The sequence below is a fragment of the Schistocerca cancellata genome, chromosome 9 (genome assembly GCF_023864275.1).
Source record: "Schistocerca cancellata isolate TAMUIC-IGC-003103 chromosome 9, iqSchCanc2.1, whole genome shotgun sequence".
Lineage (NCBI taxonomy): Eukaryota > Metazoa > Arthropoda > Insecta > Orthoptera > Acrididae > Schistocerca > Schistocerca cancellata.
Genome location: NC_064634.1, coordinates 30,898,357 through 30,970,445, shown reverse-complemented (window position 1 = coordinate 30,970,445; position 72,089 = coordinate 30,898,357).

Sequence of the window (72,089 nt, the reverse complement as noted above, 5' to 3'; positions counted from 1 at the left end):
CTGACGAGATGCTTTTTGCCGACACGGAAAAATACATTAATACTGTCATTTCCGGATCGACTTCCCCTGGTGCGTCACCTACGCTGAGCGAATAAATGCGTTTATCTCTACTGGTGGCTGTTAAGAACGCAATAGGAAGTAACTAAAACCCGGTATTTTGAAACTGGATAAATTACATCACGGGACAGAGGCATAACCACTTTCTTAAAATTCTTTTGTTTCTGTGACTATAAATGGAGGCAGATCATCGTAGTTGCAGTTCGTATCAATGATACAGGGCTTAATTGCTTTCAATGAGTTAAATGTTCGTAGTATGTTTTATGGTTCTTGGCTGCTAACAAATCTGACAGCGCATTATGTTAACATCTCCAGTAACGACAACATTCAGCGTGATGTTTATGACTAAAAACGGTCGCCATATAGCACGTTACACCAGAAAACACCACATCAGCCAGTCTCTTTTCCCTAAGCGTACTTTGACAAACAAATATATCCATATAACAATTTTAATACATAAAAAAATCATTAGTGCACTATTCACTCACTTGAATTTTTAACATTTTAGACCACTACATACCAGTCAAACAGCGACGGGTGTAAACCAAGAGCGTTCGTCATTGTTTAACTGACACGATGTCGTGTCAAAAATAAAAAATAAAAATGACTGAATATAGCAGTTAAAAAGCGACTGGCGGTAAGCCAACATTTCCCGTCAGTGTCTAACTGGCACGTTCTGTTGTTAATAATAATATATAGTATAGCGGAATATTTTTATACGCGGTCTTACTACTCGTAGTCCCCGCCAAGGAGTCCCCTCCGGAAGGATATTTGACAGGTCTTAATATTGCTATTTTCATGTGCAGGTAATTACTTTTTAATTTACTCCGTGTATTAACACTTGAGTTTCATATCTCCACAGCATCTGCAGGAAGGAAATTCGATAACAGATTGCATACCAAGCCGTCGGCGTAACCCAGAAGGTTCCCTCGGTATTGTAATTTCACCAACTGACGTAGTAGGACACGAGCCCCGTGTTTCTTTCACTGTTAGGCGTGCACAGTTTGAGTAATGCCTTCTTGATTTCCTTTTCGGAGTGAGATGAATATCCCCTCTTACATTTATGTAGATTATTTTTAAGGCATTCATGAGTGGATGTTAGGTATGCCACTGTTATGGTAAGATATTCGTCATACGAATCGCTTATTTGTTATAAAGCCGTCAGGACCACCATTGAAATGGTCTTCATTTCAAACCTAGCTTCCGCTATTGCAACCTTTAAATATTATTAAGCTTAGATATTCCAAACAAAGGTTCAGGTGAAGTGTTAACACGTAGGCAAATTTGGGGTAACCGTTAGTTTACTACTCGATTCGTCACAAATTTCAAACTGTGACTGAACCTTGATCTGGAAGTTTTTATCTTTTTGGTGTCTGAAGATAACAGTTGCCAAAACCACTAACAAATAAAAATCTTTTAATAACGATAATCAAGGTTTTTATTTTAAAAATTCATAATTATCGTGGACTTCAGAGGAAATTCATTTGCTTTATTAGTATGATTCGATCAGTAAAACACTACGTTAAAAAAAGAGTCGATTACGTTGATAAGTGGTAGTACCCACCAAAACGAGAAAAAATTTTGCTATACACTGGTTCTAAAATTCATACCGTAAGAGCTAAGAGCACTTAGTTGTCCATCATCGGTACGCAACTCTTCGACTTCAAGCTCTTTCATTTAAATATTTTGGGAACAGGTAGTATGGACCAAAAACAGACAAAAATGTTCAGTAAACATGGCTCCTAAAATGAATACATTCAGAGCTGTGTGCACCTATTCAATAGAAGAATTTTGTTTTACAGCAGGGAAGACCAACAAATAGTAATAGCTCTTAAGATACACATTTCAGAGCGCACATTCGCTCGACGTTTCTTCTTGCTTTGATCCATACTACCCTCCCAAAATAAGGAAAGCAAAGAGCTTGCAGTAGTTGTTAGGTGTTTCACTATATCCACGAGGAGGAAGTGCTCATAGCTCTCAGGGTATTCATTTTAGAGTCCCTGTTAAGTTGACAGTTATTTTCTTATTTTTTGGATGCTACCATCCTTCAAATATTCGACGCACCTTTTTAAGACCCTTGCATAAACAGACTGACCGGACAGCAGTTGCGTGTACGCTCTGATCACTGACAATCACAATTGGCGCATATGCTGTTTTCGAGTTTTTGTCCCCGCAGAAAAGGTGAAAAATGGAACGTTCGCTGCAGTAGCGTTATGAGATTAAATTTAGCTTTTACAGGGAAAAACTGTTTTCGAGACGATAGCCTTAGCTAAGGAGACTTACAGAGACGAAGTCCGGCCAAGGCCTGCCAGGAATACTGGTGGTTCACTGAGTTCAAGAACGAACGGCATACCATTGAACACGTAGAGCGATCTGGACGCCTATTAACGAGTGGTTTGGACGAGAGTGTGGCCAAAGTGAAAAAAAATGCTTCGGGATGAACTGCCAACGCCGTCTTCCACTAAGAAGCCCGCGTATGCTTGTGCTTAGATCATCATCATTATCATCATCATCATCATCATCATCATTTAAGACTGATTATGCCTTTCAGCGTTCAGTCTGGAGCATAGCCCCCCTTATACAGTTCCTCCATGATCCCCTATTCAGTGCTAACATTGGTGCGTCTTCTGATGTTAAACCTATTACTTCAAAATCATTCTTAACCGAATCCAGGTACCTTCTCCTCGGTCTGCCCCGACTCCTCCTACCCTCTACTGCTGAATCCATGAGTCTCTTGGGTAACCTTGCTTCTCCCATGCGTGTAACATGACCCCACCATCTAAGCCTGTTCGCCCTGACTGCTACATCTATAGAGTTCATACCCAGTTTTTCTTTGATTTCCTCATTGTGGACACCCTCCTGCCATTGTTCCCATCTACTAGTACCTGCAATCATCCTAGCTACTTTCATATCCGTAACCTCAACCTTGTTGATAAGGTAACCTGAATCCACCCAGCTTTCGCTCCCATACAACAAAGTTGGTCGAAAGATTGAACGGTGCACAGATAACTTAGTCTTTGTACTGACTTCCTTCTTGCAGAAGAGAGTAGATCGTAGCTGAGCGCTCACTGCATTAGCTTTGCTACACCTCGTTTCCAGTTCTTTCACTATGTTGCGATCCTGTGAGAATATGCATCCTAAGTACTTGAAACCGTCCACCTGTTCTAACTTTGTTCCTCCTATTTGGCACTCAATCCGTTTATATTTCTTTCCCATTGACCTTACTTTCGTTTTGGAGATGCTAATCTTCATACCATAGTCCTTACATTTCTGATCTAGCTCTGAAATATTACTTTGCAAACTACCAAACGAAAACGACTGGACATTCACGATCGCGGGAAGCCCTCTCCACCCTCGCTGTAACCGCCTACCTGACACGGGTAGGGGTACCAACCTTGTCACTGCCACCGTGCAGCCCCAATACCATACCACCAGACCTTCCTCTGTTCCCACAGCTGAAAAGAAGCCTGAAATGTCACCGTTATCACGATATTCCCTCAATCCAAGAAGTTATCGTAGAATCTCTGAAAGAAATGACCTCCAGGGAGCCTTTTCAGCATGAGCAGAGCGTTGGGTGTGTTGTATCGATGCCCAAGAAGATAATTTGAAATGATTTTAACAATATTTACCGATAGGATCAATAAATTATTTTCACCAGAATCAGTCTCATTACCTTGCCGAGAAACCCTGTACTGTTGCACTTCACTACGTCAGTGACGTCTGGTAGAGCTCATCCTTTCCAATCACAGTTTGATGCTGAATTTTCAGGTTCTAGGAAAGTCATGAAACTAATGCCCAACTGGTGTTTCAGTTTACTTGATCACTCGTACAAATGCACTTTCAGAACTTTGATCGAGCGAAAAGTATGGGTGGTCTCTAACGATTATGCTGAGGGGATGACTCGAACGTTCCAAGACAAAAAAGGTGTCTGTTGCATTCCGGTTATCCGCGTCACAAACCGTGTACGTCATCAAAATACTTTGTTCACGGACCACATACTGTTTCCAATGCGAATAGTGTGTTCCAATAGAAGTCACACTTGAAAAAGTGTTGTGGAGATATGTATACGCAATCACAGGGATCAGCTGGACTTTAACAGTCTTAAATGCAGCCATTGGACATAGAATATAGTATCGTGATTGAATCCGTACCTTTCGTTTCCGTATTGGAAACTTCTCGTCTAAAATTAACAAAATATTTCGGAAGTATAAAGCAAAAGAGATTACAAACATTCTGCACATGCCGTCGACATTTGATCCTGTTGTGCGAAACCTTCAGAGCAATACAGATACAAAGCTAACTGGGACATGAAACCAAGCATAAAACAGTAATTCAGTAACGGGAACTGAAGACTGTGGCTCCCTTATACCAAAATACTCTGAAGATAGCCCTGAACATCCTCTCAAATTTGTAGGTGGAGTTGTGGTTCACCCCGATAAAGGCAGTGTCCCTCTATTTCCTGACTTGTGCTACACTACAAAGGGGTCATGGTATCTAAGTTTTAATGTGCGCTTTCATTTTCTTCTTCGCAGTCGGTTTTAATCACCATAGCAAGGAATTTAAACCGTTGTCACAAATTGTTTGCCAGATATATAGTCTTTCCCATTACGAATAATTTTAAACAATAATTGTATAAACAATAAAGTACTATTTGTTCCTCTTCGTTGCAATCAGTTTTAACAAAAAACAGGTTCAAAAAGGGTTCAAATGGCTCTGAGCACTATGCGACTTAAGTTCTGAGGTCATCAGTCGCCTAGAACTTAGAACTAATTAAACCTTACTAACCTAAGGACATCACATACATCCATGCCCGAGGCAGGATTCGAACTTACGACCGCAGCGGTCGCTCGGCTCCAGACATCAGCGCCCAGAACCGCTCGGACACTCCGGCCGGCCAAAAAACAGGGAATTTGTATTTATGCATTACAAGCTTACGATCAGAATACTACTACGGGATCTGAATCGTCCGAAACTTCAATAATTCACAGATTAAAACTATGCATAATAATGTCATTGAAACTACTGTCTTCACAGATCCAGCATTTTTAGGGGCCTCGTCCAAACTCCGTACACAAATGATCCGAACAGATTTCCTCATTTATATTAGGTGACTCCAGTTCCCATCAAGCTTTCGTTTGGAGTAACAAAAAAGAGATCTCAATGGCAGACAGAGCGCGGAAGAGGAATGAGAGGAAAGGGGAAGAAATAGAGTTGGGAAAGCAGGAGATGGATAGAGAGAGGAAGGAGGAGGAGGAGAAGGCGTTGTGGAGAGAGTTGGAGGAGATGGACAGAGAGAGGAAGAGCAGTTGAGGGGCACAGGAAGGAATGGCGTGGAGATCGACAAAGATAGGGGGGAGACGGAAATGAAGAGAGAAAGTGAGAAGGCAATTAGGATGTACTGTATATCTAATTTCTCTCACATATTTAGCAGTTGCCGAGCTCGCAGGTTCTTGTGGAAATTCGAAGAGTGTTTCTGCATGTATTCTAACAACGAACGATAAAATTTGTACTTCGTACGCTCTCTGACACAGCTGTCACATGTCGTTATGCGATACTTGATTATTTTTCTGTTTATTTATTGACTATTTCTGAGGATAGTAAATTTCTTTCTAATTCAGGTTGAAGCTTTCACATTTTCCTTTTCGAAATGAGCGGGCCCAATTCTTGATCACGTGGGCTGACCTGACCACAGGAATGCAGTCCCAGAGTCTTTAGAGAAGTGACGTAGGTCCCCAGGGCACTGCAGTTTGCGGAAGTTGGCTGCAATAAAACCGTTCTTTGTAAATGCAGTTTTCTCATTTGAAGGCAGTCTGCCACCAAGCCACTGCACGCCTCTGGTGTATCACTGAGTGTCATGCGTTCACCCCCCTCTATACAGATCTAAAAACGGGTCACCGTTTCTCTGCTTGTACACGATGTGGAAATTCGTCACCTTCTCCTCCAGACTCTATTACCCTAGCAAATGAGCCTTACCACCACTATGGCTCACAGCGAAGGGATCGACCATTAAGTGGAACACGACTAGCAACTGATATGAACCGGTTGTATATTAAGATGTGTTCTGTAAGGCAATATTGAGAGATTTCTGCAGGGTTCCCCTGCATTCATATAAATAAAGCAACATTTTGCTGGTCATGTTGGTAGCAGCACTTAGGGCAAAGTTTACAAACAGTTGCGTATTCAGTTAAAAGAAGGATAATTTCGCACACTTGCAGTCCTGCCATAGAGGGAGAGAGACTTCTAGTCCTGACTCCGAGTGGGGCCCAGGTTTGCTGATTCAGTAAGCTGACGCTGTAAGCGTATTGCGTATTGTCATATCGCTGGCTTGGTTGCGGAGTATCTTTGCGAGCGGTTGCAGTTGTAGAGTCGAGCACGGGACACGGAGCTGTTATGTTGTTTTGTGGTAGCTGCGTGGAAAAGTCTTTATTGTGGAAGTTCATGTGTGGCTGAAAGTGCTGCTGTTATGAAATAATGAGATATGGAAGTGGATTCAGTGATAACTTCGTAAAGAAGTAATTAAAAATTAGCAGTATCGCCGATAACGTATTTGAGTATCCGCCCGTTAGCGTGCCGTACTGTACAGTTATAATCCCCGCAGTGTTCGGCCTCCTTGAATGAACTAATGTGGATCAATAAAACAGTTTACCGCCAAGGAGAGCAAACAAGTGACAGTGTCTTTTAGCGAAAGTGAGAACATGCGTTCGGTCATCGAGTTTTCGCATCATCAACAGTCAGCTGCATCATGACGGTTACTCGCACGCTCGTACGAGTGAGAACTGTCAACTGTAAATTAACTTTTATGAACAGTTTTATATTATTACAAGTGTCTAGAAAGACTGGTACCAGATATCTGTGTGTACGAGACGATCGTAAGAACTTTCGTTCGACCGTTCGTTCGACCGTTCGGATTCCGCATCATCAACGGTCACCCCCGTCATGTCGGTTACGCGTACGTCCAAGTGATAATTGTGGACAAATAATCATCATTATTGCCTGTGTATCTATCGCCGAAGGTTCGGCCAGAGTAAGACCGTGGAATACATGTAACGACGTGAAGTATTAACAGTGACAGACATTAACATCGTCAAGATTACCGTGCAGTAATAAAGGAATGACAATTATGACCTCTTATCAAATCAGCAAGAATGTTAATTGGCATCAGCACTTACGACTTAGAGTGTAAACAGTGCAACCTGCGATTTTCTTTTCGTCTCAGAATATAACTGTCCATACGAGACATACGACAGTGATTAGTCTTGAGTGGCTCCCCTACACCAGCTTGCATATTTATATACACAATTTCAGGCAAGACAGCAGCAGTGTACAGCAGACATAATAGGACCGCAGCGGGAGTATAAGGTACGTGGAGTGAACAGGCAACACGGTCAAAGCGAGAACATTTTAAGCGATCCCAACCAGTTGTACCTCTGGCCGTGTTACACATATTTACATGGCAGCGATCGGCGTGATCTGGCGCACGTTAGCTGAGTTTGGTGTAAGAGTCGAATTTTTCATTAGCGCTATCCGCTTTTTTGGCAGCACTTATTTTGTGGGATTTGCTACGCGTCTTGTGTTATTGTTTGGTTTACCTGCGACTCGTCTACGTAACATTACGGAGCTGTTAGATTAAGAAATCTTGTAGAATCTCCAGAGCAGCATCCGAAGTCTTTCCACAGTGTTAGCGGGATATTCTTGCTTTAATTCAGTTTCTAGAGAGCTTTGGTTTTAATTATTTTAGGTGACTTTTTATTGGACCAATCCTTCAGTCAGTTTTAAGATACTTCGTTTATTTCAATGGAAATGTTTTCTCTGTCATTTTAATGTGACTTGTGTTGAGATCTTAGAGTAAATAAATGACTTACTGAACTCTGACTCGATCTGAATCTCAGAACCAAACTATTCTCCTACAACTGATCCTCGTTAGTCGACCCTCTAAGAATAAATATGGCCAGTTTGTCTGCATTTCTATTTGTATTTCCCAAGGCGACAGTGTTCCGTCTCCATGAGGGTTGTCGTAATTCGACCTGGCCACAGAAAATCCCATGTGGTTTTGTTTCAACAAACCGATATCAAAAGAAACATAAAAAAACCAATAGAATCAAACTGCACCTAATATTAAAATTAAATAAAAAACAATAAGTTACATAGTTAGTCTTACACAAATTAAAACAGCCATTATAGTCATTGCAAACTAATATTAACTGTCACAATCATTTATTTTATAATTTTGCCTTTTAACTTTCCTTACTATATAAGAAACACAGTTAAATAACAGACTTCCAGAAAAGAAACTTGAACTTCATGTAGAACTGTAATGACAGTAAACTACAACTTAAATCAATGCAGATATTTATAAATCTATACTAATTTCTCGTATCTTTTCTTTCCTAAATTATTTCTTGATTTTGACCAAACAAGCCCAAGCAAGCCTGGAAATGTTTTGGATTCTGTCAATGAATGCAGCGATTGCAGGACAATAAATGAGGCAATATTAAAGTAATTGCGAGAATGCATTAGTGTTTTCGCTAAATTAGTTAAAGAAATTTGACTTCAGTTACTTGATTGTCAATATGAAAAAATTCCCGAAACACCCAATGAGACAAAAGTTTTACCCATTCTTTGGGTTTATAAAAATACCCGGCTTTTCACAACTCAAGCTGTAACACATTGGTCAAGCCCCCTTATCGAATAGTTCATAAGCACATATTGTCATCTGTTGTTTTGTTGGTGCATATCGAGCATTGAACCCCCTCATATTGCAAGCCATTTGGGGTATCGTGAACAACGTCAGACTGTGTACATTACATTTATCGTTTTCCATGGATCCCCTGTAGAGGAGTCTCTGGGATGTGGAAAGAGTGTACCACGTACACCAAATTGATATAAAGGACGCTTGCATAACAAACCGTTATCGGTGTTCGCATCGTAAAGCACAAAATCGATATTAGTAACCAGCACGAAGGAGTGTATAGTAAATTACACTCCTGGAAATGGAAAAAAGAACACATTGACTTCGGTGTGTCAGACCCACCATACTTGCTCCGGACACTGCGAGAGGGCTGTACAAGCAATTATCACACGCACGGCACAGCGGACACACCAGGAACCGCAGTGTTGGCCGTCGAATGGCGCTAGCTGCGCAGCATTTGTGCACCGCCGCCGTCAGTGTCAGCCAGTTTGCCGTGGCATACGGAGCTCCATCGCAGTCTTTAACACTAGTAGCATGCCGCGACAGCGTGGACGTGAACCGTATGTGCAGTTGACGGACTTTGAGCGAGGGCGTATAATGGGCATGCGGGAGGCCGGGTGGACGTACCGCCGAATTGCTCAACACATGGGGCGTGAGGTCTCCACAGTACATCGATGTTGTCGCCAGTGGTCGGCGGAAGGTGCACGTGCCCGTCGACCTGGGACCGGACCGCAGCGACGCACGGATGCACGCCAAGACCGTAGGATCCTACGCAGTGCCGTAGGGGACTGCACCGCCACTTCCCAGCAAATTAGGGACACTGTTGCTCCTGGGGTATCGGCGAGGACCATTCGCAACCGTCTCCATGAAGCTGGGCTACGGTCCCGCACACCGTTAGGCCGTCTTCCGCTCACGCCCCAACATCGTGCAGCCCGCCTCCAGTGGTGTCGCGACAGGCGTGAATGGAGGGACGAATGGAGACGTGTCGTCTTCAGCGATGAGAGCCGCTTCTGCCTTGGTGCCAATGATGGTCGTATGCGTGTTTGGCGCCGTGCAGGTGAGCGCCACAATCAGGACTGCATACGACCGAGGCACACAGGGCCAACACCCGGCATCATGATGTGGGGAGCGATCTCCTACACTGGCCGTACACCACTGGTGACCGTCGAGGGGACACTGAATAGAGCACGGTACATCCAAACCGTCATCGAACCCATCGTTCTACCATTCCTAGACCGGCAAGGGAACTTGCTGTTCCAACAGGACAATGCACGTCCGCATGTATCCCGTGCCACCCAACGTGCTCTAGAAGGTGTAAGTCAACTACCCTGGCCAGCAAGATCTCCAGATCTGTCCCCCATTGAGCATGTTTGGGACTGGATGAAGCGTCGTCTCACGCGGTCTGCACGTCCAGCACGAACGCTGGTCCAACTGAGGCGCCAGGTGGAAATGGCATGCAAGCCGTTCCACAGGACTACATCCAGCATCTCTACGATCGTCTCCATGGGAGAATAGCAGCCTGCATTGCTGCGAAAGGTGGATATACATTGTACTAGTGCCGACATTTTGCATGCTCTGTTGCCTGTGTCTATGTGCCTGTGGTTCTGTCAGTGTGATCATGTGATGTATCTGACCCCAGGAATGTGTTAATAAAGTTTCCCCTTCCTGGGACAATGAATTCACGGTGTTCTTATCTCAATTTCCAGGAGTGTAGATATTGAATAGAGGCTCTAGATTGCTCGCGTCGAGCGTAGTAGCGCTGTGTTTAATACACTGGACTCGCATCCAAAAAGAGAACCGTTCAAATCGTTGTCGCTTAACACGCCCGGGTTCCCGGGCCCGATTCCCGGCGGTGTCAGGGATTTTCTCTGCCTCGTGATGACTGGGTGTTGTGTGCTGTCCTTAGGTTAATTAGGTTTAAGTAGTTCTAAGTTCTAGGGGACTGATGACCATAGATGTTAAGTCCCATAGTGCTCAGAGACATTTGAACCATTTTGAACCATTCAGATACCAGCTTGGCCTTCCAGATTTGTTTTCCGTGATTTCCATACAGCGCTCCGGTCCTGAAAACAGCACAGCCCTTTTGTTTCCCCACCCATCCGTAATCTGAGTTTGTGCTCCGTCTCTTATGACGGAGTAGTCGAGGAGACGTTAACTCTGATCTTGTTTACTCTTTCATTGCTCACCGTTGCTCTACATCACCCACCTATCGGAGCACGCTATTAATTCAAATACCGCTTCTAATGCTTGTCTCCGCATCGGCAATAATATAGAGAAACAAAAATGAAAACACCTTAGATAATGGGACAACCTTGAAATACAAAAATTTCTTCATTTCACAATCGCACTAACAAAGCAAGTTTGAAATCTAACCTAAAATCTTTTCGTCCTGGACAACTTCTTGTCTCCTATGGAGGAATTTCTATTTCAAAACTGGCAGCCTGTAAAAAAATAAAAATAAAAAGAAGAGAGAGAGGAAAGAGAAAAGAAAAGAAAAGAAATAGACTGGTTGCACGAGTTGGGCACAGCATTAATGAAAACACATTTTACTCTAAACATTCTGTAAATTGAATCTGTCCACATTATATCGATAGAAGTGTCATTCAAATGAGTTATGGAACATGTAACTAGTTAACTAACATGCTAAACCGAAAGTTGACATTTCATTTTAGGTCCAAAAGAAGCAGTGTTACAAAAAACTAAGTAGACCAAATTCATAGATGCTGAATTCATATTTTGGTTAAAAGTACTACGTTAAGCAGGCAACCAAACAAATAAAGGGGCGCTTTAAATTATGGACCTACTTTAAGAATGTAATTAATTCCATTTTTACATTTGCGTAAGGCACAGTGAACCTTTAGAGTACACAATTCCTGATGTAAATTGTTCTATGATGCAAGTGTCACAATGTTATTCGATCTCTGAAATGAATCCGAAAATACATCAGCAGTATAATGTCTGTGTCAATGTTATTTCCACATCTTATCAAAAAATACATCAGCAACATACCCAATAATTATGTCAAGCCTGACAGTGGAACCTTCACGTATTAGATATGTTCAGGGTATCAGCATTTCAATATGATGGTGTACTATTGCTTCTATACAGGGAGTTACAAAAAGGTACGGCCAAACTATCAGGAAACATTCCTCACACACAAAGAAAGAAAACGTGTTATGTAGACATGTGTCCGGAAACGCTTATTACCATGTTAGAGCTGATTTTAGTTTCGTCAGTATGTACTGTACTTCCTCGATTCACCGCTAGTTGGCACAATTGAAGGAAGGTAATGTTGACTTCGATGCTTGTGTTGACAAGCGACTCATTGCTTGGTTCAAATGGCTCTGAGCACTATGCGACTTAACTTCTGAGGTCATCAGTCGCCTAGAACTTAGAACTACTTAAACCTAACTAACCTAAGGACATCACACACATCCATGCCCGAGGCAGGATTCGAACCTGCGACCGTAGCGGTCACGCGGTTCCAGACTGAAGCGCCTTTAACCGCACGGCCACACCGGCCGGCGACTCATTGCTCTACAGTACTAGCATCAAGCACATCAGTACGTAACATCAACAGGTTAGTGTTCATCACGAACGTAGTTTTGCAGTCAGTGCAATGTTTACAAATGCGGAGTTGGCAGATGCCCATTTGATGTATGGATTAGCACGGGGCAATAGCCGTGACGCGGTACGTTTGTATCGAGACAGATTTCCAGAACGAAGGTGTCCCGACAGAAAGACGTTCGAAGCAATTGATCGGCGTCTTAGGGAGCACGGAACATTCCAGCCTATGACTCGCGACTGGGGAAGACCTAGAACGACGAGGACACCTGCATTGAACGAGGCAATTCTTCGTGTAGTTGTAGATAACCCTAATGTCAGCGTCAGAGAAGTTGCTGCTGTACAAGGTAACGTTGACCACGTTACTATATGGAGAGTGCTACGGGAGAACCAGTTATTTCCGTACCATGTACAGCGTGTGAAGGCACTATCAGCAGCTGATTGGCCTCCACGGGTACACTTCTGAGAAAGGTTCATCCAACAATGTGTCAATCCTCCCTCATTTCAGTGCAAATGTTCTCTTTACGGATGAGGCTTCATTCCAACGTGATCAAATTGTAAATTTTCACAATCAACATGTGTGGTCTGACGAGAATCCGCATGCAATTGTGCAATCACGTCATCAACACAGATTTTCTGTGAACGTTTGGGCAGGCATTGTTAGTGATGTCTTGATTGGGCCCCATGTTGTTCCACCTTCGCTCAATGGAGCACGTTATCATGATTTCATACGAGATACTCTACCTGTGCTGCTAGAACATGTGCCTTTACAAGTACGACACAACATGTGGTTCATGCACGATGGAGCTCCTGCACGTTTCAGTCGAAGTGTTCGTACGCTTTTCAACAACAGGTTCGGTGACCGATGGATAGGTAGAGGCGGACCAATTCCATGGCCTCCACGTTCTCCTGACCTGAACCCTCTTGACTTTCATTTATGGGGGCATTTGAAAGCTCTTGTCTACGCAATTCCGGCACCTCGTATTGTGGACGGCTGTGATACATTACGCCATTCTCCAGGGCTGCATCAGCGCATCAGGGATTCCATGCGACGGAGGGTGTATGCATGTATCCTCGCTAACGGAGGACATTTTGAACATTTCCTGTAACAAAGTGTTTGAAGTCACGCTGGTACGTTCTGTTGCTGTGTTTTCCCATTCCATGATTAATGTGATTTGAAGAGAAATAATAAAAGCAGCTCTAACATGGAAAGTAAGCGTGTCCGGACACATGTGCACATAACATATTTTCTTTCTCTGTCAGTGAGGAATGTTTCCTGAAAGTTTGGCCGTACCTTTTTGTAACACCCTGTATAGAGCGAAATGTCACCGCCTAACGTTTCTAGCGTTACAAGGTTTTTTTGGGCTTTTCTGATTTAACCAAATATAACATTGATGTTGATAATTCATGGCAATGTTTGCCGACAAGATAAAGAATGCAACCTTTTAACACTAGATTGCGTACTCACGGCAGTTCTCCTTGGCCGTTTCTTGGTACGACTTGGGAAAAGAGAAAAATTAATGAATGATCGATGATGCGTTGGTTCTCGATTGTGTTTAGGAGACGTACGGATTGATTGCGTGAAAATAGTTTCTCAAATGACCTCTTAACCCGGATTGCTTTCACGCAATCAGACTCTTCAATGAAATTACCTAAGGGACCTATTTGAATAATAAAAAAAATTGGAAATGAATGCAAAACAGTGAAATTTTGTAAAAAAAAGTTGTCAGATCGTAAATTGAACACGTTAATGGTCTCCCAAATACAATCGACACACCGCGATAAAGAGCGAACCTGTAACAAAGTTCATTTAAACCTAAACATTATTTGTGGTTAATTTAAAGAAAAGAATAAGCATAGATTTTCTGTACAGTGGAGGAAAAGTATATTCTCAAAGAAGAAAGGCGTTAAACTATAAACATTACCAAATTTACAATGAATACAAAACTTACATTTTTATGTTTTTCTCATACATGGAGCAGTCCAACAATCGCTGCTTTTGTATGTGTGATATTTTGTAAAAATTAAATGTCCTGGCGTGCGCGTAAGTATTTTTTATCGTCACTAGGTTTACAAAAGCGTTTTCTTTCTTGATGATAACGTGGTTTTTCACACTAAACTTGTAGCGGTGCTACACAACACGTCTTAACAAGTCGGCAACCAAACATCAAAGGTAATGAAGTACATGTTAACATATCGGCGACCAGAAGTACAACCAACTATAAAGACTCTAGAATTTTTCTAACAAATGATAAATTGTTCTTTCTTCTGTTTCGCAGCTTCTTGCTATCAAGTGCTGCGGCAATGATTTTAAATACCTGCGCCCAGCGAGTCATAGTATTTAAAAGTACCTTTTAAACGCTGGCCGCGCGTCTTGGTGTAGGCGAACGTTATAAACAGATTTCGTTTTTTTTTTTTTTTACTCTCGTGTTGTCATGCTTAGTATCACTGCAAACTACAGTTTGGTGGCTGTCCTTTTCTCATATGCAAAATGTCTGAAATCCAATAATATCACATTGCTTCCCGCGTGAGGAGCGATGACTCCGTCAGGATCATCGAGACTCACGCGTAGTCGTGATATTATTGCTTTCGTGAAACAAGTTAGTAAGTTAGTATTACTTGCAAAAATTCTTTACAATAGATTTTACACATTACATCAAGCAAAATGGTTAACATACAGAATATCAGGTAAGTATATTCGTACGACTGAAATTGATAGTAATTTGTCCATAGGGTAACTACATGACAATTGAACTGTGCCCTTTCTAATGTATTGTACAAGGATAACAAATGTTCATTTCTCGGTAAAAGATAATGAAATTAAGATAAAGAGACACATACATAGATACATTATACATGGCATAATAAATATAAAAAAAACAAAGAAATAAATTACTTGACTTCGCAGGAAGTCTGGGTGCTGTGTGCACTCGTGGAAAAAATATGTTACAAAAAATTGACATTCTTGTTTTACAGTGACATACTACAGGAATATTTTTGTCGTTGTTTCGTCGAAGATTTCTTGCAGTAAATACGTAGCACTTTACTTATTTGTGGCTTTTATGACCTGCAAAAAAAATGTTTCACTACACTTGGGTAATTATGAGTTGCACTGAGAGTGGTAGAACTTCGGATATAAATGATAGCACTGTACTTGAATGGGGAAATTGATTACACTTTCACAGTGGAGGAAAAGTAGGGCATCACTTTCACTGTGGAAGTTGGAGTAGTTGTCGGGGTGTGATGTTGCGTTGGAAATGAGTCGTGGGTCAGGAACTGGAAGACTGGTTCTGCAACATGTGGAGCCGTATGGTGGCGGTCTCTATTTCACTTGACACTTGTCCGTGCTTCCATTTATGTTATCGTACATGAAAAATACAGAAAAAAAATCTGTATTAGAATGTGCTTACTTACTAATAACTTAGTCAAAAAGAAAATTGGGTTAGGTAAGGATAACAATTGTTTATGTACATAAGGTCTCATTCTCTTAGGAATGCTTAGTTCTCATATTTATCTATTTTCCTGGTTTTATTTGGTTCGACACGGTTTCGTCATTACTCGGCCTGGTCAGTGAATTCGGTAGCAATTGTGAAAATCGAGCTTAAGACTCTTCCGATTAGTGTCTTTATAATTTCACAAGGTACATGAGTGCTTAATTCATTGCTTTATCATATTTTATTTTGAATGCATTTCAAACACATTTGGCATCCGCGCTCGTTGTGCAAAGAAAAATTGATTGTTGAGCGCTCAGCGTACACAGTGTTACGTCCGTTGGTCACAATCACGTGATAATAACTTGACAGTTCCACAAAGCTAGCAGCAGTATTCTGCGAGAAGCAGAGCGTTTGGTGTCTACGAGCCGTGGTGTGAGGTTTTACACAGTTCTTCATCGACTCTGGATTACGGAAGCAGCCAGATGCGGCGACTCCCGCAGCTGTTTCGAAGAATGTGTTCGTGGAAAGGCGTACACTACCGTTTGTGGTTAGTACAACACTTATTCACTTTCACTCTTCGGCTTTCTACATCGTGGTTTCGTGGTACAAGTACTTATAACATTACTTCACACGCGGTATTTCACACGTGCCCTTGGAGTTATCACCTTTTCAGTTCACACGTTATTATTAATTCGTGTTCACATTTATTTGGTCGTCATGTTAAGGTTCACACGCACCACTTTTATACGTGTCCATTAATTACTTGTCTATAATCAGTTCACACGCAGCAGCATATACGTGTCCATTTATTACTGACTGCATCATTACTACGAAGTACAGTTAACATTTAGTATACATATCATGTCTAAAAATTATTTACAAAGAAATATTTAGTCTCTGTGACTAGAAGGCCTGACGAAAAGCGTGTCTCTTGTTCGTAGTTTGTGCTTCCAAGGCACTTTAGGTTTACACTTTGTTCGAAATCTTGTTATTCTTTTCTTTTTACAATAGTTACTCTTTTCGCAAGTTCAGCTCTTTTATATTCTCTCTATTACGTCGTTAGTTTGAAGACATAGTCAATGTGGCTTCGTTTACGTGATGAACAGTTCGTGTTCAAACTACCATTGGGAAATTGGGAAGCTTGGTGTTCCCTGTCGTGCAATTGCACATAACAAATCTTAATTGAACTCGCAATTTGCGAAGAATAAGCATAGCCCGTCGACAACCAATGTGTCACGACTATCCATTCGTATAGCCTGTATGTATCAATCATGCAACCAGCTCGTAAAATTCACTTCTCTACTGGATAAGGTAGGATGATAAGGATACTGGTTAGAGGAAAACATAAAAGCCTTTTATGGAGTGAAGAGATTTGAAGGCACAGTGTTAATGACGTATGATATGATGAGCTTAACATAAATTATTATCAACTTAGTTTTCATGACAAATAGTATAATTAAATCGATACAGTAGTTTCAGTGTCGTCTGATCCAGCTCTCTAAACAATTTTCTATGCATATCTAAAATTACTTAAACCATGCATTAGCAGTGAACTGTGTCTGTTAACTATCTTCTGTTCCATGTATCGTAAAATTGTTTTCTAAAAAAATCGTCGTATCTCGAGGACCTGAAATAGATATTTCTAGTACTAAACTAATTTATTTATAAATTATCTTTGTATTTCAGCTGCACTGTGCCGTAAAATTGTTATGAGCGTATACGGTTTTCTCCATATTATAATAAAATAATTGAGTTGCGCACTTCTTTCCTGCTACCTGGATCGTTATTGACTTACTTGATTCTTATATGCTAAGCTGCTGCTTTTTGCCTGCTGCGTTTCATAGGTGGTCTCATAAAATTTGTTGTCACACACTCCTTATGCATAACATAACATTTACCTCATTAGAGTAAGCGACCTTGATAATTTTTATTTATTTATTTATTCATTTATTTATTTTTTTACCTACGAGCAATCATTCTGGTCTGAATGATCATTTTAATTTATTTCATTCAAGAGGAAAGAGCTTTGCTATACTTAAAACTAGTGGTAGCAGGTGGCACTTAGCACGTCCCTACTATAATATATGTCAGCTCTTTCGGCTGTGGCCGTTCATGGCTCAATTAACTTAAAACTAACTTACATCTAAGGCAAATCTTGCTCTCATACAATAAATGTGTTTTACTTAAGGTGCTCATATAAATTACTTATCTTGTTGTGGCAGATCGACAGGGTGTTAGTCCTGTGCACTACTCTTACATACGTTGGTACTTCACACATAGTATGACAACTTATAGTGTGTGTGTATATTTTCTTTTAGCAGCTTAACTTAACAGATATTTTCAATGGTTGACTCGGTATTTCTTCAAGTCTGCGTGATGAAACAATCCTTTTATTCGTCCAGATACAGGGTCAGCTAATAGATAGCAACCAATGTGCGGCTTTCTTAAGATAATATATGGTCCTTCATACAAGTGCTGCCACTTGCGATTCTTATGATGAATCAAAGATGGTTTGAAGTGGGTCTTTAATAGCACTCGTTCATTTATACGATACGATAAGACTGCTAATGTGTTTGTCATGCGCCTTTTTTATTAGGTTGGCATGAGTTGTTAAAGATATGAGAGCTTGTCTTAACTTGTCGTCTAATGTTACTTCAGGCTGCTGTAATTTTGGGATGGGGGTCTACCCACTCATTTCTTTCTAGTCGTTTAGAGACTAGTTCTGATGGTGTGAAACCAGTTGATGTGTGAGGTAAATTATTAACAATCTCTTCAAAGGGTGTGACGAAATCAATCCACCGTGTCTGCTGGTTTGGAATATACGTTCGTATGAAACGATTGTACTCTTTGAATACTCTTTCTGTGGGATTACTTTGCGGTCGATACCGGGATATCAAAATTTGTCTGATGTCGTTGGTTGCAAGGAAATTTCTCCATCGTTTCTCCACGAAAGTTGATGTGTTATCAGATAACATGGCTTCAGGCTTGCCAAAGCGAGGAAAATAGTCTTTCTCAATACGTCTAATTAGCGGAAGTATATTAGATGACTTCATTGCATAGAGTCTCACGTGTTTGGTAAAAAGATCTAACAATACGACCAGATACTTCACACCTCCTCTTCCCTGAGGAAGTGGACCTGCATAATCCAAACTGACGATTTGGTTTGGTCTTTCTGTACGTATCGGGTTTAAAGGTAAGGCATTTGACAAGTTGAAAGGTTTCGCCTTTTGGCAAATGGAACAATTTCTTAATAATTGGTGCACCTTCTTGTGAAGATTAGGTACATAGCAGTATGTTGAAATCATGAGTTTGCATTTTTCTGGGCCATAGTGACCCCAGGAGAGGTGAGTGTACCAAATGAGATGTTCAACATAATCTTTAATAATACAGACACACCACCTTCCTGTCAACAGAGAAGTTCGGTGAAACAAAACTCCATTATGTACTTTATAAAATATTGACAACGAGTGATCAGGGTTGTTTTGAAGAAGCTGTTTAATTTCTAGCCAATTGCGATCTGTGTCTTGAAGAGTATTCATTTGACGGCAAAGACGCAGAAAGTAACTCCGATGTAGAGGATCTTTCATAAGAAGAATTTTGTGATTAGAAATATGTTCCATTAATTCAGTAGGCTCCGGCAATCCTTCCGGCATACGTGACAATGCATCAGCAATGATGTTATTCTTGCCCTTTACGTAAATAATTTCAAAATCATACTCTTGTAGAAATAAACACCATCGAGTAAGCCGAGGATGATACAGTTTGCAAGAGAGTAAGAAGCTCAGTGCTTGATGATCTGAGTATACTCTGATTTTGTGACCATAAATATAGTAATTAAAGCGGCGAAAAGCCCACACAACGGCTAATCCCTCTAATTCGGTTACCGAATATGATCTCTCACATTCGGTTAAGACCCGACTGGCAAAGCTGATTATTTTGACTTCCTCCTGCCCATCAGTTTTGTCTATTTGAAATAAACATGCACCTAATCCTTGAAACGATGCATCGCAAGAAATGCAGAAATCTAAACTCATGTTTGGATGACTTAAAACGTTACTCTTTAGAAGAGGTTCTTTGATCTTGTCAAAGGCTTTTTGGCATTCAGAAGTCCACATCCAGTGGACGTTTTTCTTGAGCAAATTTAACAATGCGGGAGTGTTCATTGATTGATTCGGAATAAAGCGACGGAAGAATGAAGCTAATCCAATGAAACCTTTTAGTTGCCTTTTAGTGCAAGGCACAGGGAAATTTTCTATTGCTGTTAACTTGCTGGGATCAGGTGAGATTCCTTCCAAAGAAATTATATGTCCTAAAAACTTGACTTCTTTCTTGGCAAATTTGGATTTTTGTAAATTTGCGGTAACACCAAAATCAGAGAATCTTTGAAAGATCTTTTGTAGGAGAGTTAAATGTTCTTCCCAGGAAGTCGTTGCGATCAGTAAATCATCAACATAGACGGTGACTTGGTCAAGTAACTCTGGTTCTAGCACGTAATCAAGTGCTGCAATAAAAACACCAGAACTAATGTTGAGACCGAAAGGTACTACACGAAAATGATAGGATCTGCCGGCAAAGATAAAGGCTGTGTACTTCCTCGATGATGATGATAGTTTCACCTGCCAATAGCTACTTCGGAGGTCTATTGAGGATAAGAACCTCACACTATGGAATTTTTGTAGTTGTTCCTCCAGTGGTTCTGGTCTTGTGCATACTGGAATGATGATTTTATTAATATTCCTTGCGTCCAAGACAAGTCTGACGCTTCCATCGTTTTTGAAAACAGGTAACAACGGGCTACTGTAGGGAGAGTCGGACGGTTCTATGATTTTCCACTTAAGCATTTTACGTATTTCTTGTTTGACGGCTTCTTTACGGGACTGCGGAACTGAATAGGTTGTTTTGCAAAAAGTATCATGGGGTTTCACTCTCATGTTAAATTCATAGTCTGCTATGATACCTGGTTTTCTGGAAAAAATGTTCACAAATGTTGCTAATAGGTCGTGTAGTTCATACTTCTGTCTGTCGTCGAGTCCGTCTGTCTCCACAATTTTTATGCGTAACTCGTCGGCAGTTGGTAATAAGTCAGGGTCATTGTTGACGTCACTGAACTCTTCAACCGCACGGTGGTAATGTTGCCTGTCAGAAAGTCTACGTATTTTCACTTTACGTTCCAGGTTGGTTATCCTGACTTTGGTTCTCATTAGATGAATGACCAGTGTCCTATCATCTAGTCTTAACGTGCACTTACCTTCAGCTAAATCAATGATGGCACGATTTCTTCGTAGAAAGTCCATTCCTAACAAGCATGGCACTGACAGGTTCTTTACTACTAAAAATGTGCACGGTATACAGTCGGATTTAAATTGTATTGTTGCTTGTACTTGCAAGCTAACCTTCTGTACTAGGGAGCCTATTGCTCCGGATACAGTACATCCTTGTACAGGAAGTGAAGGAATTTTTGTTACAGAGCATACCTTTTTATATACACACATAGACATAGCATTAATATTTGCACCTGTGTCGATGATAGCAATGATTGGTATATCATAAATGTGAATCAGAGTTGACGCTTGTACTTGGTTTTCCCAAAAGTCGTTGTTTTCGTAGGTGTTCTTTTCGTCTAATAGTTCGTCCCGTAAGCCTCTGTCGTCTTTGTATCTAATGACGTTGATATGTCTTTTAATGAAGTTGCCCCCCATTGGTTCCGCAGCTTCCCCGTGGAGGCCTAAAGAAGCTGCTAATGGTTTTCCGACTGGGGTGGAGCTGAAATGTCAGTTATTTTTATTTGACTAGTATTTTGCGACCTACCAGGTCGAAAATTTGCGTTCGTATCCCATACGACTTGTGCACCTGTTGATTGCGTGTTATTTGACATCGCGTTTGGTGCTTTGTTCGCCTGTGTGTAAAAAATAGTCGGATTTCCTTGGCTATTATAACCGGCGGTGTCAGGAAAAGCATCCGACGAATTGTCCTGACTATTGTTCCTGAACTGTTGGTTGGGTTGGTGAGAAAATGTCGCATTTTTCGGCTGTGAAAAATTTATTTGCTGAGAGGGAGTGAAGTGACTCGGCTGACTGTACTGTGGTGGATTGTTATAATTGTTCCATTTCTTTCCCTTGTGACGATTTCCATTATTCGTCTTGTTGTTCTGGTACTGGTAATTACCGTTATGATTTATCGGTGAATTACCGTATTGTTGCTGTGTGTTTTGATAAATCGGATTGTACCTATTCTGGTGTGGATGTTTGTTATATTGTTTTCCATTACGGCGGTTGAAACTGTTATGATTGCCGTAAGGCTGAGCGTTTGGTTGTCCCGTGTTATGTTGGTACGACATTCCATTGACACAGTTTGTTATGTGCAGCTGCGGAGCGAGCGGTCCATTTATAATTATTCCGCGCGCTCGCACGCACATCCTCATAGATCATATCCAAATTGTCAAGAACAGAAAGAAAGGCTTCTAGGTCTTCTTCACTCACATTAACTAGTTTTTCTCTTATTGACACAGGAAGTTTTGACTTTAAGATCATGATTACATCTTTGGTTGAAATGGGCGTGTCCCAATACTGAATTTTACGTAGATATTTTTCAAAATAACGTCTCAAACCTCCTCCTTTGGTGCTGAAAGGTTCGGCGTTGTAAACCTCTTTTCGGAGTCTTTGTTGTATACCTGAACTGCAGAATTTATTCAAAAAATGCTTTTCAAAATCTGCATAGGTGTGACATTTGTTTATTATTTCTGTACCCCAAATTGATCCTTCACCGTGTACATAGCCTAAGATGAACTGTATCCGCTGCCTGTCGTTCCATGATTCTGGAAAAGCGCCTGTGAATGATTTTAGAAATACCATTGGATGTATATTTCGTTTTTCAGGTATAAAAGGCTGAAAAGCTCTGTGTTTTAGCACACTCTCGTCTCGCATTAGTTAAACGAGTGTTAGTTGATCGGCATGACTACGTGACGTAGAAGTTTCGCCACGCGTATTATTTACTGTTGGTGAGAATTGTACCTGACACTCGGGATATTGACGATTATCGTGTTCTGGCGGTAGCGAATACTCACTTTGATTGTCACCTTGCAATTCCGTAACTTGTCGTTTTAGTTGATCTATATCATTGCTTAGCTGACGTTTCCATTCCGGAAGATCGTGGCTAAAAGCTCGTCTGATTTCACCTAATTCACTGGTTAAAGTGTCACCAGAAGTACCGGGAGCGGTTAAGATTTTTGCTGTAGCAGATTTGACCGTACCCTTTAGTTCAGCGTGTACGTTGCTGACAATGTACTGTTCTTTGGATTGCATCCACTCTTCAAATTCCCTATTAAGTATATTGCTTATACCGGTGTTGACATCTGCGATCTTTTTGTCAATATTGACATTGGATATTTGCTGAGCAAGGTCTTCGACTCGCTCGCCAACGTGATTGACACTTTCTGTCAATTGGCTTACTCTCTTTGAAACATCACTATAATGTTTCAAAGAGTCACTCGCAGTTGATTTACACACATCTATTTGGGCCTGCATATCTATGAACTTACTACCAATATTGGTCTCGGCGGATTCCACCATCGAAAGAACACTATCAATTTTTGCGTGTACGCTTGCATTTAGCTCGCTTGCGTAAGCAGTGGTAATGGCTTTAATTTTTTCCTCCATGGTGTCATTCGAATTTTTGATTTGTGCTTGGATGTCCTCTATCCTGGATTCTAAACTGCTGAACCAGCTGTCACTTTGATTTGCTAACTGACTGATTTGCGTTCCAAGATTGTCACTTTGGTTTGTTAACTGACTGATTTGCGTTCCAAGATTGTCTCTTTGGTTTGTTAACTGACTGATTTGCGCTCCAAGATTATCACTTTGGTTTGTTAACTGACTGATTTGCGTTCCACGATTACCCATGTTTGCTTCAAAACTGGTTTTCATATCAGCAAACAATTTTAGTATATCTGACAGCGAGCATTCACGTGACTGCGACGCGGTCTGTGGCGCCGACAGCTCACGTGTCGCTTCGTCCTGTGTTGTTCCCTCACTACGAGATTCAGGTTTGTTTACACCCGCGCGCGGTCTAAGTTGCCTTGGTTGCTCATCAGCCATCGTAAATTTAAAGTAGTTACACTGCACGATCTAGAAAAGATAATTTTTTTTTAAATTATGATTTTCACTTGTCAGGTGCGTCAAGGATTTCGCGTCCTGATTTCTCAGATATTGCTTGCGCGTTATAAACAATTGAAACTCTGACACACGAAAATGCCAATATGGCAACGAGAGAGATAAAATAAATGAAAAACACTTATAGAGCACTGAAACTGGCGGCCATTGTGATTTACTAAAATGCACAACAATGGAATTCTTGCTAACTATTTCTAACTATTGTAAGCGAAATGATGTGATAGAGGCGGATCTAATAGCAAAAGGAAACAGAAATTTGGAAATAAAATTGCTTGAGGAAAAGGAAAAAAGCGTAGAGAGTGAATGTCACGACTGAATGCTCGGTACGCAAAGCTTCAAACGTAATGAAACATCGTACTCACATTAGTTGTCTTGCGCGCTGCTATTTATTGCTGTTGTGGATTCTTGCTGCGATTTTCTGCATATGCGTCCTTTTTTTATCACTGGTTTTGACTTCCAATTTTCTCCAGATGGTAGCATGAAAATAAAAAGAACAAATTAGTTTTTTAGTTAGGTCTCTGTTCGGGCGCCACATCTAGCGTTAAAAGGTTTTTTTGGGCTTTTCTGTTTTAATCAAATATAACATTGATGTTGATAATTCATGGCAGTGTTTGCCGACAAGATAAAGAATGCAACCTTTTAACACTAGATTGCGTACTCACGGCTGTTCTCCTTGGCCGTTTCTTGGTACGACTTGGAAAAAGAGAAAAATTAATGAATGATCGATGATGCGTCGGTTCTCGATTGTGTTTAGGAGACGTACGGATTGATTGCGTGAAAATAGTTTCTCAAATGACCTCTTAACCCGGATTGCTTTCACGCAATCAGACTCTTCAATGAAATTACCTAAGGGACCTATTTGAATAATAAAAAAAATTGGAAATGAATGCAAAACAGTGAAATTTTGTAAAAAAAAGTTGTCAGATTGTAAATTGAACACGTTAATGGTCTCCCAAATACAATCGACACACCGCGATAAAGAGCGAACCTGTAACAAAGTTCATTTAAACATAAACATTATTTGTGGTTAATTTAAAGAAAAGAATAAGCATAGATTTTCTGTACAGTGGAGGAAAAGTATATTCTCAAAGAAGAAAGGCGTTAAACTATAAACATTACCAAATTTACAATGAATACAAAACTTACATTTTTATGTTTTTCTCATACATGGAGCAGTCCAACAATCGCTGCTTTTGTATGTGTGATATTTTGTAAAAATTAAATGTCCTGGCGTGCGCGTAAGTATTTTTTATCGTCACTAGGTTTACGAAAGCGTTTTCTTTCTTGATGATAACGTGGTTTTTCACACTAAACTTGTAGCGGTGCTACACAACACGTCTTAACAAGTCGGCAACCAAACATCAAAGGTAATGAAGTACATGTTAACATATCGGCGACCAGAAGTACAACCAACTATAAAGACTCCAGAATTTTTCTAACAAATGATAAATTGTTCTTTCTTCTGTTTCGCAGCTTCTTGCTATCAAGCGCTGCGGCAATGATTTTAAATATCTGCGCCCAGCGAGTCATAGTATTGAAAAGTACCTTTTAAACGCTGGCCGCGCGTCTTGGTGTAGGCGAACGTTATAAACAGATTTCGTTTTTTTTTTTTTAATCTCGTGTTGTCATGCTTAGTATCACTGCAAACTACAGTTTGGTGGCTGTCCTTTTCTCATATGCAAAATGTCTGAAATCCAATAATATCACACGTTTCTTAATATTTTTTCGGTAATGTTCCATCCTGACAAGCACCTTTATAAGGGGGATGAAGCTAACTCATCATGCTATGTATCAGGAACGCACAGGACGAATATTAATAAAATCGACGAACAGCAGGGATGGATTCCTGACTTGAAACGGAGGGAAAAAGGTGCTACGAACATGTTATCTCAGCAGATGGCACTGACGAATTAAAGTTCCTCTGACCCCATGCTGTGGGTTCCTTGTGTGTTCCAGGCAGTATGACTAACGAAGCGTACTGTGAGCAGCAGAATGGTCCGGTATTTACGCCGGGAGCTAAACGTGGTGGTGTTTGCTTGCCACCAAACAGAAGGAAACGAACCAGAGGTAGCACGGCCACGCTAAAGCAAGTTCCCCCACGCACACTAAACATGTCATACATCATTTTAAGCCCTTTTTGGACCTTGTGTGATCATGGATCCTTTCAGAGAGAGGAACGTGCAGGGAGGCGGGGGACTGTATGAACATCAGATTTGGAGGGCCGAGTTCTATGGGACATTTAGACAAACCCTTGTACAGACTCCAGGCAAGGGGCCCACCAACGTGTTGTAGGCTAAAGTACGATATGTGTATCTTGCATAACAACCGCTACCAACCCTGTCTCCAGGAAAGACTTGTAACGCCGGAAATGCATATCCTCCTATTTCCATTTATTCTACTATAATTTGTTTTCCTTATTTTTTTTACCTGAATATATGACATTTCTGTGTCTTTACATATTGTTATTGTTTTACTATTTGTATATATATATATATATATATATATATATATATATATATATATATATATATATATATATGCATTTATGTCGATGTATAATTGGTTTGTTTCGTAAATATTATTTATATTTTTACGCTAGGTCTTGCCTAGGGAAAACTGCTATCGAACGATTACATCGATAGGTCGTGTGAAGAATCAAAGTGTGTAGGATCTTTGGGAGTGTTAACTCTGCTGCGTGGAGCGCGGGCAGAGAGGGAGTCTGGCTGGAGTAGCGAGTGGAGCAGGTGTGTTGTGTGAAGCTCACGCGAGTTGCCGCGCTTTCGGGGTTTGGCAGGTTGTAATTGCGCTCGACTTGCGATGATAGTTTCTGACATGGTGTCGCGGACGGGAAGCATTAGCTGGCGCACATCAAGAGCCCCTTTCACCTGGTGACCGTGTCGAGAAGAAGGCGCGCCAACATCCAGCTTCTGCAACAGCGACGGCCGACAATTAGTGACTGTCGCCACCTCCTTAATCGACGGCTTCAATCCTTCAATCAACCTACAAGGAAGACTGGAAGCACGTAAAGTTTTAGAACTGTATGGCAGACCTCAGCTTTTCAAACTTTTAAAATTGTTGCATCACAAAATTACAGCTACTTGGCATGAACCTTTGTTGCTCATTGTCCCAATTGCATTACCTAGCAAGGTCCATTCCTTTTTCGAAATGAACCCGAGTGTCGTTGAAATTCAAACGCCAGCATTAAAGTAATATAATTAGGTTTCACTGCTTTAATTTCAAAGTTCAGTTAAAGTATTCATAGCTGGCTACAATACTTAGATTACACAAGCACAAATTAAGAGTGCGAGTTTTGTTACCGTGTGTAGATTCAAGTAGCTTTTGAAATGATTGTTGAGGTATTCCAAGACTAACCGTATTTTACTGAATTTCGATGTGCTTCAGAAAGAAAGCTCACTATTAACTTCAGTCACTAAATTAACTTTCGATTTTCCGGTTTTATTAATTATTTTGCTAAATTAAGTCAGAGTGTAGCGAAAATTATTACTTCTGACAAACTTTCAGTTTTCACACTACACTTGTCAACCTTCAGTTGCCATGCTTCTAGTGCTAATTATATGTGTAATAATCTTTCTTTTTCAGTTACTATAGTAGTTGTCCTTAGGACTGGCGACCGTAATTTCCCCCAAATCTCGAATATCTAGTTACCGCTAGTTGATTGTTAATGTAACGGCCGCACATTTACTTTCTTTATTAACTGTACCCCTTATTCAAAATTAATTTCTACCAGTTTCATTAGCATTTTTCCTTTCATTTAGATGTAACCCTTTCCTCCCTTTTTACCGACAAATTAACCTCGGTGACGATTGCTTTTCCCAAATTTCCATTAGGTACACGCGGTTTAATTTTTCACTGTCATTAAGGTCGATAAGAGAGGGGGAGGTTACAGACTGCAAGGCTTATTATCAGAGGATTTCCCTCTACAGAGAAGATTTTCTCGCAGATTTTTGCACCTGACCATCACAATTATGAGATTTCTGTCATCAATCCACTTTACCGACGAACCATCCTTTACCAGAACTGGCATCATCGGTAAGCATAATCGTTATCCGTGGCTACAGACATTCCTCAGCAAATGATTAGGTCGTCTCATCAGTTTGGTTTCAGCACCAGTGTGTTTGCAGGGATTCTTGGTGACCACAAGCTTGGACTGGTTATTATTCCACTACGTGTCGATGGAGGAACATCTCTGGACTTCCTACGGAATACTCTACCTAGGCTGCTTGAGAATGTGCCTTCAGTAGTATGACAGGTTATGTGGTTCCTGCACGACGGAGTACAACTCCACTTCCACATTACAGCTGACTGACACCTCAGTGACATGTTCTCTGGACGTTGGACAGGACATGGAGGCCCTAGCATGGCCTGCAAGGTCACAGAATTTAAACCCCATGGATTTTTATCGCTTGGGGCATCTTAATGTGTATGCTGAACCAGTTCCCGATGTGCACACCCTTCAACACCGTGTTCATAAAGCCTGTGACGCCATTCGGTGCGAGACTGGAATATGCAAAAGAGTGTGACATTCCATGATGCGACTTGTGAAAGTGTGCACTGCATCACACGAGGGTCCCTTTGAATGTTTATTATGACGTTGGCACGATGCAGCTCTGTGCTGTGTTCTCGGACAGTATGTTGTCGTTTCACGCACAATGTCCATTTTTGGATAATTGTTCATATGGCAGTTTTTCATCCATTTCCACTTCGGAATCCATCGCTGTAGTTTGTCGATCTTATCTGTGTTCACCCTGCATAAATGAACTTACAGACCAGCTAATAATGCGTTTTGTTTCTATTTGAATTAGGCATACTTCAAGTTATGTACAAAATGAACTACGCGTTTTATTTGTCAATATGTGTAATAATTCCAGTACAGAAAACATGCGACACTACCTCAATAAATTAATTATTCTGCAACATACAAAATAAACATCGATTGCATATTGGCTCCATTGATTCAATTTATAGGTTAAGCAATTTTGAACGACGATAACAAGAGTTTTGTACCATATTTTGAAGGCACGATGGACTTTCCAAATGTATCCATCATTTTGATTTGCAGCTCCTTGTGTTGGCCGTGTTTGCAGTTGAAATTGTTGGATGTGAGGTCCGCGGACACTGGAAAATGATTTCACTGGAAAATGGTTGCACTAGAAAACGTTTACTCTAAAAAACAATTACTCTTGAAAGATGGTTATCTTGGGAAACGTTGTAACATGGGGCAGCTCGATAGAGATGTATTATAGCATAGTGGTCGGTTGTTACAGTTTCTCTATAACGTGGCGCGGCGAGGCTAATTACAGTTTACTGAAACATGGGGCAACGTAATGGCTCATGTATCGTTAAGTTATGGAACACATACTGTCAGCTTCTGGTATTAGAATACTATTTCAGTCCTTGGTAGTTGTTTATTTGTGTAAACTGCAACCCTCTTGCCTGATTGGCGTTATTAGCACATGACCTACACTGTGTATTGCAAGAAAAAGGTAATTCCCTTGCATGGAGTCACTATAACACTTGCGTGGCTTTTGAAATGGGTAGTTGAAAGTATAGGAACCCTTATATCTTAACTATATGAATGTGTATTGCTACTGTTCAGTATGCTATTCCAAAATGTCATATTGTCTTCACTGTCTGTCAGGACATGTTAGCATTATCAGCAGAAAGTGCCAAACTTTTGTATTGGAAGATAAAATAAATATAATTGCATCAGTTAAGCAAAATATATTTTCCACTATGAAAGTGCGTAGTTGAGAGTTTAGCAATCCATTCTTCTTAGCTATATGAAAGTGTCTTACTCCCTAGTATGCTATTTCATCCAAGAATCACTATGTGACATCCAAGGATGGCAATGTTTCGAAGTGAAGCATGAGATCACTATAATGTTTGGCTAACTTTGATGTCGATTTTGGGGATAAGATTTTGATGAATTTAGACATGTGAACAACATTGTTCACAATAATAATTCTAACTGACAAGTACACTTTGAGCTCTAAGCTACATCAGGTGTAGTGTTCATTTGTATTTCAGTATATTATAGATCCAGTTTTAAGTACTGTGATGAATCTGATATGTGGTATATGGATCGAAACACACTCATCTACCAATATACGGTACACTTCAGTAGTGCCAATAAGTGAGCCATGTATATCTTAATAAGTAATACTGACTATTTAGATGTCTAAATATTTAATTTTAGGGTTCATTGTGCTTGAAAGGATTCGCATAAGGGTTGAACTATGAAAATTCACAAGTGCTTCTTGACCTACAAATTAAGTCAACAGTACAAGTATGGAACCCATTCCTTTGTACTATTACAGAACACATAAATCACTGTTGCAGTGATATGTATGTCATGTAATCAAAACTTTACGTACACTGAGAAATAATACAATTCTATTTTTGTGGAAATTTGGAATTTTCTATTCGCTTTCAAAGATTTGTATTCATATCTGTGTATTATGGTAAACATCCTGTATGTGTGTGTGTTTGTGTGTGTGTGCATGCTTATACTTTTGTGCTCGAGGCCATTACTTGCATTAATAAATAACTATTGGTGGTAATGATTATAATTTTGAGTTTTAGACCTCCCAACTATGTACTGTTGCATCTCTGTCGAGATCCAGCGGCATCCTAGGCCAGGTTCTACGTAAAGAGCTTATATTATGAGTTCTCCCTGTATTACTAACACTAGCAGCTTAAGTTCTTTCCATACTGTAGCTACGGCTGGTCAGTTCGTTTGTCTGTGGTTGTGCTTTGTTTTTTCATTTGTAGGATTTTCGAGAAGTGTGATTAGATTTTTTTCTATTGTTTGGTAGCTCATTACAGTAAATGCAGTGTAAATAATGTAGAGAACCATGGCACCACATTTCCCGGTGGTAAATGTTGTGACCTTCGTCGAGAGTCAGTTTTGTACACAAGTACAACTAGGTCTAGTTCAAATTCAACCCTTAAATAAGTTGTTAGATCGGTTACTGCTGCTACAGCGGCAGGTTATCAAGATTTAAGTGAGTTTGAACGTGGTGTTACAGTCGGAGCACGACTATTGCGACACAGCATCTCTGAGGTAGCGATGAAGTGGGAATTTTCCCGTCCGGCCATTTCACGAGTGTACTGTGAATATAAAGAACCAGGTAAAACATCGAATCTCCGACATCGCTGCAGCCGGAGAAAGATCCTGCAAGAACAGGACCAACGACAACGGAACAGAATCATTCAACGTGACAGAAGTGCAGTGTTCAAGATGGTAGAGGGTCTTTAAGGTTGTGGGGCGTGATATGGGACGCCTGATACGTCTAGATATGACTCTGACGAGTTACACGTACGTAAGCATCTTGTACGATCACCCGCATCCGTTCATGTTCATTGTGCATTCCGATGGACTTAGTTAATTCCAGGAGGACAAAGCGACATTCACACGTCCAGAATTGCTACAGAGTGGCTCCAGCAATACTCTTCTGAGCTAAAACACTTCCGATGGCCACCAAACTCCCGAGTCATGAACATTACTGAGCATATCTGGGATACCGTGCAACGTGCTATTCAGATAAGATCTCCACCGCCTCTTATTCTTACAGATTTATGGACAGCCCTGCAAGATTTATGGTGTCTGTTCCCTGCAGCACTACTCCAGTACATGCCACGTCGTGTTGCGGCACTTCTGCTTGCTCGCGATGGCCCTACACGATAGTAGGCAGGTGTACCAGTTTCTACGACTTTTCATAGTATTTGAATAGCTCAGCTCTTATACTCTGGTGGAAATGCATGAGTTGTTCCCGCGGCCGGTGGCGAATGTCGTATAATTGATACTTGGCGATTAAATGAAATGTCGTGTGGCTAGGGCCTGGCCTGGTGCAAGTATGTTTAGTTGACGCCCCTTCGGCAACTTGCGTATCGATGGGGATGAGATGATGATGAAGACAACATAACACCCAGTCACTGAGCGGAAAAAATCTTCGACCCAGCGTACAAAAAAATGGCTCTGAGCACTATGGGACTTAACATCTGAGGTCATCAGTCCCCTAGAACTTAGAACTACTTAAACCTAACTAACCTAAAGACATCATACACGTCCATGCTCGAGCCAGGATTCGACCGTAGCAGTCGCGCGGTTCCGGACTGAAGCGCCTAGAACTCCCGGCCACCGCGGCCGTCGACCCAGCGTACATCGGTTCTGGGTTAATGCCTTAGCATTTCTACCCTGTTTAGCTGTCATACGATAATTACGGCCTACACGGGACCTCTGGAAGCAGATGCATCTTAATTGTAACCAGATGATAGACACTATATATGATGTGATTCTTGAGTTTCTCCCGGCGTATTTGATAATCAAAATATCCTCGGGTGTGCTGCCGGTCTATAGTGTCCAACGGGCACAATATTTCGGCGATCATACATGTCGCCATCATCAGGTGAACTGACGGACTGAGCTCCTGTGAACGTGCCGGCACGGAGATCCGTACGCTATGGCTGCTCAGAGGGAACTGGGTTCGGTCGCGGCGGCGGCCGATTTAAATACCCTCCGCCCGCGGCGCGCTCCCTCCGCCGTCCGCGCCCCGCGCCACGGTCACGCGGTGGAACAGATTGCGACGGCGTCTGAGATGACGTCGGTGTGATGGCTCTGTCCGCCGTGGTCGTCACAACTACACGTTTGCTAGATTTACTCTTGATTAACCCAATCGCTGGTTCCCAAGCCTTGCTAAGATTATAGCCACAGTCACGGTTTATGAGGTCGTCATTGGTGCGAATTTCGATGGCCTCTCTAACAACCTGTCCCAGTATCTCGACGTCTGTACCAGAATCCTCGATCGGTCATACTCCATGGCGTGATTTTCCGACAAACAATGTTCAGCGACCGCCGACTTGCACGGATACATCAGTCGGGTGTGCCTCTGGTGTTCACGGCATCGATCCTCGACGGTACGCATCGTCTGATCAATATACGACTTGCCACATTGACACGGAATCTGGTACACGCCGGCCTTCCTCAAACCGAGGTCATCTTTGGCGCTCCCCACCAGTGCACGAGTTTTATTTGGAGGACAAAACACAGTTCCGACCTGGTGTTTCTTCAGAATGCGGGCGATTTTCCCCGAGAGTGCGCATGTGTATGGAATAAATGCAGTGCCAACCTCATCCCTCGTGACTTCATCCATCTCAACAGGTTGTCCTGCAGTGGTTGGGCAGAGAGCACGTTGAATCTGCCACTCTGAGTACCCATTTTTTCGAAATACAGTTCTCAGGTGTTCCAATTCCTGGGGTAGACTCTCTGCGTCAGAGATAGTGCGCGCCCTATGTACTAGAGTTTTAAGTACCCCGTTCCTCTGTGAAGGGTAGTGGCAGCTGTCTGCGTGCAAATACAGATCAGTGTGCGTTGTCTTCCGATACACCCCATGACCTATGGTGCCGTCAGCCCTTCTCTTGACCAAGACGTCAAGGAAAGGTAATTTACCCTCCGTTTCAGTCTCCAGAGTAAATCGAGCAGTTTCAGTCTCCAGAGTAAATCGAGCAAACGTATAGTTGTGACGACCACGGCGGACAGAGCCATCACACCGACGTCATCTCAGACGCCGTCGCAATCTGTTCCACCGCGTGACCGTGGCGCGGGGCGCGGACGGTGGAGGGAGCAAGCCGCGGGCGGAGGGTACTTAAAACGACCGCCGCCGCGACCTAACCCAGTTCCCTCTGAGCAGCCATAGCGTACGGATCTCCGTGCCGGCACGTTCACAGGAGCTCAGTCCGTCAGTTCACCTGATGATGGCGACATGTATGATCCCCGAAATATTGTGCCCGTTGGACACTATAGACCGGCAGCACACCCGTTGATATTTTGACTATATATGATCTTCAGAAGTGACTTACATCTCTGTTATTATTTCTGCAACTTTCCTAACTTCGGTTCAACAGGCGCAGCCAGCTGCCACCACCTGAGAACTCTGCGGCCGTTAGTTTACGCCCCGTCCGCCTGCAGCTTAAGTAAACCGCAGCGGGAGAGAGGCGCTTTACAGTACCTTTACACTGTTTTCACAGAAACTCTTATATTCGGTTTATTTGCAGTCAGCATTATCTATCAGATACAATAATCTTTTGTGTTGTTAATTCAGTTCATTTTACTACATTGAAATAAAGTTAGCATCTTTGACTGTGTACCACATCCCAGAGACCCGTCTCTATGGTATCCATAGAAAACCGCTAATGTAATGTGTGAATTATTTAATGTTTCTCATTTCAGTAAAAAATTATATATATTTAAACTGCGCGTAATAATTGTGCCTTAAAACAGCTTATCTGTAAACACATAAGTAGTTATCGTATCGTGTTGGATACTTATCATGTAACAAGAGGTAAACAAAGTCAATGCAAAAAAGAAATGGCTCTGAGCACTATGGGACTTAACATCTGAGGTCATCAGTCCCCTAGAACTTAGAACAACTTAAACCTAACTAACCTAAGGACATCACACACATCCATGCCCGAGGCAGGATTCGAACCTGCGACCATAGCGGTAGCGCGATTCCAGACTGAAACGCCTAGAACCGCTCGGCCACCAGTGGCCGGCTAAGTCAATGCAATTATCTTCTGAAACAAGGAGGTGACAGAGAGGCACAGAATAACATTTTCTCTTCAGATGACCGACAATTTGCAAGTTAGTTGTCTTCTGTGTTATGTTCCATGCACACGTTTCGTAATTCGCATGCGTAATTATGGGAGTGCACCCATGTGTAATTTCACTACCCAGAATTTTCTGCCACTGTATTAAAGGAGATGTATTAGGATGTGCATAATTTTTCAGTCTAGGTTAAATGCGACGTTCACATACCTTTCCTAGTTTCACAGTATGTTAACAACGATTGTAATTCCCCATACTAACTGTGAAAAAAAAGGAGCATTACATGCTGCTCTAAAGGTAAAAATGCTCACTTCAAAAGATAATCACGGTTGCAGTCGCAAATGTTGAGATTGTGGCATAGTCACTGTTTTTCATTAAAAGCTGCCATTGTTTGAGGGCTACACCTCATTTGTTTGGCTTAAGCCCCTACGAAAGCGCAGTTGAAAGAGCTCTCTCCGTATGTTACTCAAAAATAAAGTCGCTTATTTCCACTGACAGAATGTTGCTGTCGGCGTTCTCATGGTGACCAATTTAAAATAATATCTTTTATAAGAGGAACCGACCTACAGAGTACAATTAATGTGATATTTTAAATTAAAACGTCAAAGTTACCTGCCGATACTTTTATTAAATTTCGTACAATAGATCTATTTCGACTGTATCGCTATTGTCAAGTACACCTGTGAGTATTAAAATTGGAAGTATCTGGGCGAGACGCACATATTGCACATTTAATAAATCCTTTTGTCAATAGATGCTGTTTTTATTGTGATAAAAGAATGTCACTCAGTAATTCGACAGCTAGTTGACTGTTATCGATGATGCTGTAAGTTGACAAAGTAGTTATAGTTAGTCATCGATTTTGTTGGTGTTGCACATAATGTAACTGTTTATCTAATCTTTGGTTCTTTATTTTCTACGTTTTTCCATATTCAAGAACGTCAACAAAATTTTCTAGGTAATATTAATGCTTGAGGTCGGTCTGTTCATTTAATTTGTCGTGTAGATAATTTTACATGCTACTTCCAACACGTTAATTACGACTCTTTCAAGTGCAGTTTCGATTTTGGGGGTTTGTTCGTTTTTATTTTTTAAACACATATTGCACAAACAATTAAAACATCTGTAGCTGAAATAATGTCTCTAACAAGCTATGCAGTATGTACGTCTCGCCTAGTTAACCGTAAGTAGTCATGAACAGTTGACCCCATATACAAATACAATAAAGTTTAATGACTGTAATATGCACAGGTGTACATGAAAATGGCTATAACGCCGAATTAGGCCTGTTGTTGAAATACGATGAAATTATTAGCGTCTAAACTGTCATATTACGACGTGTTTCATGAACTGGGCACGATTGTACAAAGAAAGGAGCAATTAATGCGGTTGCATTACTGATGTTATCATAGAATGAAACAACAAGTTTACTGTTACCAGTCAGTCGCTGTTTATTTATCTCCACGACGTGTTTCGAAGATTTAAACCTTCATTATCATGTGCATTAACATTTCTTAGTCAGAAATATTAGTGTCTTGTGTTATGATTTTTGGAGAAAATTGTGACTCTATCTCTAGTGGTCACAGGTCCCTGGAACTGTCATAAGATATCACGTGTAAACTATCATGACAGTCTACAAGTGATGCTTTACTACAGCGTTAAAAACTTGTGATCACCAGCGACAGTGTCACAGGTACCTCCAAAAATCATATCGTAACACACATACATATTATACTAACGAATGTAAATGTACCTGATGACGAAGGTTTAAACCTTCGAAACACGTCGTGGAGATAAATAAACAGTGACTGACTGGTAACAGTAAACATGTTGTTTCATTCGATGTCAGTAACAGTCACGGTAAAGCATATCCTAAAAAGGTTGCATTTAAAGATGTTGCTTTTTCAATCCGAAGAATGGTTTGATGCAGGTCCCACGTTTCTCTGGTTTGCACAAGTCTCTTCTTCTTCGCACAGCAACTCCTATCTAGGTTTAACCTACCTTGTTGGCTCAAGGTTCCCACAGCAGCTATTAACAGCCACGTTTCCCTACATGGATAAACTGACGAATACTTAATGTCAAGACATGTCCTGTTGGATAATTTTTATTTTTTAGTCCAGCTGTGCATTAAATTTCGTTTTCCCCGATTCGAGTTGACGAATATTGATCACTTATTCGATCGTTCCAGCTAGTCTGCACAATTCTTCTTCAGATCCACATATGAATAGCTTCAGTTCTCTTGTTGTCTAGACTGGTTATTGCTCTACTTTCATTTCAATAGAGAGACTTTCTGTTTTCAGATACGTTCTTATTACTACCGCCAGTTTTTATTTTATACCCTACATAGTTCGTCCATCGTCAAGTATATTACTGCCCAAAAGCTAAACACAGAAACCGACTTTAATGTATCATTTCCAAATCTGATTCCTTCGGCATCAACTGATGTAACTCGACTGCATTCTGTTTCTCTTCTACATCATTTGTTGATGCTCAGTTGTTGTCTTGAAATGTCATTACAGGATGAATATGAACAAAGACGTATAACGTTATACACCAACACAAAAAGTATTGCTTCCAAATGTCTTTTTGTGAGGATCATATATAACTTTGTTCGTCATTATGCTATGTGGATTTACGAAAAGTGATAGGACTGTACCATCCGCGAATAAATATGTCAACTTCGGTCAATCAGTATGCAACAGACTTTCCGATCATTAGTGGTGTAAATAGCCTGTTTGTATGTTGGCAGCACTATAGACTGTGTTAATATCGCTGACAGCGCTCTGCGCCCAAGGCTAGAGTTCCTGTGGTTGGACGGAGTAGCAGTTGACGAGTGCATCGAGAAGTGTATAGATGTGTTTATTCTTAGTGGAGACTCTGTGTTGCTAGGTCATGCATTGTAAAGTGAAACGCAAGGAAATGGAAAATGAGGAAGTATGTTATTGGTAACGCTTGGGTTGTGGAATTATTGACAACTATATAATTTTTAAAACTGGATGTCACATGAATAAAGTAAAATTTGCTAAATACATTGTTTGGTCTTCAACAAAATCTTTTTTTATTTATTTTTTATTTTTAGCTGGCTGTAGTTGTTGCTTGTTGTAATTGCTGGACTTCGTGTTATGAAGATTTTCTGTGAAGTAAGTGACTTATGGAAAAGAAATGGGGCTCGTGATTGAAATGAGTTTAGTCAGTTAACACAGTTGGAGGTAGTTTCATATTTCTTTAATTGCATATTATTTGGATTTTTATTATTGTTGCAATTTCTTGCAATTCAGGGTCATTCTTCTGTGTTAATTATTGGAAGTCATGTTGTCATTGTATAGCAGTCAGATTGAGTTGGGCTTGTATATTGTGGGTGATAAATGAATAGGTTAAGCTTGAGTGGTTTTTGTCGGGAAAAAGTGTGTAGGTAGTGATTAAATGATTAAATGACAAAAATAAGTAAAGACATAGTTTCAGAGGTACTTTTAAACAATGAAATCCTTATAAATTTGACGTGTTGGTGTACATTCACTGTTTAGATACTGAGACTTTTCGCACATGTCTTTCACTTGCTCCCCTAACACCGACAATAATTTGCATTCCAGTGGTTAACATTTTTTAATATTTCTTCATACGGTAATAGTCAATGAGTTTCTCAGTGGCTCCGATTGTAATGAGACATTCATTCAATGATGAGTTTAATCAACGGTTAACTGTCATTAAGTATTCGGAAGCCTGTTATTTCTATAGGTAACTATGTACAATGGGCACCTGGTACGAACGCAAGACCAAATCCTTGCCCAATCTTTGTGCCTGCCAATAGCTCCAACCGGGATGCATTCCAGTATCGGAGTGAAGTAAGGAGTCGTTTGGAGAGGTCAATCACGTGTAACACGGTTGGTAGAGTATTCTCTACGGGAGGCAAATATTTGTGTGCTGCGTTCGTTTCGTCTTTTGCGTTCCATACGAAAGATAGACTATTATTTCATTTTATTTGCACATTGTATGCATTTTAGTTTCCTAAACTGTTATATACGTAATACGCTATACAACAGAAAAAATTAGATAAGGTTGTCCTTTATGGATAATCTTATTTACTGGCATTAACTATTTTTTGAACCTTTTTTGGCTCAGCTTCAGCTCGGGCAAATGCAACTTACATGTTTGTTTCCGGAGCATGAAACTCGTTTCCGCTCTCTGACATGAAAACAGGTAAACAAACTTCAATATATCAAAATGAGTGATCAATATACGACGAGTAGGGTCGAAAAACTAATTCTTTTACTTAACTGTGACAGTATTGGCGGAATTGTAGTTAGTATAATCTCGCAGTTTCCATTTTAATAGATAATGTATTCTTACGATTCTCAGAACGTTGTTATGTTAGTCTGTAAATTTTTCATTAGATGACATTTTCCTGTTCGTTTTCCATGGTCGTAATATATTCGTTTGTATGTAACTAGTCTAGGAAGCAGTATATTTATGAACATCGGTGGAATCTGATTTAGGATAGGTGAGGTAGAGCCCCTCATAGGATAAAAATCCGTACCGAGTTTTTGAACTGACTGCCATTGGTTCAGGAGCCGACCTTCAGGTGACAGGTCTGTCTTATTATATCTTTTCGTTCCACGAAAGCTCTTCCTGGCAGGTCACTTCAGAGGTCAGGAAATAAGGGACATCCGGTTCTTACTACTTACATATATCTTTTCTAATGCTTTATTAAAACATTGTGTAATGCACGTTAGAAATAGGTTGAATCAACGAATTGCTCGTTGATGCTACTGCGTTTAATCTCCTCTTTCGCTTGGAAATACAAGTTCCAGATGGTCTACAAAATCAATAATGAGACCCATTTGTCAGAAAATGGTGAAATGGGGCAAATCGCAGCAGGTGGTTTGGAGTAAATCCCCGCTATTCCAACAATGTCACGACAAATTTTTAAATTGTTCCTCGTGCTAAAGATAACATTCAGCACACACTGCGTGAGACCATCCCACCTGCAAATATAGTTCTGCTGTTTAAAATAAAGATGCAGGCGAAACTTTCAGGGAAGACACTAAAATCTATGCTTCTAACGCCGATAACCAGTAAAGAACGAATGGAAGAAGAATGTAAGGTTAAAAATGCTTGCTCCTAAGAAGGGAGGACATGCCAAAGAAAGAAAAGAGCATGTTATAGAAGCAAAACCACAGAAGCTAGATTTCATTACATTAGTGCCAAAAATAACGAAGAAAACAGATGAAAAAGGCAGTTGATTATCCTTCAGAGGTAGATGTAGATTTCCAACATCATGACAGTAGCTCATATATAGATACAAACTTACTATCTGGCAAAGAAGAAAAAGAATAAGAAGATCCTGCGACTCTAAGGAAGAATAGGGGGACCTAACTAGGTACAGAAGATGCTAAGTATCGAAATAGCTTAGTCTCAATAACTGCACTCTTTACGTTACCCTAATAAGCCTCCTTCCGTGAAGAAGAAAGTGTTATTTTTGTACAAGTATTCTTAGACATTATGTTCAAATTTCCTGGCAGATTAACACTAGATACTGGACTGAGACTCGATCTCGGGACCTTTGCCTTCAGCAGGCAAGTCCTGTACTCTTCTAACAGTGTACTTGCCCACAAAGGGGAAAGCACCCGAGTTCGAGTCTGTGCCCATCATACAGTTTTAATCTCCCTGGAAGCATCATATCAGAACACATTCGGCTGCAGAGTAAAAACCTAGCTCTGGAAATTATTTACAAATTTAAAAGCTATTTCAGTTCAATTTTGTGTTGGGTAACTTGGCTAGAATGGAAAAATGTTACGAGGGGTTACTTCAAGTGGTTTTATTACGCAGGCATCTACTTTTATCCATATTTATGTCAAATGGGGCAAAGACATGCACTGCGGGGCTACCCCAGCTTTGTGGAGTAAAACCACACAATTTTTGTTTTTTCTTTATTCTAAATTTCTCAGTAACTGATAATCAGACAGAACAGGAATGTGAATCGGTTGTAGGTAACGGCTCAGTATATGACCTCATTTTGAAAACACTAGAAAATCTACCCCTCATTGACCAGATTATAAGAAAAGCTGAAATTTTCGGGCTTTACCAACACATTTCCTGAGGGAACAGGGTCTTAAGTCATGTTAATTTTCTTAACGATGTTGTTGACTAGGCATACCTTCATCTTTTTTCTTCTTTAATCTGACATTCCTTTATGCCTTATCTACACACATCAAAAAAGTTTTGCATCATCTCAGTACCACAACTCCTGAACGGAGAGGTTGGCCGTGGTTATTGTATCACAGACACAGTCCCTCTGAATGTTCAGAGATGTCACTAAACCAGCTCAAAGGTGTAAACAACCATGCATGGACAGCGCCTATTAGACGGAGGGGGTCTGACAGCCGATCAGTTCCAGTCATTCCACCAGGATGGAGGTACAAGCCTCGTGTTGTCCGTAGTTGAACCACGGATAGACGGTCAATACTACGGTTCGATCGCATCCGCATTGTCAGTTTGTGCCAGGAAGGGCTCTCAACAATGGAAGTGTCCAGGCTTCTCAGAGTGAGCCAAAGCAATGATGTTCGGACATGAAGGAGATACAGAAAGACACGAACAGTCGGTGACATGCCTCGCTCAGGTCGCCAAAGAGCTACTACTGCAGTGGATGACTGCTAGCGCCGGATTATGGTTCGGAGGAACCCTGACAGCAAACACTGCACGTTGAATAAAGCTTTCGTGCAACCACAGGACGTCGTGTTACGACCGTGCAGTGCAGTACAAATGGGCCCAACAACATGCCGAATGAACTGCTCAGCATTGGCACCACGTTCTCTTCACCGATGCGTGTCGCATATGCCTTCAACCAGCCAATCGTCGGAGACGTGTTTGAAGGCTACCCGGTCAGGCTGAACGCCTTAGACACACTGTCCAGCGAGTGCAGAACTGTGGAGGTTCCCTGCTGTGTTGGGGTGGCATTATGTGGGGCCGACGTACGCCGCTGGTGGTCATGGAAGGCGCCGTAACGGCTGTAGGATACTTGAATACCATCCTCCGACCGATAGTGCAACCATATTGGCAGCATATTGGAGAGGCATTCGTCTTCTTGGACGACAATTCGCACTCCCATCGTGCGCAACTTGTGAATTACTTCCTTCAGGATAACGATATCGTTCGACTGGAGAGGCCAGCACTTTCTCCAGACATGAAACATATCGAACATGCCTGGGATAGGATTAAGAGGGCTGTTTATGGGCGACGTTTCCCATCAACCACTCCAAGGAATCTAATCCGAATCGCTGTTGAGGAGTGGTACATGCTGGACGAACATTGCCTTGATGAACTTGTGTATATTATGCCACAACGAATGCAGGGATGCGTCAATGCAAGAGGACGTGCTACTGGGTATTAGAGGGACCGGTGTGTACAGCAGTCTGGACCACCACCTCTGAAGGTCTCTCTGTATGGTTGTACAACATTGCAATGTGTGCTTTGCATGAGCAATAAAAAGGACGGAAATGATGTTTATATTGATTTTGTGGTGTCACCGCCAGACACCACACTTGCTAGGTGATAGCCTTTAAATCGGCCGCGGTCCGTTAGTATACGTCGGACCCGCGTGTCCCCACTATCAGTGATTGCAGACCGAGCGCCGTCACACGGCAGGTCTAGAGACATTTCCTAGCACTCGCCCCAGTTGTACAGCCGACTTTGCTAGCGATGGTTCACTGACACATTACGCTCTCATTTGCCGAGACGATAGTTAGCATAGCCTTCAGCTACGTCATTTGTTACGACCGAGCAAGGCGCCATTACCAGTTACTATTGATGCTGTAAAACATGTACCGTCAAGAGCGATGTTCACCTATTATGGATTAAATTTAAGTATTCTACCAGTTACCTCCTTTTTTTCTGAAGTCTAAAATCCGTGTCCTGTTCCAGACCTCAGGCCAGCCTGCGTGAGCTTAAACACGTGCCTTTCGGCTTCCTATCATAGTGGGTTGGCTGTCTTGCCAATCCACAACAGATTTATATTCCAATTTTCTGTACAAGACCCAGAACCCTCGGAACCAAAGTGATGCAAAAGTTTTTTTTTACGTTTGTATTACTGTTGTATAATTTCTGTTACGTCTAACGATAGTAAGGCCTTTATCATATCGCAGACATGCTTCTCATATCACTCTTGAAGCCATTTGTATCCTGAAATAGATGTGGGAGTGTATCACCTAATTTTGACCTATTTAGTATCTGTATCGATTTTTCTATGTCAATTTGTTGTATTGCTTATGTATAATGTTGTATCTGTCATGGAAATTCTTTGACTATGTAAACATGTTTCAGTTGCCTGACTTTTTGAACGATGTTGTTTAAACTCTTCTTGTAAATTTGAATAACTACTGAAATGATTGTTATATAATGTATTATAAATTACTTGATCCCTAATTAAGGAACGTCGGGTAGAATGTAAAAGATGCAGGGAAGCCCCGCAGCTACGGAAGTAGCCTGGCGGAGTACAAAAAGTGTGGTTGGGGCGCAAGCGGCAAACTCGTCATTGGTAACGAGTAAGGAGTCTGGGCTGAGCAGTGCTGTGGTTAACACCTTGCTGGCAGTAGTGGATCATTGCGGTTCACGTTCCTGGAGTCTTGAGGCCAGAAGAGCTTAAGAGCAGTATCTATCTGCCTCGGATGCTGAAATTGGTGATACCATTATCATGGCATGGTTTTTGTCGCTATACAAATATTATTTCGACGCCAAGAAGGTCAGTAACAGGGCGAGGACAACAGTACTGCCATGACTGCATCTTCGCCAGGTTAATAGCCAGTGCAATTTGCGCCACCAGTGGCACCAATCTTCCAATAAATTGTTTTGTATTTGGAACTCTGCAAATTGACCAGGTATTTGTGAAAATTGTTTAATTTTCGTTATGATCGTGGTGTTGATAAACACTATATCATACACCCGTGATTATCTACATCTACATCTACATCTACATTTATACTCCGCAAGCCACCCAACGGTGTGTGTGCGCAGGGCACTTTACGTGCCACTGTCATTACCTCCCTTTCCTGTTGCAGTCGCGTATGGTTCGCGGGAAAAACGACTGTCTGAAAGCCTCCGTGCGCGCTCTAATCTCTCTAATTTTACATTCGTGATCTCCTCGGGAGGCATAAGTAGGGGGAAGCAATATATTCGATACCTCATCCACAAACGCACCCTCTCGAAACCTGGCGAGCAAGCTACACCGCGATGCAGAGCGCCTCTCCTGCAGAGTCTGCCACTTAAGTTTGTTAAACATCTCCGTAACGCTATCACGGTTACCAAATAACCCTGTTACGAAACGCGCCGCTCTTCTTTGGATCTTCTCTATCTCCTCCGTCAACCCGATCTGGTACGGATCCCACAATGATGAGCAATACTCAAGTATAGGTCGAACGAGTGTTTTGTAAGCCACCTCCTTTGTTGATGGACTACATTTTCTAAGGACTCTCCCAATGAATCTCAACCTGGCTCCCGCCTTACCAACAATTAATTTTATATGATCATTCCACTTCAAATCGCTCCGCACGCATACTCCCAGATATTTTACAGATGTAACTGCTACCAGTGTTTGTTCCGCTATCATATAATCATACAATAAAGGATCCTTCTTTCTACGTATTCGCAATACATTACATTTGTCTATGTTAAGGGTCAGTTGCCACTCCCTGCACCAAGTGCCTATCCGCTCCAGATCTTCCTGCATTTCGCTACAATTTTCTAATGCTGCAACTTCTCTTTATATTACAGCATCATCCGCGAAAAGCCGCATGGAACTTCCGACACTATCTACTAGGTCATTTATATATATTGTGAAAAGCAATGGTCCCATAACACTCCCCTGTGGCACGCCAGAGGTTACTTTAACGTCTGTAGACGTCTCTCCATTGATAACAACATGCTGTGCTCTGTTTGCTAAAAACTCTTCAATCCAGCCACACAGCTGGTCTGATATTCCGTAGGCTCTTACTTTGTTTATCAGACGACAGTGCGGAACTCTATCGAACGCCTTCCGGAAGTCAAGAAAAATAGCATCTACCTGGGAGCCTGTATCTAATATTCTCTGATTCTCATGAACAAATAAAGCGAGTTGGGTCTTACACGATCGCTGTTTCCGGAATCCATGTTGATTCCTACATAGTAGATTCTGGGTTTCCAAAAACGACATGATACTCGAGCAAACAACGTGTTCTAAAATTCTACAACAGATCGACGTTAGAGATGTAGGTCTATAGCTTTGCGCATCTGCTCGACGACCCTTCTTGAAGACTGGGACTACCTGTGCTCTTTTCCAATCATTTGGAACCTTCCGTTCCTCTAGAGACTTGCGGTACACGGCTGTTAGAAGGGGGCAAGTTCTTTCGCGTACTCTGTGTAGATTCGAATTGGTATCCCGTCAGGTCCAGTGGACTTTCCTCTGTTGAGTGATTCCAGTTGCTTTTCTATTCCTTGGACACTTATTTCGATGTCAGCCATTTTTTTTTTATCCCAAATCACACACCAGGACAAGATTACTATTATAGTGAATTTAATTCCGAGTGTCCTAATCTATTATGGGAAAGCAACTGAACTACAATTTAACGTTTTGATTTCATTTGCACAGCCAATTATAATTTTGAGAACGGCAAAAGACTCCTTATGTAAGTGCATTTGTTATTTAAAGAGTGATAGTTTGTTGTGGTTTACTTAACCAATAATTAATGATAAGAATACTTACCTTTTCTCACACATACTGGAGTAGTTTCGTTAATGAGCATGTCTCTTTAAACCAAGAAAGTTTAAGTGTTCTCATGTACCAACCTAGCTATTTTGATGAAGCAGTGTAAAGGCTCCTCCCAAACCTGTGTAGCTAGATTTGTATTGTGTTTAGTTGCTTCAAACCGAGTCTAGGAAAGAACTGTTTACTGTGTTATCTCTTCTAATACAAGTAGATTAATGCACAGGCATAGAGTCCCTCTATTAAGCAATTAAGTTAAAGATTATAATCATTAGGAGACCCCCTGATTTACATTCTGAATCAATTCAAGCTTTTACCTGTCCAGTATTGCTGGTAGTTTCATGGGTACTGGTATTTGGTTCCATGGGCTTTTGCACTTAGTTCATTTAAGGCACGTGTTGATTTTTCTGTTTACTATCTCATTGGCTCATCAGACTTACTAGTTAGTAGCACATTTATCTGCATGGTTTGGTCACTGTGTTGTAGTGTGAATAAATATAAGGAAACAGTTTAGTGTGTGCGTCAAGGAAGGTGGCCTTAGCACTGCCGTCTGCTTTATCATTTTGCTTGACACAAGAATGCCTAATTAGGCTGACGACCTGTTTTAATATTTAATGCTACAACTATCGTTTGTTCTGGGAGAACGTCTGTTCCTGACCCAGTATTTTTCTTTTGTTTATACTCTGCCGGAGTATTTCGAAAAAGATTAACAGTTTCATTGTCTACTTCCATTAGGTTAGCTCACGGTCACAACTACTCAAAAGTTCCTCGTAGTACAACGTTAGCATCGAGTGCCTCTTAAAGTGGTCCGTGTTCCCGTTACTAGAGGTAACTCACTAGCAGTGTTACTTACCTATATTTCTAAGTATAATTTCATTCCCTTACCTTTGTTTAGTTCTGTTGTATTGAAATGACCTCTTCAAGAGTAAATTACTTCGTAGTATCCTGGAGTAAATATGTGTGTGGTGGAAGAAATAAAAGTGGCCCCTGAGAATATTTACAATGATAGTGACACAGGACTCACCCGTGGATTACCGTTGATGTCCGTGTAGTGCTGCACTTGATTTATTGGACTGTGAGACGGGCATAGCAACTATGAGAGGGATATCAGCAATAGTGTTTTGAGTTCTCTGCTATGACTCTTCCAGTTAGTGAGAATTACTTGAGTAAATCTGACCCTTCAGTTTGCCCCATAGGTAAAATTCACAGGGAATGATTCGAGGCTATTGAGGTCACTATAAGACTACGCTGCCCCTGCTGATTCTCCTCTCCTGGCCCAGCACCTCACACATTAGTGACAAGGCTCTCATGGCCATGTGTTCTGCTGCTCCGTCTTGTTGAAAGTATCCGTAAAATCTTTTATCTTCACTGAGTTAAACCACATATGGATTAAATAGTTTCTGGTCATACTGTCTTGCAGTACTACTTTGATGAAACAATCGTGTCACGGCAAGGACACCACAAATGGCGCGTCCAGCATCAACGTTGAGATAGTAAAGAACGGTTCAAATGGCTCTAAGCACTATGGGACATAACATCTAAGGCCATCAGTCCCGTAGACTTAGAACTAATTAAACCTAACTAACCTAAGGACATCACACACATCTACGCCCTAGGCAGGATTCGAACCTGCGACCGTAGCCGCCACGAGGTGAGATAGTAAAACGGCTCTACACAGTAGTGATGAGACACTTCTGATACGTAAAGACACATATTCTCTGAGTTCTGATTCCACTTGTCTCAGAAACCACCGACACAACTAAACACGGGAAGCTTATCTCGAAACCTTATCTCGTATCCAACATTAGATTTGTACGGATGCAGTCGTAGGTCTATTTTGTTGATGTTTCAACAACACGATCTCTTAATTCACACTTCCACGGATAAACGACGTTGAAATTTCGTCGGACGTTGTTCCAGGTTTTCGTTGGCTTCAGCAAAGTTTTATTGTATCCAGACTCTGTGCTGACAGTTTTATTCGCTTCAGTGTCCTTCTCACGTCATTTCGTCACTAGGTTTTGCAACAGAGATTCGAGATTTTGCTATGAGACAAGCAGTCTTAAACTTTTGTACAGACAATTCCGTACCAGTCTTTCACTAAATGTGCGACGTCTGTAACTCGACAATGAACACAAGCTGTGTTTATCGTGAGTACAATTTCATGTCGAAGTCAACTGACCACTAAACACGCCTGCTCTTCTAACTCAGAACTCAGTCAGCCCTATTAACAGGAAAGTACTCAGGATATAACACGTGATAGATGTACATGCGCTGACGTATAGTAACAACCGATTGGTGCACCGAAATTAGGGTTCCTCGTATTTTCTATAGTGGGCATTGTCCTGTTAATTAGAAAGGGTCAGTTCTGCGTCAGTCTTAGAACTATTTGGCTGGCCAGTTTTATTTAGTCCACCCTGCATGTGAGAGTTGCATTTTCAAGCAAAAGAAAGTGTCTACACGAAGAAAGGTTAGCAACACGAGGATAGCAGGCATCTTTGTGGCCCAGAGGAGATCAACTGGGATATGGTACCAGAAAAAAATGGCGTCTATGAAGAAAATTCTTTGTGTAATGCTTGCGAGGATACGTATTCAGAAACATCAGGCAGTGGAAAATGAAAATTGATCTCACATTAGATACTACATCTACATCTGCATTTATACTCCGCAAGCCACCCAACGGTGTGTGGCGGAGGGCACTTTACGTGCCACTGTCATTACCTCCCTTTCCTGTTCCAGTCGCGTATGGTTCGCGGGAAGAACGACTGTCTGAAAGCCTCCGTGCACGCTAATTTTACATTGGTGATCTCCTCGGGAGGTATAAGTAGGGGGAAGCAATATATTCGATACCTCATCCAGAAACGCACCCTCTCGAAACCTGGGAGCAAGCTACACCGCGATGCAGAGCGCCTCTCCTGCAGAGTGTGCCACTTGAGTTTGTTAAACATCTCCGTAATGCTATCACGGTTACAAAATAACCCTGTGACGAAACGCGCCGCTCTCCTTTGGATCTTCTCTATCTCCTCCGTCAACCCGATCTGGTACGGATCCCACACTGATGAGCAATACTCAAGTATAGGTCGAACGAGTGTTTTGTAAGCCACCTCCTTTGTTGATGGACTACATTTTCTAAGGACTCTCCCAATGAATCTCAACCTGGTTCCCGCCTTACCAACATTTAATTTTACATGATCATTCCTCTTCAAATCGTTCCGCACGCATACTCCCAGATATTTTACAGATGCAACTGCTACCAGTGTTTGTTCCGCTATCATATAATCATACAATAAAGATTCCTCTTTCTATGTATTCACAATACATTACATTTGTCTATGTTAAGGGTCAGTTGCCGCTCCCTGCACCAAGTGCCTATCCGCTGCAGATCTTCCTGCATTTCGCTACAATTTTCTAATGCTGCAACTTCTCTGTATATTACAGCATCATCCGCGAAAAGCCGCATGGAACTTCCGACACTATCTACTAGGTCATTTATATATATTGTGAAAAGCAATGGTCCCATAACACTCCCCTGTTGCACGCCAGAGGTTACTTTAACGTCTGTAGACGTCTCTCCATTGATAACAACATGCTGTGTTCTGTTTGCTAAAAACTCTTCAATCCAGCCACACAGCTGGTCTGATATTCCGTAGGCTCTTACTTTGTTTATCAGGCGACAGTGGGGAACTGTATCGAACGCCTTCCGGAAGTCAAGAAAAATAGCATCTACCTGGGAGCCTGTATCTAATATTTTCTGGGTCTCATGAACAAATAAAGCGAGTTGGGTCTCACACGATCGCTGTTTCCGGAATCCATGTTGATTCCTACATCGTAGATTCGGGGTTTCCAAAAACGACATGATACTCGAGCAAAAAACATGTTCTAAAATTCTACAACAGATCAACGTCAGAGATATAGGTCTATAGTTTTGCGCATCTGCTCGACGACCCTTCTTGAAGACTGGGACTACCTGTGCACTTTTCCTATCATTTGGAACCTTCTGTTCCTCTAGACTTGCGGTACACGGCTGTTAGAAGGGGGGCAAGTTCTTTCACGTACTCTGTGTAGAATCGAATTGGTATCCCGTCAGGTCCAGTTGACTTTCCTCTGTTGAGTGATTCCAGTTGCTTTTCTATTCCTGGGACACTAATTTCGATGTCAGCCATTTTTTTACTATCCCAAATCACACACCTGGACAAGATAACTATTATAGTGAATTTAATTCCGAGTGTCCTAATCTATTATGGGAAAGCAACTGAACTAGAATGTAACGTTGTGATTTCATTTGCACAGCCAATTATAATTTTGAGAATGGCAAAAGACTCCTTAGGAAAGCACATTTGTTATTTAAAGAGTGATAGTTTATTGTGGTTTACTTAACCAATAATTAATGATAAGAATACTTACATTTTCTCATACATACTGGTGTAGTTTCGTTAATGAGCATGTCTCTTAAAAACAAGAAGATTTAAGTCTTCTCATGTACCAGCCTAGCTATTTTGATGAGGCAGTGTAAAGGCTCCTTCCAAACCAGTGTAGCTAGATTTGTATTCTGTTTAGTTGCTTCAAACCGAGTCTAGGAAAGAACTGTTTGCTGTGTTATCTCTTCTAATGCAAGTTGGCTAATGCACAGGCATAGAGTCACTCTATTAAGCAATGAAGTTAAAGATTATATTCATTAGGAGACCCCCTGATTTACATTCTGAATCAATTCAAGCTTTTCCCTGTCCAGTATTGCTGCTAGTTTCATGGGTACTGGTATTTGGTTCCATGGGCTTTTGCACTTAGTTCATTTAAGGTACGTGTTGATGTTTCTGTTTACTATCTAATTGGCTCATCAGACTTAACTAGTTAGTAGCACATTTATCTGCATGGTTTGGTTACTGTGTTGTAGTGTGAACAAATATAAGGAAAGACTTTTGTGTGTGCGTCATGGAAGGTGGCCTTAGCACTGCCTTCTGCTTTATCATTTTGCTTGACACAAGAATGCCTAATTAGGCTGACGACCTGTTTTAATATTTAATGTTACAACTTGCGTTTGTTCTGGGAGAACGTCAGTTCCTGACCCAGTATTTTACTTTTGTTTATACTCTGCTGGAGTATTTCGAAAAAGATTAACAGTTTGATTGTCTACTTCCATTAGGTTAGCTCACGGTCACAACAACTCAAAAGTTCCTCGTGGTATAACGTTAGCATCGAGTGCCGTTTAAAGTGGTCCGTGTTGCCGTTACTAGAGGTAAATCACTAGCAGTGTTACTTACCTATATTTCTAAATATTATTTCATTCCCTTATCTTTGTTTAATTCTGTTGTATTGAAATGACATCTTCAAGAGTAAATTACTTCGTAGTATCCTGGAGTAAATATGTGTGTGGTGGAAGAAATAAAAGTGGCCCCTGAGAATATTTACAATGATAGTGACACAGGATTGACCCGTGGACTACCGTTGATGTCCGTGTAGTGCTGCACTTGATTTATTGGACTGTGAGACGGGCATAGCAACTATGAGTGAGGGGTATCCGCAATAGTGTTTTGAGTTGTCTGCTATGACTCTTCCAGTTATTGAGAATTACTTGAGTAAATCTGACCCTTCAATTTGCCCCATAGGTAAAAATCACAGGGAATGATACGAGGCTATTGAGGTCACTATAAGACTACACTGCCCCCGCTGATTCTCCTCTCCTGGCCCAGCACCTCACACATTAGTGACAAGGCTCTCATGGCCATGTGTTCTGCTGCTCCGTCTTGTTGAAAGTATCAGTAAAATCTTTTATCTTCAGTGAGTTAAACGACATATGGATTTAATGGTTTCTGGTCATACTGTCTTGCAGTACTACTTTGATGAAACAATCGTGTCACGGCAAGGACACCACAAATGGCGCGTCCAACATCAACGTTGAGATAGGAAAGAACGGTTCAAATGGCTCTAAGCACTATGGGACATAACATCTAAGGCCATCAGTCCCGTAGACTTAGAACTAATTAAACCTAACTAACCTCAGGACATCACACACATCTATGCCCGAGGCAAGATTCGAACCTGCGACCGTAGCCGCCACGACGTGAGATGGTAAAACGGCTCTACACAGTAGTGATGAGACACTTCTGATACGTAAAGACACACATTCTCTGAGTTCAGATTCCACTTGTCTCAGAAACCACCGACACAACTAAACACGGGAAGCTTATCTCGAAGCCTTATGTCGTATCCAACATTAGATTTGTACGGATGCAGCCGTAGGTCTATTTTTTAATGTTTCAACAACACGATCTCTTAATTCACACTTCCACGGATAAACGACGTTGAAATTTCGTCGGACGTTGTTCCAGGATTTCGTCGGCTTTAGCAAAGTTTTATTGTGTCCAGACTCTGTGCTGACAGTTTTATTCGCTTCAGTGTCCTTCTCACGTCATTTTGTCTCTAAGTTTTGCAACAGAGATTCGAGATTTTGCAATGAGACTTGCAGTCTCAAACTTTTCTACAGACAATTCCGTACCAGTCTTTCACTAAATGTGGGTCGTATGTAACTCGACGATGAACACAAGCTGTGTTTATCGTGAGTACAATTTTATGTCGAAGTCAACTGGACACTAAACACGCCTGCTCTTCTAACTCAGAACTCAGTCAGGCCTATTAACAGGAAAGTACTCAGGATAGAACACGTGATAGATGTGAATGCGCAGACGTATAGTAACAACCGATTGGTGCACCGAAATTACGGTTCCTCGCATTTTCTATAGTGGGCATTGTCCTGTTAATTAGAAAGGGTCAGTTCTGCGTCAGTCTTAGAACTACACTACTGGCCATTAAAATTGCTACACCAAGAAGAAATGTAGATGATAAACGGGTAATCATTGGACAAATATATTATACTAGAACTGACATGTGATTACATTTTCAAGCAATTTTGGGTGCATATATCCTGAGAAATCAGTACGCGGAACGACCATCTCTGGCCGTACTAACGGCCTTGATACGCCTAGGCATTGAGTCAAACAGAGCTTGGATGGCGTGTACAGTTACAGCTGCCCATGCAATTTCAACACGATACCACAGTTCATCAAGAGTAGTGACTGGCGCATTGTGACGAGCCAGTTGCTCGGCCACCATTGACCAGACGTTTTCAGTTGGTGAGAGATCTGGAGAATGTGCTGGCCAGGGCAGCAGTCGAACATTTTTTGTATCCAGAGAGGTTCGTACAGGACTTGCAACATGCAGTCATGCATTATCCAGGTGAAATGCAGGGTTTCACTGGGATCGAATGAAGGGTAACGCCATGGGTTGTAACACATCTGAAATATAACGTCCACAGTTCAAAGTGCCGTCAATGCGAACAAGAGGTGACCGAGACGTGTAACCAATGGCACCATCACGCCGGGTGATACGCCAGTATGGCGGTGACGAATACACGCTTACAATGTGCGTTCACCTCGACGTCGCCAAACATGAATGCGACCATAATGATGCTGAAAACAGAACGTGGATTCATTCGAAAAAATGACGTTTTGCCATTCGTGCACCCAGGTTCGTCGTTGAGTACAGCATCCAATGCGCTCCTGTCTGTGATGCAGCGTCAAGTGTAACCGCACCCATGATATCCGAGCTGATAGTCCATGCTGCTGCAGACGTCGTCGAACTGTTCGTGCAGATGGTTATTGTCCTCCAAACGTCCCCATCTGTTGACACAGGGATCGAGACGTGGCTGCACGATCCGTTTCAGCCATGCTGATAAGATGCTTGTCATTTCGACTGCTAGTGATACGAGGCCGTTGGGATCCACCGATTCCATATTCTGCTAACAGTCACTGGATCTCGACCAACGCGAGCTGCCATGTCACCATACGATAAACCGCAATCGCGATAGGCTACAATCCGACCTTTATGGAAGTCGGAAACGTGATGGTACGCATTTCTCCTCCTTACACGGGGCATCACAACAACGCTTCACCAGGCAACGCCGGTCAACTGCTGTTGATGTATGAGAAATCGTTTGGAAACATTCCTTATGTCAGCACGTTGTAAGTGTCGCCACCGGCGCCAACCTTGTTGGAATGCTCTGAAAAGCTAATCATTTGCATATCACTGCATCTTCTTCCTGTCGGTTAAATTTCGCGTCTGTAGCACGTCATCTTCGTGGTGTAGCAATTTTAATAGCCAGTAGTGTATTTGGCTGGCCAGTTTTATTTAGTCCACCCTGCAGGTGAGAGTTGCATTTTCAAGCAAAAGAAAGTGTCTACACGAGGAATGGTTAGCAACACGAGGATAGCAGGCATTTTTGTGGCCTAGAGGAGATCAACTGGGAAATGGTAACAGAAAAAATGGCGTCTATGAAGTAAAGTCTTTGTGTAATGCTTGCGAGGATACGTATTCAGAAACATCAGGCAGTGGAAAATGAAAATTGATCTCACATTAGATAGTACTGGAGTTTCGAGACGATGTACAAATACATTTACTGTGGTTTTTTGTTATTTATTTAATAAAATCTCCGACCGTCGATCTAAAATCGCTTAACCTTACTTTATTAGCTATGAGGGTTCTTTTGTCTCAAGCTACTCCAGTCTGAATGATCAATATCATGATGAGATAACTGAAGACATTGGGAGATGACAAAGAATGCCGACGTAAAGTGTCACATGGTTGCCCGACACGAAATGACAGGTCGTAGATCTGTCGAAAAGCAGATTCAGAGTTGCAGGGAGGGAGACGCTGATACCAAAGGTGGTTCGTTAGTCAGCGTCCTGTTTCAAAGGAACTGTTTGTTAATCTGACCGGAAGGAACGAGGAACGGCTTGTAAGGAATGCTCTATCACCGTTTCTTTCGGATCAGTCTCGTTCTCGCCTCGATCTCGTTCGATCGGTCTCTTTATTTCTGGTGGTGGCCATTTCCTCGTTCCAGTTCACAGTTCATTATTTAGCACTAAACTTTACTTTATTTCGTTCATTATCTTCGCCCTTTCTTATTCAAAGTGAAGCCCTTCTCAAAACTGCTGCTTCTATGTGTATGACGTTCAACATGCAACACAGTTGATTTATTACTCCGTTGTAATTGTGTATCAGAATTAAAAAGTCGTCCTCATTCACTCCAAATCTCGTTTAGAATTTCTTGTCCGTTTTTTGAAAATAAAAAACCCATCATTTCCAGTTTCAAATTGTCAAATAATGACATTAACCTAAAGTGAACGGTGAGCGACCGTTTCTCAGAGGTCGAGGTGTAACGCAGCAAGTTATTACGAGATACCATTCCTTGCAGTAAGGTAAGCAGCCGTCTAGTACGGTGGCTGCAGGATGGCTATGTTTTTGTTTTTTCGCTCTGCACACAGTATGGCTGCCACTGCCTGCCTTGAGAACTACATAGATATAACATTCAGTCGATACGAAGATTCATACCCTCTACGAACCTAAGTAATCCATATTAGTTATTATCCGATTTTGTGCAAATTTGGTACACAGCCTTTTGTTAATAACGGAATGATGCTGTCAAACTTTCAGATTTTTATTTATCATAGTTCCGGAAATAAAGAGAATTACCTGAAAGTTAATTCCATAAATTATCTGGGAGTACGCATTAAGAGTGATTTAAAATGGAATGATCATATAAAGTTGATCGTCGGTAAATCAGATACCACACTGAGATTCATTGGAAGAATCCTAAGGAAATGCAATCCGAAAACAAAGGAAGTATGTTACAGTACGCTTGTTCGCCCACTGCTTGAATACTGCTCAGCAGAGTGGGATCCGTACCAGATAGGGTTGATAGAAGAGATAGAGTAGATCCAACGGAGAGCAGCGCGCTTCGTTACAGGGTCATTTAGTAATCGCGAAAGCGTTACGGAGATGATAGATAAACTCCAGTGGAAGACTCTGCAGGAGAGACGCTCAGTAGCTCGGTACGGGCTTTTGTTAAAGTTTCGCGAACATACCTTCACCGAAGAGTCAAGCAGTGTATTGCTGCCTCCTACGTATATCTCACGAAGAGACCATGAGGATAAAATCAGAGAGATTAACGCCCACACAGAGGCATACCGACAATCCTTCTTTCCACGAACAATACGAGACTGGAATAGAAGGGAGAACGGATAGAGGTACTCAAGGTACCCTCCGCCACACACCGTCAGGTGGCTTGCGGAGTATGGATGTAGATGTAGATGTAGTTATAATAAAAGTCCTAAAACTTACGCTTGATTTTTAAAACCAAGACAGGAACAATAACAGATTGACTTTCATTATCATTTGAAGCCATTTCAAAGTGGTCAGTGGATAAAAATCAATTAATTATAATTTAATTTTTTAAAACTTTACTCACTTTACAGTACGTAATATAAAAATCGGTCAAAATTATTATTTGATTATATTTTGATACGTGAGTGCGTGAGAATGATTGAGAGAATGTATGTGGGACATCATAAAAATTTTTTATTTCATTTTACGCAGAACCTTGTACATACGAACCGTGGGATGGTTTTCTTGCAACGGCGATTCAGGTGACATATGTCTGAGTGAGCATGCTTTTGTATAAAATCAGTCAGAATGGAAGACAGAGGCGGAATAAGTTTATTTATCAATATGAAATGTATTTCGCAGTTTGTTTATTTTGATTAAACATAATACAATAAATTGGAGTTTTGCTGACATTAATTACTATCAAATAAGTGATTGGATAAGGCAAGATTTGCCGCGAGAATGATCAGGAAGGAACGTTCTGATTGGTCCTTCAGATCAACAGCTAATCAGAATTAAGCTGTTCCCACCCGAATAGAGCAGTGGGCAGTGAGGAGAGAGTAACTCTAGAGCGTCGCTTTCTAGGCGGCCTACAGACAACACGATCTTAGATCACTCATTCAAAACACTCTGTATGATGAGGAAATAGTGAGCTAATTTCGGTTCGAACATATCGTGACTGACGCATCTGGAGTTATGAACATTTTAAGGAAAGTTTGGTGTTTTTGAGTTAAATAGTTTGGGGGATATGGGCGTGTGAACTTTCTTGTCGTAGCAACAACTCCGCGTGGCCTGTTTCGTGCTCTGTACAGAATATTTGGGCGAGCACATCTTACAAAGAAGACCACTGAAACGACAGAATGCTTTACTCGAGAATAGTTGTGGGTCTGTGACTGGTAGAACGTGAAAACTAACTAGGTCAGACTTGTTATACAGATAGTGAACTTTCAATGATAACGTTTCACCATATTAAATACGGACTTGATAGCCGTTTCATGTGTTTCAGTATAAACGAAAAACAGAGTTAATCTAATTTTAAACGCTTTTTTCAAATAGACTGAATATCCCGAACGTGTGATTTATTAATCATGATCTTTCGGGAACTGACTTTCAACTAGAGTTACCCGTCCCCTGTGCGGTAGGTGCTAGGTAGTGGTTTCATCAACGCTGCTTTGCACTGCTTAGCACCTATCTGCTACCACAGAGTGATGGGACATCGGCAAGAGCCCTATCGAGGTAGATGGACTCTTGCTCTGAGTCTGAATGGCAACGGTTAATTAGCCCCACATGTCTTACAAGGTGTTAGAAACACAACATGTGAAAACTAAATTAGAAGAAGTCATCAGATTAATTTACAGTATTATTTTCACTTACCTTGTTCTGATAGGCAGTAGGTAATACTCTGAAAGGGTTCAATGAATAGTCAGACTACCTGGAGTACATACTAATCTCATTTTCGTTTGTTCAAGTACCGAATCCTTTAGCCGGCATTTCGAGAATTTCTGATCCGACCTACCTCCGCTATACACAGAGTGGTCAAAAAGTCGGAGATGATTGTGAGTGTGTTGCAACGTAGGTTATGCCGGGAAATAACTATTAAGAAAAAATTCTATACATTGCCCCGTTTTTGAGTTAAGGATATTAAAAAAGGTGATGTGGGTATGGAAAGTCCATTTTTATTTTCTATGATACATTGTTATTTGGAGTCTTCTCTTTAATGTGGCATATGTTCCGTTGTTTTTTGTGACAGTGGGTATTGTAAATTTATTTTCAAATAATTTACTGAAACGTTATTTCTACAGGTTCCATGGGCACTTGCTCATTTACGACAAGGTATGTCGGGATCGGTTTGCTCTAGAAGGTCGTGATTGATTTTAATTTATTATAAATATCTTTCTGCATTGTTTGCTGCGATATCATTTACTGTTTCAGAACAATGCATGGTATCATCCATGTTTTGTAAGATGCGTTACACCTATCTTTGTGTATACTTGTAATCTCGTAATTGTTGCTCACTCAGCTGTGTTCTCTCATTAATAGGACTCCACCAGGGGAAATAATTAATAAGGGAAGAAGTAAGGGAAACAGATTCTACAGAATATCTCCTGATGGAAGTTTACGTGCAGGGAATGAAGTTAGGGTACAGAACACTGAGCAACATCCTTCACTACCCAGTGCTTCGGAGAACTGTACAGAAATGTCAGTTCCAGTGTTGTCAATTTTATATTAGATTTTAGTGTATTAACTGCGTTCTGTCATTTGTGTCGTACAGAGACAGTAATTTTCGGAAGTATCTACCAAAGGAACGTTTCAGCCTCATGGTGGACGGATCCTAGATTCGTGCTGTAGCGAACGACAGTTTCAGGTAGTAAGAAGAGAACTGCACTGGAAATGACTGTGGATAATCTCTCCAACGTTGGCACGTGAGGTACATATAATCTACGGCCGCGAGCCCGACTTCATTCCACCACCAGTAATGAAGTGTGAAGCTCTGACAATGTCAGCCACTTGTGCTGGCGAAACGTCAGATATATCATTAAAGAATGTCTTCGGAGAACTCGAGACTGAAGGCAACAGGCAGTGTGTTTTAATTCCTAGTTTGGAAGTTTCTTGTTTGAGTTACGAGAGTACGAAAGTTATTGGACATCTGAAAAATGTAAAAACCGGTAATCTTTATGAGACGAACGTCAAATATTTCTATGGGCTGGGAGGCATCGTTAAAGCCTGCCACGGCTAGGAAAACTGTGCTATTATGAATCTACCAAATCCTTTAGTAACGTTTCAAGATACACAGATGATTAAAGGGAATGAATAAAAGTAATTGAAGAAGAATCCACGAAATCTGGAACAGACAAGTCAGTGGAAAAATATTACGCTAACAACGACATTTGCATAGCATTTGAAGAGTCATAGCAGAAAAGGGGTCGTCAGTCAAAACATTTCTCTGCAGCTGCCGTAACTACTAACATTGGCAGGTGCCTGGTGTTAAAGTCTTCTCAAAACATTGCAGAAGATGTATAAAAGTGGGCACCAATAATGAAAAGAAACTGATGGATGAACACAACTGTCAGGAAACGTCCGAGGGATACATTGGAGGAACGAAAAGCGTCTCAGCTGTGAATATCTTTGAGTGCTCTCAACTGCATCGTGAGGTTCGCTATGCTAAATTCCTGACAAAACAATCAAGTGCGTGCATACTATGGCCAAGACACAAGAAAAATTACAAACAACCTGGAAGAAATGAGAAAAGCCGTGTAGCTAACGTTTATAGGCCAGACGTTGAGATGTTACTATCTTAGGATCGGTCACGTCGCAAGCTTTCTGTAGGTAGTGTTGATCAGAAGCTGAAAGATTCTTCCCGCCGAGCGTATCTTACGTAGCTCATAGGCCAGGTAAGTTCCACTACCTTCTTCACAGAGATTGCACATAACCAAACCTCTATATATCCGAATGTAATTAAAATTATTATTTAGACAGTTTCACTCCACTCTAGCGTTCGAGTTACGGGTACTGAATAGTACGAATGCTTCAGAAAAACCGAGCGAGGTGGCGCCGTGGTTAGCACATTGGACTCGCATTCGGGTGGACGACGGTTCAATGCCGCGTCCGGCCATCCTGATTTAGGTTTTCCGTGATTTCCCTAAATCGCTTCAGGCAAAAGTCAGGATGATTCCTTTGAATGGGCACGACCGACTTCCTTCCCCGTCCTTGCCTAATCCGATGAGAGTGATGACCTCGCAATTTGGTCTCTTCCCTCAAACAATCCAATCCAATCCAATCGTGCTTCTGAAATATTATTTTCTGGAGTAATTTCGTGAGTTTAAATCAAACACACTTTTCTACTTGTTTATCCGTTACTATGGGAACAAACAATAACTGTTAACACCATGATGCATTAGCACAAATATCTCTGGCAAGGGTATTAAAATTCTCAAATGCACGAAATTATTAATTACGTAATTTGTGTTGAATTTTGACCCCTCTTGAGTAATAAAACTGTTAATGTTTCACTGATAAAACCCATAAGGGCACTGATCCCTGAAAATCGTTCTTAGATTCACAATTTACATCAGTTTAGTAAAGTCGATAAGTCAGAGATTAAACAATATATTCTTTTAACGCCGTAACGTATATAAATTTTCCTTTAGTAAAAATAACCGCTCTTCTTAATCTTCGCACACATCTCAATTTAAGTAAGCGGGAGTCATCAACTTACGGAACAATTAATTCTTTAACACTTTTCTTTTTAGAAGATACATAACGTTTTATTTCGGAACACCATACACAGATGACCGCTAGCTAAGTATTTCTACATACGTCTATCGTCAAGCGTGGCTCTTTCAGGAAACTGGCATATAAATCTGACGTCGAACTGAAGTTACAACACTACATTTTCATTTAAGATTTCTTTGTTAAGTTTCATTGTTAAAAATATAAGCCTTGCAATCTAAGGCAAGCTACTAGCATCTTCTTCCTCTACGCGGCATCTAGATCCCTGAGGTCCACGTCCTGAGACTTTAACATTCCGACTCTTGTGGAACATTCCGTCCGCTACCACTTAGCTAACGCGCCGCTCATGAAACGTAATAAACAACAAACACACACATTTGTAGGTTTTAAAACGGAAATCACTATAATTTACGTAAATTTTGTTATATACTGTACATACATGAATATATTTAGGTGGACACTTACTGTTAAAAGACCCGTATCATCACATACGTCACCCTCAGTATAACGGCATATTGCAGTAGCTATTTGGAAAAACTACTGGGTCTGATATTACTAGCGAGATAACAATTTTCACTTCCTCTTGAGCAATGCTCTGTATGTCAGTTTCTGTTTAAGACAATACAGTGTACACATATATAACATTATATGTCTTGAATTATTTTTCTTTTATAGTTCCGTCATACGAAAGATATCATTTCAGCTAGCATGTCAACATCTTTTAATCATTTCATTTATCCAGAATGCTGCGAACATTCTCACTCTCGTTCTCTTTGAATAAATGGAGCCCTACATGCAAATAAAAGTCATCTATTTATATACAAACAGCAAGACAAATTTGTATCACTTTTTTGTTTTTAAATGAAGCTTAAAGTAAATCTGTCATGTGCTGTTTCATTGTCACTAACATAAGCAGATAGCTTTTATTCATCATTAATTATTACGGAGCCTAAATCCATGTGGGTTCAAGTCTCAACATTCTGCTGTGAGTAGCTAGCATATTTGTTAACTATGTCTCCCCTCTTACGTCTCAGTTACGTCCGACATTCTCCATTTCAATTACACCCTTATAGTTACAGATTTAAGTCTCTAACTGACATTCTTTTCTTAGACATTTTCTAGTGACGTATATAATTTATTAATAACGATGCATTGTATACCATTTACTTCGTATTTCTTTCATGAACTGCAGTTTACTTTTTAATCCATACTGAAACGAAATTTGCTCGATGTCTGCTGCCTCACTGAGGTAGTTAGGTGCATGCTGTTGACCTACTTCCCAAGCTAGTACTTCCTCGTAACATTTATAATTAAAGAATGTTGGTTCTTAGTACCTTAGGGACATTTCATGGTTCTAATCATTGCATTCAATTAATTTTTCCATTGTTAGTGGAGTGACATATTGACAATTCTCTTGGTACCTTACGTACTCAGGATAATTATAGTACTGTATTTGGTTAATGACCCACGATATCGTCTTCTTCTTAATGAGTATTAATGTTTTCTTCTATTAATTTTAAATGCTAACACATATTGTATAGCCTCTGATGACTCTCTGCAGATTTCTCTGCCTGTATATAAGTTTATAGTAAACTTCATTTGCCATATTAAATTATTCTGGCGTCAACTATTTCACCACTACCCAAACATTTCCTTCCCATACAAAGTACTTTGCTTCAGCAGAACATCGCTTATGGGATTCACTTACATGCGTCGTTCACACAATTAATACCGATACAATAGACTGGCTGGGTGAGATTAAGATGTGTGAACACAAAATAAGCAGTCTTGCATATGCAATGACTTAGTTGTGATGGCAGATTCGATTGAATGTTTGCAAAGTAATATTTCAGAGCTAGATCAGAAATGTAAGGACTATGGTATGAAGATTAGCATCTCCAAAACGAAAGTAATGTCAGTGGGAAAGAGATATAAACGGATTGAGTGCCAAATAGGAGGAACAAAGTTAGAACAGGTGGACAGTTTCAAGTACTTAGGATGCATATTCTCACAGGATGGCAACATAGTGAAAGAACTGGAAACGAGGTGTAGCAAAGCTAATGCAGTGAGCGCTCAGCTACGATCTACTCTCTTCTGCAAGAAGGAAGTCAGTACCAAGACTAAGTTATCTGTGCACTGTTCAATCTTTCGACCAACTTTGTTGTATTGGAGCGAAAGCTGGGTGGATTCATGTTACCTTATAAACAAGGTTGAGGTTACGGATATGAAAGTAGCTAGGATGATTGCAGGTACTAGTAGATGGGAACAATGGGAGGAGGGTGTCCACAATGAGGAAATCAAAGAAAAATTGGGAATGAACTCTATAGATGTAGCTGTCAGGGCGAACAGGCTTAGATGGTGGGGTCATGTTACACGCATGGGAGAAGCAAGGTTACCCAAGAGACTCATGGGTTCAGCAGTAGAGGGTAGGAGGAGTCGGGGCAGACCAAGGAGAAGGTACCTGGATTCTGTTAAGAATGATTTTGAAGTAATAGGCTTAACATCAGAAGAGGCACCAATGTTAGCACGGAATAGGGCATCATGGAGGAATTTTATAAAGGGGACTATGCTCCAGACTGAACGCTGAAAGGCATAATCAGTCTTAAATGATGATGATGATGATGATGATGATGACCTGACTACAGTGAGAAACTCTTTCTCGAACCATTTATCAAGCTTGAACTATATTCTGTTACAGTAGATCCAACCCTAGGTTGGTGATCGTACACAATTATCATCTCCATTACCTTTAATGAGGGAGTTTTGTCCCAAGCGAATTCATTATTTCAGGCATCTGCATTACTGCGTAGGCTTCTTGAAGCCCCTTGTTTACGTTCCATCTATATAGAGGTGATCTTAGCGGACAATAGTCACAATTCGAATTATGCATCTGGTTCTTTTATTTCAGTAACTGGCACTGCCAAATTTTTCTTACGTTTTCTGAGAACCAGGGAAAGTTTTAACTGGTCTCTCTTTTTTTTTTAAATTTGTAAATCTGAATATGCACCCGGACTTTTCTTAGTTAGCGTCTATGTGGTAAACTACACTGGTTATAATACTGTGATCTGTTCTTATACAGCCAGCCGGTGTGGCCGAGCGGTTCAAGGCGCTACAGTCTGGAACCGCACGACCGCTACGGTCGCAGGTTCGAATTCTGCCTCGGGCATGGATGTGTGTGATATCCTTAGCTTAGTTAAGTTTAAGTAGTTCTAAGTTCACGGGGACTGATGACCTCAGAAGTTAAGTCCCATATTGCTTAGAGCCATTCGAACCATTTCTTTTGTTCTTATATGATGACACATACTCCACGTTTTTATGTTTTGTACAATGTTTTTGAATTTTGTAGTAATAAGAACCCACTAATCTCGTTTAAGCTAAAAGTAGTATTAGAAGATTAGTGGTCGCTCTTACTGACTTCCCTATTTTATTGAGATTTACCTTTTTTTTCTCTTACTGCTTACATATATATGCATGTATGTTCTATGCTATATAGACCTTTGTTCTCTCCAGTACTAAGATCCTTAAGTACTACAGCCTTAGGGTGTTTGGTTTCAACTATCCCCCATGGACCAAGGTTTCTTAATCTTTTCTTTGTATTTTGAGTTACGCATATATTAAATTCCGCAGAGTTCACTAACCTGTTTCTTTAATCTTCGGCCTATATTGCATTCCACCAAGTTCACTAAGCTATTTCTTTAACCTTCGTTCAGTATGCTACTTAATTCTTTGATCCACTACTTGTGTTGTAAGGACCGCATTCCTCTGGGTCTGAAGAGGCCACCTTAGCCTATCTAATAGTGGTTCTCTTCTAAACTGTCTATCTTATACCTCCAGTGGAATAAGGCCTGTACTTACATGGCGTAATTCGTTCATAAAGATTTTAAAGTCTTTTAGTTACTCAGATCACTTGCTGTTCATTTGCGCGCAATATTTTCCAGATAATATGCCTACCTCATTCATTACCAGACAACCAGGTTTCCCTGAGGATGAAATTTTGAGATCTTTAGGTGCTTAATTCCGTAATGTATCAAGAACTGAGTAAAGATTTTACCTATAAACTCCTTACCATTATCAGATAGTATGCAATGAGGAACATGACATTTTTCTAAATAATCTGTCACTAAACACCATATAACGCTATTAGCTGTTGCAACTCTTAATGAGTAAAAACTTACGAATCCTTTAGGAATAACGACACAGTCGCGTTTTACCTTGCTGGTTAAAACCTTTCGCCCTTTGGCAAACAATAAACTTCGCAATAATGACTTGGATGAGTCTACTTCAGTTCTTACAGTAATGATGTTTATTCATGTGTAACAAACATTTTCTTGCAACAAAATTGCCATAGCCACTGTGTATGTATAGAATTATTTGTCTTACAATACGGGTAAGAACACTTGCCATCCATATATTGTTTTTCCCCTTATTTCCCCAGTACAGCACATCTTGAAATATGTGCCAGTGACCAATCTGCTCCTTAGACCAGCTCTGATCGTTCATGGAGTGAGAAACTTTTCTCACATAAGGGTCTGTTCTCTGTTCATTCAATTTTTCCTTGGCAATTGCATTTCGCATATGTATTTTACTTTGTAACTTAAAAATAAATATGAAACTCTTTACTGTTGGACTTTCTAACATAACGGGCCTCCAATATATCGGTATGTGTGAGATTATATTTGCCACTACATTTTTATCTCCTTCTGCATACCTCCTACCGGAGGTTCGAGTCCTCCCTCGCGCATGGGTGTGTGTGTTGTTCTTAGCATAATTTGCTTTAAGTTAGTTTAAAGAAGTGTGTAAGTCTAGGGACCGATGACAACTGCAGTTTGGTCTCTTAGGATTTCAGAAACGTTTGAACATTTTTCCTTCTACATAGACAACCTTATCATCAAATTTTTGGTGGAAATGGACCCACCTTTTTAAACATTCTTGTAAGAGTTTGCTATTCATAAATAGCGCTGACACTTTATGATCAGTAATATTACAGTTTTCTTCGCAGCTAACAAGTATCGAAATCTTTTGAACTCCCAAACGATAGCTAGAGCCTCTTTCTCTGAAACGTTGTAGTTTTTTTCTTGTCTCCCAACACTCAACTGGCCGCTGCTATACTTCTGCGGTGGCCATTGTTCTCTAAATCCCCTGCCGAAACTTACAGGGAATGCAATAATCACAGGAATCGGATGAAATTTTGAATACCTCATCCATTCTAGTATGGTATAAAAGGTTGGCACTCGCTATAGCTGCCTTAGGATTGTTAAAGGCTTGCTTTCCCCCACCATCCCATTTCCACTTAATATTTGGCTTCATTAAATTCGTTATATCTGTCTGTATCGCACTTAACCCTGGATTATATGTGAAAACACATTTTTATACCGCCTCAGTAAATTCCACAATTTCTCGTACTCTTGATTCGATAACAATTCGCTAGTTAGAACTTTCTCTCATATTTAATTGACTATTTCACTATCCTCTAGCTTCTGATTATTTTGAAAATTGCTCAGTTCCCAAGGTTGTATTTTACTGTAACCTGTGAACATCATTACTCTGTTTTCTGTTGACTATTCAGTTTGCCTACTTCCTAGAAAGAGAATATCAACTGTCGAATTAATAGTAGGCGTCACTAACATTTTTTAGCAAAATATAATAAGGCTTAATTCTTCTCGAGCTGATATAGTCCAAACAGTGTTGAAATATTCATAATTAGAAATAAAAATTTATAGTCTCACGTGAAATTTCCGACTGGAAAGGTTTACATTGTTTCCTCTTTTACAGCTTTCCTCTTCCGCCTGTGATTCCTATAACATGTACTCCTCTTATTGTGTATGATGGGCACTTGCTTTGCCGTCATTCATCAAAAAGTTCCTTGTCGAACACAGTTATATCACTTCCTGAGTGCAGGACTGCTTACACAACTTGTCTCTCCCCATACTCAGTTGTTATAGGTATGGTAATGTCAGTTTCTGTATCCATTTCCCTTTCCTCCAATAACTCTTTCCATAACTAATGTTCCTATCCTGAGGTCTCTATTCTTGATATTAAACTCTGAGAATTGTTTATTCTTGGTTACAACAGATGGCGCCTCTTCTGGGACCTTCGTCGTTTTCCGCCTGTTCGATTATTACACTTCTCACTGTAGTGTAGTTTCAGCTGACTGAGACTGCAGGTGTGTGAGCAAGTTGCGCTTGAGTGAGTGTGTGTGTGAGTGTGTGTATGTGTGTCTACTGCTCACAAAGTCCCAGTCTTCAAGAAGGGTCGTCGAGCAGATGCGCAAAACTATAGACCTATATCTCTGACGTCGATCTGTTGTAGAATTTTAGAACATGTGTTTTGCTCGAGTATCATGTCGTTTTTGGAAACTCAGAATCTACTATGTAGGAATCAACATGGATTCCGGAAACAGCGATCGTGTGAAACCCAACTCGCTTTATTTGTTCATGAGACCCAGAAAATATTAGATACAGGCTCCCAGGTAGATGCTATTTTTCTTGACTTTCGGAAGGCGTTCGATACAGTTCCGCACTGTCGCCTGATAAACAAAGTAAGAGCCTACGGAATATCAGACCAGCTGTGTGGCTGGATTGAAGAGTTTTTAGCAAACAGAACACAGCATGTTGTTATCAACGGAGAGACGTCTACAGACATTAAAGTAACCTCTGGCGTGCCACAGGGGAGTGTTATGGGACCATTGCTTTTCACAATATATATAAATGACCTAGTAGATAGTGTCGGAAGTTCCATGCGGCTTTTCGCGGATGATGCTGTAGTATACAGAGAAGTTGCAGCATTAGAAAATTGTAGCGAAATGCAGGAAGATCTGCAGCGGATAGGCACTTGGTGCAGGGAGTGGCAACTGACCCTTAACATAGACAAATGTAATGTATTCCGAATACATAGAAAGAAGGATCCTTTATTGTATAATTATATGATAGCGGAACAAACACTGGTAGCAGTTACTTCTGTAAAATATCTGGGAGTATGCGTGCGGAACGATTTGAAGTGGAATGATCATATAAAATTAATTGTTGGTAAGGCGGGAACCAGGTTGAGATTCATTGGGAGAGTCCTTAGAAAATTTAGTCCATCAACAAAGGAGGTGGCTTACAAAACACTCGTTCGACCTGTACTTGAGTATTGCTCATCAGTGTGGGATCCGTACCAGATCGGGTTGAGAGAGGAGGTAGGGAAGATCCAAAGAAGAGCAGAGCGTTTCGTCATACGGTTATTTGGTAAGCGTGATAGCGTTACGGAGATGTTTAACAAACTCAAGTTGCAGACTCTGCAAGAGAAGCGCTCTGCATCGCGGTGTAGCTTGCTCGCCAGGTTTCGAGAGGTTGCGTTTCTGGATGAGGTATCGAATATATTGCTTCCCCCTACTTATACCTCCCGAGGAGATCACGAATGTAAAATTAGAGAGATTAGAGCGCGCACAGAGGCTTTCAGACAGTCGTTCTTCCCGCGAACCATACGCGACTGGAACAGGAAAGGGAGATAATGACAGTGGCACGTAAAGTGCCCTCCGCCACACACCTTTGGGTGGCTTGCGGAGTATAAATGTAGATGTAGATGTAGAATGGCCGAAAGCTATGTTTGTATGAGTCTTTTTATTGTGCCTACCGCGGCTCAGCATCTCCGCTATATGGTGAGTAGCAACTTTCCTTCTCTCGTATTGTTACTCCTAAGGACGTTCTACTGAGTATTGATGAGGAAGGTATGAGTGCTTGTGTGTTAGTTTCTATAATAATTAGCGTTTACACAAGTACCACATATAAAAAGATCTCATTTGCAACAGTTGCTTTCTTTAGTTTCTACACGTCTTACATTACAATTATGAAAGTGTATTTTTCTTTCTAATATTCCACAATATGTTGAATATCGATATGTGGTGTAATGCTAATAACTGCTATTACAGGAACAGCTGCCAAAAAGACTGGATCAACATGTGACCGTGCGCGTCGTGGACAACGGCCAAGATTGTGGACTATTTCAGTTTCTTCGATAATGATTGAAGCAGAAGATATGAATTAAAATTTGTGCTCTGGCCATGACTCCAAACCACGTCTTCTTGCTAACTAAGCAGAAATGCTAACCATTACACCACCACAGCACTATGGTTGACATTGCAGCATGAACTACCCAAGTTCAGCGCCCTCCCAAACACGAACTTCAAATCATATCTTCAGCTTATTCGCCTTACATTGTCACTACTGCCAGGGTTCTCCGGCATTGAAATAGCACCCAGCGTTGGACGTAATGGGAAAGTCCTGTACCACAGGTGATCTTATAGATCTCATAACCATATTTTGCCCTGAGATATTTAAATCTCTCCTATATCTACGATAAATCATTATCATAGATAACATCGTCTACGGTACAGGACTTTCCCATTACGTCAGACGCTGGGGTGCTATTCCAATGCCAGAGAGCCCTGGCAGTAGTGAGAATGTAAGGGAAAATGGTGCAAGCTGTTCGAGATTCTGAAAAAAGTAGGGGTAAGCTATAGGGAGAGACGGGTCATATACAATGTGTACAACAACCAAGAGGGAATAATAAGAGTGGACGATCAAGAACGAAGTGCTCGTATTAAGAAGGGTGTAAGACAAGGCTGTAGCCTTTCGCCCCTACTCTTCAATCTGTACATCGAGGAAGCAATGATGGAAATAAAAGAAAGGTACAGGAGCGGAATTAAAATACAAGGTGAAAGGTTATAAATGATACGATTCGCTGATGACATTGCTATCCTGAGTGAAAGTGAAGAAGAATTAAATGATCTGCTTAACGGAATGAACAGTCTAATGAGTACACAGTATGGTTTGAGAGTAAATCGGAGAAAGACGAAGGTAATGAGAAGTAGTAGAAATGAGAACAGCGAGAAACTTAACATCAGGATTGATGGTCACGAAGTCAATGAAGTTAAGGAATTCTGCTACCTAGGCAGTAAAATAACCAATGACGGTCGGAGAATGGAGGACATCAAAAGCAGACTCGCTATGGCAAAAAAGGCATTTCTGGCCAAGAGAAGTCTACTAATATCAAATACCGGCCTTAATTTGAGGAAGAAATTTCTGAGGATGTACGTTTGGAGTACAGCATTGTATGGTAGTGAAACATGGACTGTGGGAAAACCGGAACAGAAGAGAATCCAAGCATTTGAGATGTTGTGCTATAGACGAATGTTGAAAATTAGGTGGACTGATAAGGTAAGGAATGAGGAGGTTCTACACAGAATCGGAAAGGACAGAAATATGTGGAAAACACTGATAAGGAGAAGGGACAGGATGATAGGACATCTGCTAAGACATGAGGGAATGACTTCCATGGTATTAGGGGGAGCTGTAGAGGGCAAAAACTGTAGAGGAAGACAGAGATTGGAATACGTCAAGCAAATAATTGAGGACGTAGGTTGAAGTGCTACTCTGAGATGAAGAGGTTAGCACAGGAAAGGAATTCGTGGCGGGCCACATCAAACCAGTCAGTAGACTGATGACAAAAAAAAAAGGGAAAATATGTTGGAGATATGGACTGAAGTTTGTGTTGAAGAGGGCACTCAACTTTAGTTCGTGCAGCAATGTCAACCATAGTGCTGTGATGGTGTAATTTTTAGCATTTCTGCTTAGCTACCAAGTAGACGTGGGTTCGAGTCCAAGCTGCAGCACAAATTTTAATTCATTTCTTTTGCCTCAATCATTAACGTAGATAAAGGACAGACTCAAATGTTTCAGAGAAAAATATAATTAAATGATGTATATTTCAGTTTCGTTCAGGTACAGTAGCACCAGATGTTACGACCTGGAAATTGGTGGTTATAGTGTAAGTAGCCTGTTTATGTGTTGGCAACGCTATGCAGCGTTAAAAACTGCATTAATATCTCTGACAGCGCTCTGCGCCCTCTGTAAGAGACTCCGTGGCTTGTCGGACTCGCAGATAAAAGTTAATAGTTATCAGTGATGAAGGTCAGAAGCAGTGACAGCGCGAGAGGATGGTGTGGTCGGTTTTCAGTCAGGGTTATTTAATATTGGTTGGACATGGATTGTAAAATGTAGGTAATGAAATTATCGACTGTTATATAATATTTGAAAATGGATGTCGTGGACAATTATATAATTTTTGGAGCTGGCTGTCACATGATTAAGATAAAATCTGCTAATATATTGTTTGCTCTGCAACAAAATCTTTCCTTTTCTAACCACATCCTATTAGTAGTTAGAGCCTACAGTAGCTAGAATCTTTTATTTAGCTCGCTGTAGTTCCTGTCATGAAGATATTCTTTGAGGTAAGTGACTTATAAAATTTATCGATTATTGTTGGGATTCGTTCTAATTCAGGGCCATTCTTTTGAGTTAATTAATAGTGAGATTGAGTTATCCTTGTATGTTGTGAGTCATTAATAAATGAATAAGTTTGAGTTTTATTTGTCAGGAATAATTCGGTAGGTCATAAACAAAATGAAAAAAAATATAAAAGTGACAGTACGTTCTATTGCACTCAGCAGTTTCAGAATTAAATATAGACGTTTCACCTGTAGACCCTTAGCCGAGGACACCTCACTGGAATCTTCTGATTTTCCTGTAGTTTGAATAATTAGTGGATGATAAGAAATTAGTTACTGTCTACTGCTAGCGCATAATAGGATATGGATTTTCGTTTGTAGCTGTACTCTCTCATTGTTGTATTGTATTATAATGAGCAAAGAGTTGTGTCATGCACGTGGATTGGCAGCAAGTATCTCGCAATCGCTTTTGAAACTAATTAGACATTGGTTATTTTCAGTGCTATTTTAGTTTGTGTTCTTATTTTTGCTTTTCTAAATTATGTTTTTTCTGTCTTATCGTGTGAAATGCTATTATAATCATGGCGTGTATCAAACGCAACACTATGCTGAAAGTAAATCGAGAAATGACAGTGACGACGAGCGTAGCGTGTTAACACCACCTAGTAACGAATTAACAAATGTTCAAAACACTATAATTTCGTAACTGTGCCTGGCTAGACATAATTCAACAAACGACCATTGTACAAGAAAATCATGACACCTTGCGGGCTAAAATGGACTCTGTTGCATCTCCCGATACGGTCGCGCAACTTGTAAAGCATCAGGAAATCTTAAAAGACACAGTAGGTACTCTAAAATTTGGTTCAGAAAAACACACGGAGGAAATTAGCTTATTATCGGAAAAAGTAACCGAACTTTCGGATCAGTTAAAAAATTTATCAACGAAGGTAGATGATGGTTTGAATGATACAAGACTGGTAGCTTTTACTGATACGGAGGTGAATAACGACGTTAGGAAATTCAAATGAAGTCATAAACAAATCAATACGCAACACAAAAGAGGAATGCGGGAAGTACAAGATCAGTCGATACAGGTGATACGAGAGTAACATATGTAAGAGGATGCTCGGGCTCCGACACGGGACGAGGTACTTAGAAATATGGAAAGCTTAGAAAGCAATCATACATGGTATTTCGGAGATCTTGAAAGGAGTAGGCAGGGTGCACCGAACATCTCATTCCTCAGTTTCAATCTGCAACATCTGAGGTAAAATTACATTATTACTTATGGGGGTATGCCTACTTTGTGTACCATACATATGGCAAGCAGAAGGAGCCCTAGCTAATGTGGAATTTGCTTATACAGTTTTATCATATTTCTCTAACACAGAATTACACAGCTATCTGGTCATTAAACTTAGAGAAATAAATCTTTTACTGCATCTTTGACACATATTTACGTATTTACACAGTTCAATTTCATAGCATTTATGAAATTGTACTTTGTTTGTACTTTGTGAACTGTTCATGTATTTTCGGACCCATTGTGATACTGTGAGAGCTTTGAGAGATGTATTTTGTATAGGATCATGATTTTTTTATGTACGTTTGAGGTAGATGATACTACTGAAACTAGCAGAGAATTTTTTATTAGAGATTTTGAAATTGTTGAAGAAAACTACGACGATACTGAGATTTGACTGCTGTGTTATGAGGATATTATTACGACGACGATGTGTATTATAATGTTAAGATATAGTTATGTTCAATAAGGTGACACTATATGAGGAATGTGATTATGCCTCATGTTTATTATGATGAAATATTGAACACGTATTGACGAATATGTATATATGTAATAAGGCGAAGAATAATGAGTAGAGGCTAGGGACTCTCGTTTGGAGAAAAGAATGTTGGAAACCAAGAAGCGTACTTTAAGAGATATGAAAAGTGAGTATATATGTGAACGTGAGTACCAGAATGCTCATGGGAAATTTTGGACACTGTTGTTGATGAGTTTTCTTTTCTGTACACGTCCAATGAAAATTTTCAACCTGTGAAATTTGTTATTTGATGGAACTATCATTGAAGCTGAAACTGTTGTCGTAA